This window comes from Sceloporus undulatus, chromosome 2 (genome assembly GCF_019175285.1).
Source record: "Sceloporus undulatus isolate JIND9_A2432 ecotype Alabama chromosome 2, SceUnd_v1.1, whole genome shotgun sequence".
Lineage (NCBI taxonomy): Eukaryota > Metazoa > Chordata > Lepidosauria > Squamata > Phrynosomatidae > Sceloporus > Sceloporus undulatus.
In genome coordinates, this window is record NC_056523.1 from 176,243,561 (window position 1) to 176,314,403 (window position 70,843).

The 70,843-nt window shown below is 42.1% G+C and overlaps 1 protein-coding gene across 3 annotated transcripts; it reads right to left on the reverse strand.

Annotated features, from left to right (window-relative positions):
• Positions 1-6,956: 6,956 nt before the first annotated feature.
• Positions 6,957-52,520, reverse strand: SP1 (Sp1 transcription factor). Of its 3 annotated transcripts, none has more exons than XM_042450113.1 (6): positions 52,463-52,520; positions 45,473-45,561; positions 41,986-43,405; positions 21,242-21,410; positions 17,617-17,816; positions 6,957-14,065 (listed from the first exon to the last, which is right to left on the reverse strand). In XM_042450113.1, the coding sequence occupies exons 1-6, from the start codon at positions 52,503-52,505 to the stop codon at positions 13,746-13,748; spliced, it is 2,241 nt and encodes a 746-aa protein (XP_042306047.1). In that variant the 5' UTR covers positions 52,506-52,520; the 3' UTR covers positions 6,957-13,745. The 3 variants fall into 3 exon arrangements, with proteins under 3 accessions (XP_042306047.1, XP_042306048.1, XP_042306049.1); XM_042450114.1 differs by lacking the exon at positions 52,463-52,520 and adding an exon at positions 51,055-51,202; XM_042450115.1 differs by lacking the exon at positions 52,463-52,520 and adding an exon at positions 45,710-46,469.
• Between the last annotated feature and the right edge of the window lie 18,323 nt (positions 52,521-70,843).

A 70,843-nucleotide genomic window follows, 5' to 3' on the forward strand; every position in this document is an offset into this window, starting at 1 on the left:
CGATGTCTGGTGGGCTGGCCCTGCTGGAACTCTCCTCAATAGCCTATTAATGTGAGGATGGCTGCCATTCTAGCTGCTCTCGTATGGAGCAGAACCGACGTGATGGCAGACACCTGCCTTATAACCATGTCAGGTCAAGTCCCTTCTTAATGTCATCTTGGATGGACTATAGCAGGTCAGCCACTGAAAACCTGAAGCAGTTGATGAGAACTTGTCTAAAGCGGTGGATTATGTGATCAATCAGAATGGAGCCTGATCTAATCTGGACCTATGGCAGCTTCCAGCCTATTACTGATCACCTTGTCAACTGGTTATAGCAATGAAGGTGATATTAAGGTGATTTCACTAGTGATTAAGACTTAACACTCCGAAAGAGGAATGTTAATGTCTGACCTCCACTTAAAATTTGAAAACAAGCTGTGCTAGTAGAAAAAACAAGGAAGTCCACTTTACCAGTCTCAGAAGGCAGTGGACAATGGTGTTGTTTGGGCCAGACCTTGGCATGAAACCCAGTCAGGGCTAAGACACTCACCCACAGCAGCTAACCTTATAACAATAAAATCATAGAATCATGGAGTTGGATGAGACCACAAGGGCCATTAAGTCCAACCCCTTGACATGCAGGAAATCACAATCAAGGCATGCCCAACAATATGCAAAGGAATTGTGTAGCACCCTGAGACTGCTAAAAGAAAGAGATTGGCAGCATTAACCTTCATGTCCATGAGCCCAACTCACAATATGAATGATAGACATTGTAAAAATCGGTCTTAAAAGCCAGGCAGCAGCTGAATGGCAAGTCCATCAGCAGGTACAGGGGTACCCCGGGTTACGAATGTAATTCGTTCCGCGGCGCCATTCGTAACCCGAAAACTTTCGCTAGCCGAAAAAGCCATAGCCGCTAGCGCTGAAAGCCGCGATTCCGTGTGAAAAAGTGCCGAAAAGCACCAAAATTTTTTTCGTAAGCCGAAAAAAAAAAAAACGTAACCCGAAACAGTTTTTTCCTATTTATTTTTTTCGTATCCCGGAAATTTCGTAACGCGGTGATTTCGTATCCCGGGGTACCACTGTATTGTTATTTAAAAAGTAACTATCTAGCCAAGGTAAGAGGTAATTGTGATCTTTGTGGCAGACTCTTCAGGGCTCTGCGGGATGTCTGAATGGGACCTGAAGCAACCCCTTAGCAGAAAACCCTGATTATATTGTTTTAATACACTCATGGAGGAAGGGGGGGGGGTTCTCCTCCCCATGGAGAGGAGGCTGTTTGTCTGTTTGTTTTGAAAAGAGTTTTCTTAACCCCCCTGTATTAGTGAGAACCATCTCATGGAAGAAACTGTATTTTTTTAGTTTCTTCCCTTTAATAGACATCTCTCCTATGAAAGAAGGGAAGGGAAGGGGAGCCACCTCTCCTGAGGCTAGCTGACTGAGGTTCCCTGTGTTTTATAACAGGAACATAACACTTATGACAATAAAGTGGAGCTTGGTTGGTCACCTTGATCCAATACATCTATCACCTCTCATGAGATGTTTTTCCAAGGATCCTCAATGCATATAAGCATTAGAGGTCTGTTGAGTGACCAGAGGCCTTCTCCTTGGTTGGGTCACCCTGTCTATTAGCATTTAAATGAATCTGAATTGTTAAAGCTTATGGTCTCAATGAGAAGTGTTATGGCTGATAACAAAGGAGGTAGAACCATATGGTCATCTTATGTCTTAGGCTGTTCCAGCTAAGGCAAAACGGCTCTGGCCCCAAGGGAGACAGAGATGGAGGCCCATGAGGAAGGAAGAAAAATCATCATGTTGGCTTATGACTAGCCCCTTCCCTTGTTGAATTAGTTTCCAGGCATCTTCTCTGGCCTGGAGAAAGGAGAGGGGGGGTGAGCAGAAACAGCACCACTCAAACTTTCTGGGCTAACAGTAATAAATGAACACCAGAAAAAGTTAACCATTATCTCTTGTAAATCTGAGCCTCCAGACCTCTTGGTGTGGGGGCTCTCCCCTCTTTTATTTGACCCATCAAGGGAGGCTGTCTGGGCAGTAGCTTTTTCAGGCACTGAGGAAACTGCTCTTAAGTTAGCAGTGACTGAAGACCATTTGGAACCATGGGTAGATAGCTGTATATGGCCTGTAGTGTAGCCCTGATATTCACAGGGCACTTTGTTTTATTTATGTTTGAGACAGCCCCAACTTCAAGCTGGGGTTAGAAGCTAGCCCTTCCAATCTCAGGCAGGCTTTATAGTAACCTGGCTGCAAGATAGAAGCCAGCTTGGTCCTCAACTCCCTTCCCACTTGCATAGGTAGCTGGGAAGGGCAGAGGGGCTGCTGTGGGACATGGGCCCCCCCCCCATTTACATGAGGTATGTCTGTATCCTGAGAAGGATAATCTCTGATGGAAAGGAGAGGCCAAGCACTCAAGCTGCTCTCTCAAGAGTGCCATAGTTTGGGGCAGCCAAACACAACTGGGGGTGAAGGGAACTCTCCACCCATGATATCCACAAGAGGTTTAACCCTTTTGTTGTTGTAATATTTGGGAGGGAACACAGGAGGATTAGTATCCATGTGTTCTCTCATAGTATCTTTGGGTTGGAAGAGACCCCAAGGGACATCCAGTCCAACCCCATTCTGCCATGCAGGAACTCTCAGTCAAAGCATAACCAATAGATGGCCCTCCAGCCTCTGTTTAGAAGTGGGTGGCAGAGGCCATGCTCTCTCTGGAGAGGACATGAAGTCATTTGTAATTTTTTTGTGGGGTGCTCTGTGGCAGCCAAAAAGACCATTTTAGAGTTGGAAGCTTTAGCTCCTGCTGGGCCAAGTCCAGCTTCCTTAACAACCATGCGGCTGTACAACATAGAGGAGGAGTCCTCTGCCTCCTTACACACCATCTCATTATAAGAATTCAAAATGAAAGTGCAGGAGCCCTGGCGACACCACCATGTGTTTTCCAGTCTGCAAAGGATCCCCCACGCCTGTTGGGGTCCTGGGCGCTATTGGGGCCAGAGATGGGAAGGAAGGGGAAGACCAAGGGTTTATGCCCCCATCTGCCCTCCTGGCAGAGTCCCAAACCTTATGCTAGGCATAGTGCCTGCAATGGCCATGGCAGAGGCCTCATGGTCATGCCTGCCCTGAGCGAGGGCATTAGATCTGGCAACCGTTATTTGGTGGCTGGAGAGAGAGGGCCCCTGGTACTCACCTTTCTCCTGTGTCTTCTGGCTGGCTTGCCTCTCTGACCTTGGCCCTGTTTTAAGCTGTGCAGAGGTGATGCAGAGAAATCCCTTGCCATGGCTTTTGGCTGGCCTGTCCTCTGTACTCCGGCCCCAGTGGGCTGAGCAGGGATGTTGAGAAGGGAAGTTTCCATAACTTCCGACCAGTTTTTTTTCCCCCCACTGATCCTTGGCCTTAAACAGGCTGGGCAGAGGTGATGCAGAGGGATCCTTTGCCATGGTTTCGGCTGGCCTGTCCTCTGAACTCTGGCTGGGCAGAGATGCTGAGGAGGGAGGTTTCCATGACTTCTGGCCAGTTTTCTCACTGATCCCTGTCCTTAAACAGACTGGGCAGAGGTGATGTGGAGAAACAGAGACATGGAGGGGATACCCCTCACCATCTCTTCCCATGGCTCCCATGTGCTGCAATGCTGTTTGCAGAAATCTCCTGTGCTCCCACCATGAGAAGGGGGGCAACCTGGAGGAGAGAGGGAGTCATTGGCAAAGCCAAGACCTTTCTCCAATCCTGGGAGCCCTTGCCATATTAAGCCCTTCTTCATGCTCCCAAGGCAACAAGAGAAACGAAGAGAAGAAAAGGACTAGAGTGGCAGTAGTGAAGAAGCTGCAGAGCAACAGCAAACACATCCCAATGGGTCTCCCTCTGAAGCCAGCTCCCTCTGTTGAGCTGGCAGACCCTGAGCTAGGGAAGCCTAGGTTAAGGATGGCCCTTCACCCATGCTCTCGGGGTCCTCTGCCATAGCCACCACCAAAGAAGGGGGGAAAGGCAGGAGAGAGGAGAAGGGAAGGCCAAGAAAACCCTCAAACCGCTTTCGGAGAAGGAAAAACCTTGATGGCTCGAAGAGACACATCTTGTAGGAGCATAGGCAGGCCTGCCTTGTCTGGGAAATGTCCCCTAGCCCCAAAAGCTCACTGCCTCGCAGGCGAAAATGGCCCTGACAAAGTCACCTAGCTCCCGGTCTGCACTCACCTCGGTGAGACCAGCTGGCGACGGGGCCTCTTCTACGCCTTGGGGACTTGGGAGGCCCAGGCAGAAGGATGGGGCTTGATCACTGCCATGGAGGGGAACCCTCTCCTTTGGCTGGCCCTCTACCTCTCCCTCTGTCGCCGGCTCTCGCTGCTGCGCCAGCAGACCCTTAGCTTGGGGAGCCTGCACTTGGGGAGGCCCTTCACCCGTGTTTCAGGGTCCTCTGCCATAGCCCACCACCAAGAGGGGAAGGGAGGCAGGGAAGAGGGGGGAGGGAGGCCAATAAAAAACAACGCTGACCGCTTCGATGAAGGAAAACGAATTCGCTGGCGAAGAAGTATGTCCTGCTAGAAGCTTAGGCAGGAACAAGACTGGGGCCCAAGGGGGGGGTTAGCCCCTCCTTATATAGGGGGCCAGTCTTTTCTTTGTCCCTGCCTACAGGAGCTAATGGGAGGTGCATAACCCAGGATTCAGGAGGTCAGGACCCTCTCTGCTGGGAAATAAGGCTTCCTCCCATGTCAACCTAGAGAAGAAAAGTTGAGACTGTCTGAAAAGGCCTTTATTTTATTTCCTCACAGTCTGTCCATTGCTTATTGTCCCACTTCCCAGGAGAAGATGCTCAAGTCCTACTTGAGTCCCACTTCACATAAGAACATGGAAAAAAAATATGATTAAAAAATTTAAATTAATAAATGTGCTATTTGAAAATGTATGTGTGCTATGCATTTACAGTCGGCCCTCCTTATCCACGGATTTTTTTATCCAACGGATTCAAGCATCTACAGATTGAAAATAGTTTTTAAAAAATATAAATTCCAAATAGCAAATTTCCTATTTAATATAAGGGACACTATTTTGCTCTGCCATTATATTTAATGGAACCTGAGCACCCACGGATTTTGTTATCCATGGGGGATCCTGGATCCATACCCCAGCAGATAACAGGGTCCCACTGTATATATAAAACTGATGAATACATTTATTTGGAGGTGGGTCAGACAGCAATGTTAAGAAAATACTGGCAGTTATCAAATTTTGCTTTTAAATTCATACTAACTGACATTCTATACTAGTACAACCCTTACAACACAGTATTTCAGACTTCTTCTGCTACATGTTATGAAAATCTACAAGTCCTGTCAAGGTCAGCATTCACCAAAATATGAGATGAGCAACACAAAGTAGCCAAAAAAATGTGGAAAACTGTGGTTTTTCAATGGAAAGAGTTTAAAGCTTAAAATACATATCACAAAACATTTGTGGGATGTGAAGGGCAAAAAACACATACAATCCATGTGGCCAGCCAGATGAAATACAAGCTCTGTAGATACTTGTTTATTCCTTTCATTTAAAAAACTGTAATCAGTATACAAAGGAGCCAAACTATTTTAAATCTTTGTACAAAAATAGCACTTTTAAAAAGTGTTTCAGACATCATTACATCGGCAATTGAATTTTTTTAAAAGCACATACATTATTACAAGATAAAACAAATAGTCTTTTATACAGACAGACAAGAATTATTTTATTGCCAGTGTTAACAAGTTGGCTTAAATGTCTGCAGAACTGTGCCATGAGCACCAAGAGGATAAAGAGGCGTGTTACCACGGAAGAGAATTACAAGCCATCAGAGATAGTGGAAAATGCTTATTAAACATTAAAAGACTGTTCGAATGGCAATTGAGCAGTAACTCCTGCCCCCCACTCTCATTGCAAAACATGCAAACAGCAAGCACTCATCCTCACACCAGTGGATGAGGGGGGACAATAAGTTAAGCACTGAATTCCTGTTGCCCATTTATACTGGACTATGACAAGATTAAAGCTAGAAAAGGATGTTTCAAGGCACAGATTACTAGAGAGGAATCTCTTAAGGACAATGGCACCGGCTTGGCTATATACAATCCTTGTATACACTGTATATAAAAGGAAGGCACATTTGATTCCAAAAATAATTTCCCATTCTGAAAAAAAAAAGCATTACAAGTAATTTAAAGAAGACATAAATAAGACTGTATAGATCCTATTACGGTAGTCTTTGTTTTGCGTTTCTTTGCATATTTCAATTTAAAGGTCAGGTTACACATCGAGAAGGCTCAAGTGATAAAACTTTTCCTAAACTGAGGTGGCAGTTGCATGTTTAAATGGCTTCCTACAGATGTTGTCCATGCTACTCTTACATTTAGGCACACACAGCATGCCAATAAAAAGCTAGTGTGGATACCTTTCCTAGACAGGTTAGTTTTCCTAATGCACAAATGTCTACCCTCTCTTGCCTCAAATGGTGAAGAATTCAATTATGTATGATCAGCCAACTTCTACAGTTCAGAGGAACCAATGGGTCCAACCCAACCCATTGGGGACCAAGGCTGCCACAATTTGCCCTTTTTGATCTTGCTGTCTTTACTAGTATTGTCACCAAAACTCAGTGGCGTCTCTCTGAGGTACAGGAGGGTGCTGGATTACCCTGTCCCACGACAGAGTAACACAGAAAGGAAGAAGAATTGCTTTTTGCTCCCTGGGAACATCAGATGGCATTTAAGGGGGGAATTTGCCCACTTCTGCAACCAAGAAGCCACCCTCTCCCTGAAGAGGTAGCAGAGGGAAAAATATTTTGTTTTTTAAAGCGATTCTAATTTGCCAAGTGCTCTGATAACCAAAACAAAAACAACAACAAAAAATTAACTGGGCCAAGTTCTGAGTGTACAAAGAGCGGCAAAAACAAACAAACAAACAAACAAACAAACAAAAAACAACCCCCCCACCCACCCACCCACCCACACAAAAGAGGCTTTCATCTCAATTCTCATGCATTAAATTGGGCAGTGCAGAGACTATAAGGAGGCAGCCAAAGACCATCTCAACCAGTAGATAACCAAGGATCACTGTGTTATTATTCTGGCAAAGGACACTAAACTGCACAATTGCACAACACAGTGTGAAAGAAAATAGATAAAGCAGTCAAAGTGAAAGAAAGGGGGAGTTTTGGAGAGGGGGATGCTGCCACTTAGCAGTGACGAAAAGTTCCTGTTTGAAACCCCCACAGACTCTCACAGATATTTAAAGCTATTTCAGAATTTTCTACACCAAAAGCTTCTGGCAGTGATTTCCTGGAAATTCCCAGGAAGAAAAAAGGAAAGGGGGGACAGACAGACTGAGAGATAGGATTATTGAACATAGAAGAAAACACTGCAGGTTTTTTTTTGGGGGGGGGGGAAGGAATCCCACCCCTCACAGTAACTCATGCACTTTAAAATGGCCCATTAAGGAAACATGGGTAGAAATTAAGACCTCAAGGACCAAGAGTCCCTTGCCTGTGTACTGGGCCAATACAAAATGGATGAAGTAGTGCCAAATTCATCTTCATAACAGAGAAAAAACACGAGATGCTGAAAACACAGACAGCAGTCCATATACCTCACACACACACACGAGAGAGAGAGAGAGAGAGAGAGAGAGAGAGAGAGAGAGAGAGAGAGATCCAAATCAGAGCTTCATTTATATGCATGACTGGACTGTAACCACAAAACAGTGCAACAGCAGAGGCAGTTTGAACTTCATGGTTAATTCCACAGCTAAATTATCTTAAACTGGAGATTCATTTCAGAATTCTCAAACACACACACACCAATAAAAAAACCACTAATCACAAGGCTGTTATTATCACCCGCTCCAGGACTTTCTGTTGCTGTTCTGTCCAATGATAGTACAAGAGAACCCATTTCAAAGAATACAAAACAAGGGGGGAAAATACTGGCTGAGCTGAATACATGGTGCTTCCTTTTCGAAGGCTTCAGGCCAGGAAAGAGCATTACAGGGATGGAGGGGTGCGAGTTACTTAAGGAAAGAAACAGCAGCATACAGCAAGACAGGCTTGACTACACTTCCCACTGGGGCATCTCAATGCCACTGTTTAAAAATTTGGAGGAAATAAATACTGCCTTCTAACCCAAGGGTCTATAATTTCCAAGATTTCTAAATCTCAATATTTTAGAGGTGCCACTGTCTCTAAAGATTTACAGATTGTTATAAGAAATACAAATAGATTTCATTTTCACTATATAAAAAAATATGCTGTCCCCACCACCTAAAAAGGTGGAAAGAAAGCAAACAGTCCCATCCCTTCTTTAGTGTTCATACTTGAATTTTCCTCGCTTGCTTTTGCTGGCTGGAAACAGTTTCTACAGCAGTAGTTACAAGCCAAACTATACCACTCTTTAGAAAACATGAGGAATTCAACAAAAGAGACCAACAAGCAATTTTTCGACAAGAAATCTAGTCATAAAAATCCTCACTCTCTAGTGTCATGGGGACATTTCTTTCTCTTTCTGCCTCTTCCCTCCTTTTGTTTTAGTTAGGAGATGTTATTCTTTAAACCACAAAGCCAACTGGAAGTTAACTTTTGGACTACTTCCTACATTTAAAAAAAAAAAAAAAGACATTTCCTGGACCTAAAGCAGGTCTGAGGAGGACATGGCAAAATTGTTCCTGTACCCTAGAGAATGCATGGGCATTTTTGTTAAAAATAAAGCAATTTTCAAAGACACTGAAGTCATTTGTGGCTCTCCAAATGGCCCCTGAACACATGCAGTCTAGGAGCCACACTTTATCCACCCCTGCTATAAACTGATTTCTTCTGCATGCTACACAGTCCTCTCTGAGTGAAGAAACCATACACTGATTTTAAAAAATAAAAAATAAAATATCTTACAGATTTAAAGACCAACAGGATCCTTAGGTGCAGAAGATGCGTTGAAGAAACTTGAACAGATTGTGAAAAACTGACAAGGCAGCAAGTAAACAACAGCCTGTGGCCCACAAGATGAGGAATGAGGGCAGACAACAGCAATACTACTTTCCCCAAACACTGCAGACATACCCTGATTTTCTTAGGAAAAAGTAGCTTGAAAAAGAAGGGTGACATTTATTTGCAAAATCGCCATTTTCTGGCTTTCAAGGAAACAAGAAAGAAGGAATATTTACAGAGACCATCTCTATTAAGATACATGAGATGCTCTGGAGTCTAAAATGGCAGAACAGGATAAGTAACTTACAGACAGAGATCTGGAGTAGTTTTGCATTGCTGCTTGCTGAGTGGTAGGTACTTATTTTACATCTACTCTCCCCCACCATCCTAAAGAATGCTTGTGTTGTCATTTCAGTAACAACACTGTTACCTGTACTTTGGTGTAATCCTGAGATGCGTCACTGTAAATGCAGAATTAATGCTAAAAACAAGTACAGCCACTTGTGCTTCTGAAAACCATACTTTTTAGAATACCTAACTCTAGCCCAAGTGCTCCAAAATTTTGCTATGGAAAAATCTTCTTGCCTAGGCATGAATTCTGGTTCAAACATGACACTTCCTTGGCTAAATCATCCCTTGGTGTGTTTGGCACTGACAGAACTTGTATTAAGCAAAATATTGGGTTAGTCCCAACTAGAATATGCCTACTGAATCAATTGATTAATGGTTTGTCACAACATAGATGAAACCACTTGATTCAGTGGGTATACTCTAGTCAGGCATAGACTAGACAACAGCAGGATTTAGGCCTCTGTTTCTCAGATCTGGTCTAGTAGAGACACTAAGACATTTTCAAGGAATAATCTACAGTTTTTTCTCCAACAACATGGCAGAACAATTGAACAAACCTTGTAAGACGTTTACCATTATAAATTACAACAGTCTTTCTATGGACGAAATGTATTTAAATGTGTATAAAGCAGTATTTATATTTACTTTTGCCTGGAGAGCATCAGGTTTCACAGGCACAATTCCCTGTCTTTTAAAATTTACCCAATATTTGTTGTTCATGCTTGTTAAGTAATTTTGATACTAGTTCATTTCTAAATTGAGGATTTGTTGAGTGCAAGTGAAATTGCTTGCTAGATATTGGCAAATGAAGGCAATGGTGAGGAAAGATAGGAGCTGCAGTACAGTAACATCTGAAGAAAAACACACATTCCTCTATACTGATCTAATCAGAATTTTCCCACTAGCTTCAGGATAATTACCAGACATTTGGATCCTACTGCTTTCTTTTATATGCTGGCATAGGATATACAGTTTTAATAAGAGACATAGAACTTGATCAGGTTGGTATGCTCTTTTCTTGGTCTTTCCCACCCAACACCTGCATGATAAGGCAGGATGACTGAACCAAAAGCATGCTGAGCTGCAGCAGGGAGGGAACTAAACTTCACTCTCCCTCCATGCCCTTTTTGAAGCTGATGAGCAGAACTCAACACTTTTGTTTCAATGGAAAGAAAATCAAACAAGCCAGGTCATTCACCTTCCTCTGCACAACTCACCACACACCAACTCATACAACGATCTGCTTGCTTTTTATATGACATTTCATGTCACTTAAGGTTTTTATTTGGAAGACAGGAAGAAGCAGGGCACCAGTTTTCTGTCTCATATCTTTGATCCGCCCATTTCAGTGAATGTTGCAGACCAAGCAGATTTCCTTATGAAATTGGAAAAGATAATGAAAACACAACTCAGTGAAAGCCATATGACCACCAAGGGCCCACTAGTAGATGTGAGCATTAACACTTAATTCTGGCAAAATCCTGAGAAAATGTGATGGTACAGCTTAATTGTTCCTGCCTGCTGAAAAGCCTGCTGTTGTTCAGCCCTACAAAACCATCAGTTAGTATCACAGTCCAATGAAGGGAACAGAGAGATTTCCCTATAGGGGAGAGATGGTCCAGTGAAAGACACTGGGAAAAAGAGGCTGCAGGACACAGGGAGAGGAGTGACTGGGGAAAGCAGAGAGAGAAGCTGTAAGAGATGGCAGAAGAAAAAAGATGTGACCTGGCCCTCAGGTTGTTTCAAGGGGCTGTAACAGCAGGATTTAGGGACAAGTCAGTCAGCAAAAAAATGTGACTTTTTAACAAAGCCCAACCATAATTCATGGATCTCTCTTGAACATGGTAAAGGTAAGGAAGGGTGGCTTCCAATGGAGACAAGCATCTGATCTTTTTTTTTTTTAAATATGCAGGATGAAGAAGACTGCTTGGCCAATGCTGTCACCTTCCTGAAATTCAGTATCTGCTGTTTTCTTTCAAGGCACTTTGCTCTAACTGGGGAAGAGCCATCTTGCTTTAACTAACAGTTCAAAAAGAGGTAGAGGAAAGAGAAAGGACAAAGCACCAGCAGTATGACCCACCCACACAGGGCTTTGAGGAAAATGCCTAGACTGCCAAGAGATTTGTTTAAGAACAATGGTCTATACCCATTTATGTTACTGTGCCAGCATGTGTGCATTTCAGATCTAATGCAAGATGACATCCAGAAGTGGCTGAGCAACTAAATGCACAACCATGCTGGACAGCTGATTGAGCAAAGGCACATCACATTACCGCACTAAACTTTATAGTGCTACTATTCCACTTTGACTGCTCTGGCTGCTGCCTGTTGCATTTTGGGGTTCGTAGTTCAGTGAGGCCTAAAAGCTCTCTGGCTGAGAATTCTAAATGACAGAATGCAACAGGAGGCAGCCAGAGCCGTTAAAGTGGAATAGCAGCACTATAAGAGTGTGGTACAGTAATCTAGCTAATCTAACATTACTAGCATGTACTTTCATTCCAGTAGGGTCAAACTGCATTTACACCACATAATAAGGCCTTGTTCTTTTAAAGCAAGGGTGGGCAATTCCCAGTAGTCTGAGAGTCACACCGTATCCCCCTACCCCCCCCCCCGTGCATTCCTATCTGAATTCCCATTTTAAAAAAAACTTAGAAGGGTCCCACATGCCACCAAAGCTGGGCAAGGGACAATTCTGCCACATTTGCCTTTCCTCTAGGCTTGTTTTAGGCTAGAGATATTAAATCAGAAATAAAAGGAAGTCATTTCCAGTTTTGCCCTGGGCCCAAAACAACCCAGGGACCAAAAAAACCCCCAAAACACAATCTGGCAAACCTGTCCCTACTCTCTGTAGCTGGCATGAGGTCTTTTAAATGTAAAACAAAAGAAAATGTAGGGCCATGCTTGTTCTAGATAGAGTGTCAACCCTATGTCTACCTTTTCCATTATTATGGCCTCATATGTTTGTCTGCTGCTTGTGATGATCACCAGCATCCCTCACCCAATCCACCCATTTTGTTATGTGAATGTGGTCTCATGGCTACACTATCATGAAGGAAACAGGATGGCTGGAAGGGCTATGGTTCTGAAAAATAATTAGAAGCAGCAGGTGCACAGGAGACAGGAGTAATTTATCTACAAGGGAAAGGAGGTCTGCAAAATCAAGGAAGGGGTTATTTGGCCCCACAATTTAATTCAATGCTGGCAAAGACAACTTGAGTAGAACTGGAGAAGTGCTTCAGTGTTTCAATTCCAATCAGTAGCGTGAGCTTAAAAAACACCTCATGTCTCATACAGCCATTGTATTTGCCTGTTACACAAAAGACACAATAAGATCCAAAGATCGAGATCCTATTTGTCTCAAAGTACAAGCTTCGCTAGTTGACGCACTAAGACATATTCAAAGTCCCTGCCTCAAACAAAAAATTACCATATATACAACATACCTGGCACATCATCTACACATATACCAAGTTATTTGGTTTTCTGTTCCACTGTAGGTTGAAACATTTTGAACTGCTTTACATTAGCAACTGGAAAGAAGGAACATTCCCTCCTGTTAGTACCGAATTCATAGCATATGGAGGCCTAAGAATGACTGCAGAAGTAAGATGTCTTTCAAACATTAACAATCTCAAATTACTCATCTCCCTCAGTAGCCTTCCCTCCTACGAAACTGGAAAGTGTTATAGGTCATAGACCTATCATTCTGGGGGGCAGGGGAGGCTGATGGGAACTGAACAGACTTGCCTCTCCCAAAATAGAAAAGATGCAGCGATTAATAATAAAAAAGAGTCTTTTTTAAAAAAAACAAAGAGGTGGAAGTGGGATTTTCCTCAAATGACCATGGGTCAGGCAGAGTCAAATAAACCTAAAAGCCAAGCGTACAAAAGCTAAATGTATGTTTTTATAGTTACAGTGTAAAATGCAATATGGCATCTGAACATAAGCCTGAGCACTGCCTAACAGCTCAAGAAATTCCAAGTTAAGGCATCCAAATGACGACCAAAAACTTTGGTCACAGCAATTTTAACCTCTTTCATCAAAATGAACATATTTTATAGTTTTATATAATTACAACAATAATAATAATAATAATATAGATTTTTTTTCTGCTAAAAAGTATTTCAATGATCATATACATTTAGAACCAAGGCATGATGGCATCTGGGGTACCAAACAAGGGGATGGAAAGACTGTTATAAGGATGGGGGAACAAAACAAAAGGAGCCAAACAACTCTGGCTGTCCCCATTTCCCCAGGATATTTGCATCAGGGCTGACCTCAACAGCAAAGCCTTATTCAGCACACAGTATTCGTAGGCATCTGAAACAGGTTTCAAAGGGAGGGTGTTGCAGCTGAGTCCGGATCTTTCACCATATTTGTTATGAAAGACCTCACCTCTTGGACCCATTGCTACCTTGAGAATCCCATATCTGCATGATACTTTACAGTCTACAGTGCCTCAGAATCCATTGCCACTGATATTGATTGACTGGAGATCTGCTACTTGCATGACACTGATGCCACCACTGGCAAGACGGGCAATCCCTTCAGGGCAGATGGATTCCATGGTCACCATGTTGGTTGCAATGAGAGCTGATGGTGCTCCTCCTCCATTGCCTTCTCCTGAAGCCCCTGTGTCCATGGAGACAGTGGAGACATCCACAGCCACATTGTTGGGTGCAGCTCCCTTCTTGTTTTGGTGAGTCTTGATGTGTTTGGAGAGGTGATCACTCCTCATAAAGCGTTTGGGACATTCTGGGCAGGCAAATTTTTTCTCCCCTGAAGGAAAGAAACAGACATGAGACTGGAGAATTTTAAAGACAGGAGATGTGACATGTTCCACTAATTCAACAAAGTCAGCGCAAGGTACTACAATGTCAACTGGAATCTGGTTACATCCAATTGGGATAATTTTTGCATACTACACATAGGGCAGGATCAAAAGCTTCAGACAGTCTGAAATACAAGTGCTTGGTACAGTCAACTCTTTTAAGAACTTGTCATACCCATTCTAGTTCAAATGTGGTCACTACAGTTGGCCCTTGGTAACCACTGGGGGTTTGATTCCAGGATCCTTCGTGGCTATCAAAATCTGTGGCTGCTCAAGTCCTATTATATTCCATGGCATAATAAAATGGTGCCTCTGTTATAATTTGGCAAAATCTAGGTTTGTTTTTGGAAATTTAGATATACAGTCATCACTCCGTTTTTGTGTACTTCAAATCCGTGTCCCTCACCCATTCACAGGCAGCAAATGGAAGGGGACAAAATGGGGCACACCCACCACTGTTCAAGCCAATGGGGCATGAATATCGGCAATTTTCCATTTTCACCCAGGGAGAGGGGAGCGGAATGGATCGCCCATGAAAATGGAGGGGCAACTATATTTTTATATATTTTCAAACAGTGGATGGTTGAATCTGCAGATAAGGAATATGTGGATACTGAGGGCTGGTTGTATTTGTTAGCTTTTAGCTTACAAGTAATAACGTATTACTCTTAAATCTGAGGTTCTTAATTTTTGGTCCATGAACTCCCCTAGGATGGTTCTTCAGTGGGTCTGTTAAAAGGGTACAATTCCTCCCCTTTATTTCTTTCCTGTTACTTTGAAAATTGTGCTTAAATTCAGTCCACAACTTTCATCAAATTCTCAAAAGGATCTCTACTAATGTGTAAAGACAGAAAAGCCATCCCCTATGACCGTCCTTTGTTGTAGTACTTCTTTTTCCAGGTGTATCCAACTTAGACATGTGCTTTCTACTGTTGCTCAAGTTTACTCACTATGTAACAGCAGTTTACCTTTACTGTTCTGTGAAACAAGTTTTTATTAGTTATTGTAGCTTTATTCACTTGAGCAAAATATAGGAATGGGAACTGAATTTATTTCTACAAATATGCAAAGTAATTTCTGAAAAAGAGGCTTCTGAATAGAAGCACCCTGTCTGTGTATATAGTTACACTAGTTCATTGGTTCCCAACGTTTGATCTAGATGTTCTGGAGTTCAGCTCCTGTAATTCCTCACTATTGTCCAAGTTGGCTGGAGCTTCTGGGAGCTGAAGTCCATAATGGCAGATTGGGAACCAAAGCACTAATTCAACTAGCTCTCAATGTATCAAATGCCCATTTTGTTTCTTACTGAACACAGCAGAAATTTGACACCAGCATGACTATGCACACTTTCAAAAAGATACTTTAGTCCTGTATTTTTGAGAGCATGTCCTGGAAAAGGGACCTCTCCATTCCTCCACTGGGTGTCTCTGTCCACTGATTCAACTCTGCAAAGGACTCTATTGGAGTTGCTTCCATTATATGTCTAGAAACCAGGAGGGTAAGAGGTAGCAGAAACTCATCAAAAACTAATCCTGGTTGCTGCATCCTTTCTGCTCCTCCTCAATTCTCTGGCTTGGATCAGCCTTGCAGACAAAGAATACTGCAAGACAGTCTTGTACAAATTTGTAAGCCTTGCACACTAAAACGGCATCACTTTAGATGACCTCAGTTTCTATCTTTCTGTAAATAATTCTAACAAAAGTAGAGTTCTTAACACAGAACTCTGCTTTGCAAAGGACAGGTTGCTTACTTGTAACTGGTTCTTCTAGTGGCCATCTATGAATTCACACAAATGGGTTTACTGTGCCTGCGCAATAGATAATTTGGAACCTTCTAGAGCAATTACATAAGATTTTGGGTGGCAACCTTGCACACTCTGAGCCAACATATATTGCGCTTCCTGCCATTTTCCCTCAGTTCCATGGGCTCCACAAATGAAATATCTAAAGACCACGGGGTTGTGTGAATTCACAGATGACCACTCGAAGAACTACACTTACAGCTAAGCAACCTGTCCTTTTTTGTGGTATTTGTGATTCACACAAATGGGAAACTAGCAAGCTACTAGTAGGAGGGAGTGTCATGCCAGTAAAGAAGGCAATAGAAAAACACCCAGTGTCATCAGGTAATAGTGGAATACAGGACAGGTCTCCTGAAAGTGGCTACAGTTCTTGACCTAGCATCTATCCTGTAATGGGTGATGAAAGCCAAAAATTGCAACCTGGTAGCAGCCTTGTACACACTCTCAATAGGCACCACAGTGAGAAAGGCAGAGGATGCAGCAACAACCCGTGACCAGTGACTCCGAATTTGAGTCAGACAGTCCTTCTTAGCCATCTCATAAGCTAAGTGTATCATAGGTACCCGTGGAGTATTCTGGTCCCAAAGTCCCCCTTACCTGTCCTCGTTTGCTACAGATTTACAGCTCTTGCAGTGAGTGATCGGTGGCTGCCTTCCCACATGGTCCCCATTTGATGCCTGGCATCACTGCTGAGATCAGAATGAGGCACTTAGGGCACCTCATTCTGACTGCAGAGCAACTCACACCCACAGCAGTAGTGGCACCGAGCAGCTTGGAGCCACCATCCGAAAACACTCAGCAAAAGACAAGGTATTTAAATGGGAGTTAGGATAAGGACAATTCTACTAGGACAAGGAAGCATTACTTCCACTTTCTTAAACTGACACCAAGGGCTCTTAATGACCAATATTTAAGATCTATATTTGTCACCCCATCACCATGATGGCACATTGTGCCTTTCACATCCCTCTCCCACTGCTTCTGCATAAATGTGTGCCCATCTAGGCTGCATTCCATGCATCTGAAGAAGTGTGCCATAGTGTACAAACTAGCTTATGCCAAAACTAGCTGCTTAGTTATGAAAGTGCCACAAGACTTCTTTTCCCTTCCCTTTTTATACTGTATGTACTTTTTCAACAGTGGCTCTGTTGTTGTTTTTTGTTTTGTGCACGCATGATTAAAAAAAGGCTAGCAAAATCTTAGCTCCCAGGAACAGCAATGAAAAGTAACCTAGCTGGCAGTAAGGTCAGAAGACTGTATGAAACATCAAGAGTGTACAAAACAAAGAAGGGGTGGGGAAGTTTGCATTATGTGAAACAGGGATAGAAGAGGGAGGCATCAAGAGTTTGATGCTGATGCTTAAAACTCTATTCTGTATTCAGAAAATGAGCACACAGCAAACAGCCTGGGTTAATACTCTTTCCCCTGCCATGTTAGGCTTCCATGAGGGGGGAGGATTTTGCTTTTTACACACAAGCATTCAGACACACAGTTCACACAAGTAGCCCTTGGAGATTTGAAATGAGACTAAAGAAAGCGTAGTTTCTTATGCTTCTTTTTCATCTTTCTGCTATCCCTAAGCAAGTGAAATGAAATCCAACTTAATGCAGGATGCTCAAGACTGTTCTCCTTAAACTACTGGGCTGATACCCAAGCTACTTACACTGCTTGTCTTCTCTACCAGAGCCTTGCACTTACCTGTGTGTGTCCTTTTGTGTCGCTGCAATTCATCGCTGCGGGTGAAGCGCTTGCCACAATACGTCCAAGAACACACAAAGGGCCGTTCCCCAGTATGCCACCGAAGATGGGCTCGCAAATGAGATGTCTTTCCATACACTTTCCCACAGCCTGGGATGTGGCAGATATGCTGCTTCTTTTTGCCTGGATCTCCAGCGCTCCTACAAGTAGCAAAAGAAGTAAAATCAGAGCCACAAAAGTTAATAGGTGTGTTTACTGTCTGCCTTGCCCTGTGGTGAGAAGGTGGAACTAGTACTTGAAAATAAAAGGTTTTTTAAAATTATTATTATTATTAACCTTTATTTATAAAGCGCTGTAAATGTACACAGCGCTGTACATACAATCTTTTTAATTGGACAGTTCCCTGCCCTCAGGCTTACAATCTAAAAAGACACGACACAAAAGGAGAAGGGAGTGGTGGTGGGGAAGAGGATGAGGGCTAGCAGTTCTTCTCTACCTCCAAGTCCTGGATCAGGGGAGATGGACTGGAGGGAGGGCTTGGCTTCGTAATGGATGGTTAATCTTCTTCCAGGGAGGCCTGTTGGAGCTAGCCTGCCACTCTAGTAGGATAATACATATAAAATACATAGCAATACAGGAAACGATTCAATAAAACAGGCAACAAATGTAAAGATTACTCCTGTTGCCACAAAAATGGGTTTCTTTGGGGGCAAAGCACATCCACTTGTCTTCAATCAGATAGAACAAATCAATCACAAATGTATTTTATATATTTTAATTGAGGGCAACTATATTCTTCAATGAAATGGGTGATCTCAGGCAGCAGGTGGGCAGACTTCAGCCTTGCAAATCTACTTTTTTTTTTTAAAGAAAAACAGCAAGATGTACCAACTTGACTACAAAACATATGATTCTAATTAAACAATTCTGAACCCCTGGTATCTGTTTTGTTTATGGAACATGAAGCACACAGTTCTTCCATATAAAAATGTATTCCTGGTCACACTTGCTGCAACTTAACTTTATCCCACAGGTAATTTAAGACAGAGAGAGCAATTTTGATTTTCCCAGAGTAAAACAATTGACAGATATCCTTGCTGAACTCTTCATTATCATAGAGACATCTACCAGTATATTTTAATTCCCCAAACTGGCCACCTGAAGATGCTTTGCTTTGAAGAAGCCCATTGGACAGAAGACACTGGATAAACTTTACATAATAAATTGGAATTTTCAACAGCAACTTGCCCCTTTGCTCTTCAGACTTTTGGGGGGGGGGAGTGTCGTGGGGAGAGCAGGAGAAGAACCTTTCCCTTTTCTGAAAATAGACAAGCTTTGCCCATTCTTAAGGGAGCTGCTTTTACTCATTCTTGGAAATCATGCTTCTAACAGGGAAGAGATGCTCCCACCCCCCCCCCCCCCCAAAAAAGCATGGCATGGCATGGCTGCTTTCAAGACGTAGAGTGCTACAGTTGTTAGCCAGGACAAGGATGTATGGCTGCACATACCTAAACATAATGTGTCCAGTTCTGGGCACAATTCAAAAAGGACATTGAGAAACTAGAGTTTGTCCAAAGGAGGGCAACTAAAATGATGAAGGGTCTGGAAACCATGCCCTATGAGGAAAGACTCAGGGAGCTGGGGATGTTTAGCCTGGAGAAGAGAAGGTTAAGAGGTGATATGATAGCCCTGTTTAAAAATCTGAAGGGATGTCATATTGAGGAGGGAGCCAGCTTGTTTTCTGCTGCTTCAGATACTAGGACCAGGAAAAAAGATTCCACCTCAACATTAGGAAGAACTTCCTGATAGTAAGGGCTGTTCAACAGTGGAACACATTCCTTGCTTGGAGTGTAGTGGAGTCTCCTTCCTTAGAGGTCTTTAAGCAGCGGCTGGATGGCCATCTGTTGAGGATGCTTTGATTGTGATTTCCTGCATGGCAGAGAGTTGGACTGGATGGCCCTTGTGGTCTCTTCCAACTGTATGATTCTATAATTTGCAAACCAGGTAGCAAAACCCTGCAAGGTCCCTCCGGTGTTCTTATCTCCGCAAACTGTAATACTTCCGGGGGGGGGGGGGGGGGGGGAGTTTGTTCTCTTTCACAGGATAACAAAACAAGCAAAATAGGACTATCAGATTTGTTCACCTGAAGCATGAATAATCTATTACATGTGAAGACATGCAACTAAAGGCTTGACAGATGCCTCTACCTCACCTCTTCCTGCAAATGTTCAATAATGAAGAGTTCATATTTATTTTGTTGAATGGTTTTTACTGTATAATGAATCCATTTGCTTCCCTGCAGGATATGAGCAATTGTCTCATCTCCAAAACATTTGTTTGCCTTTCTTGGAATCTTTTAATTCTTTTTTAAAATGTTCATTTATCTCCTTAATTCAGCTCTAGATCATAATTCCCAGCTACACAGACAGACTGCTTTGTTTATTCCAAATTGCTAACAATGCTTTTCTTATGGAATGTTGATTGAATTCTTTATTATATTTAGTTTCTTCATAACATAGGTAAGCGTGCCAACCTAGCTCCATCTCCATAAATATAGAAATCACCTTTATAAGAAAATTCCAAGATGGGCCTATTTACAAGAGGTATATCATACAAAAGGAAAGGAAGAGACAGGAACATGGTTAATGTATGAGGATATCTTAATAAAATCAAGGGGAATAGATAAATTAAAACAAGGAAAGAAATCATGAAAGTAGAACCAGGTCTTAATTGGCTAAAATACAGGCAAGTAAGAGAAGATTTCAAAAAAGACATGGAAAGATAAGGAATAGAAAGGGAAATATACAAGTGTTTACTATGGTCCCTCTCTCTCTCTCTCTCTCACACACACACACACAGGTTTGTGTAAACCAAATGCTGTATTACTTGTTCTAGAAATTTGGAAGGTTGAGCTCAGATACAAGATTGGGTTTAGCAATATGGAAAATTGACAGTGAGACAAAAAAAAAATATGGAGAACAAAGTAGGCATTTCACCAACAAAAGGAAGAGGAGGAGGAAACTATTAAGCATCTGCTGCTACTTTTGGAGGTTCACCATTAGGTCCTAGAACCAATGCAACCAAACAAGAAGCCAAAATGCCTGTCTATAGCCCCTAGGAAGTTTCAGTGCACTTACAGCAGCCCTGCAAAGCTTAGTCTATGGAAGAGGATAGGTTTCACCTGAGATCACTGGAATAACATCCAGACACTGTAATGCATTGACATTGGACAAAAAAATGCACATGGCTACTGCCTTGATGAATAATATCTCATATCTATGCCACTGAATCTCAGTTCTCACTCCATGAGAATTGTAGTTCCAAGAGCAATCATGGACAATCATTTCTACAGTTCACCAATTACTTAAATTCTGGATGCAAAAAGCTATTCAGGAACCCTAACACCACCTCTCCTTTACTTACTGTCAAACCACAGGGCACTCTGAGTTTGCAACATATTGCTATGTTCATGTCAGCAGTGCTCAATCTTTGGTCCACTGGATGTTTTAGACTACCAACTCCCAGAAGCCCCAAGCCAGCATGGATAACAGACAAGGATTCTGAGCTTAAATCCAAAATATGTGGGATGACAAAGGTTGAGAACCAGTGGTCTACACAATCTTACCTTCCTTCGTTGTCTTTGCAGTAAGGACAAGTACATGCTTCTCTGCGCGTTCTTCGGCCTTGTTGTGGCTGGGCGTCTGGACTGGTATCCCCTTCTTCCATGGTTGTTGCATCTTCAGCCAGCCCATCACCACCAGTACCATGAAGGCTCAGTTGGGTATTAGGATCACCTGGTAGGAAACATTTCAATTTTTACCACTATGAAAATGGTAACAAAAATCAAAACAGGGTAAAAATTTATCTGGTTAAAATTGAAAAAGAACCAGCACATCATTTATTTTAATTTTTGCAAATTAATTCTCAGAGTGGCATCATACTTACAAACCTGTGGAGGAGAAGAAAAGTAGAGAGAAAGATACTCTGTGGTATAATTCAAAGAATTTATCTCCCAGTGCAATATAGCACTGGTTACTAGGGGTTGGGGGGGGGGGAGAAGAAAGCGAGAATGTATCTTTTGTGGCTTCTTGGAAATGTGAAAAGATGCTTTCCATCTTGAATCTTAAGTGTGTGTCAAGCTTTACACAATTTATTCAACAAGACTGCACTGGGGTCTAGATTCTTATGGACTGTAAAGTCTTTTCCAAGTATATTACTCATTATCATTTTGTTCAAGTTTCTTTGTTTAGGAACTTGCAAAAAATGCTGGGATTAACAAAAAGAGTATTGTTTAAAGTGTCTGTTAGTTGGAAATGATTGTAGAAGCACCCAGGGAGCTAATCTTAAAAACAGATGTGAACCATCCCAGCGATAAAGTGAGGAAAAGCAATAAATACAGCAGGCTGGGAGAGACAGTAGTTTAAGTAGTGCTCCTCTTAACAAAGATATCAGGTTTGAGGGGATTTTGGAGCTTGCTAGCTGGCTAATTACTGTGATCAGAGAAAGGATATATAAACTTGAAAAATGATCTCTTAACAAGCTGTGCACCAAATTCTTTTTTCCCTCTTTTACAAAAGCCAATATCCAATTACAAAAACCATAGGAATTATAGTACACTGCTGATGAGTTTTCAAACGCAGGCAAGGATATAAAACATTTCATAAAGGGAAGGGAGTCCTGCTGGAATGCGAAGCTTTCAAGCCTATCAATTTTTGTTTCCTTTTTATTGGGCCATACTTATGCTGTCATCTAATTGCTTCTTCTATAACTTCCAGCTACACTTCCCAAATAGTTTATTTCCCTACAAGCCTCGCTACTTGATTATATTTATGCATGGGGGGGGGGGACTCACAGAAATTGTAACAGATGCAAAACACAGCAGGCTGAGCAATCTGTTTTCAGAGGCAATTAGCATATGCCAGTATGATGGTCCTGTGTGTGCTTCTGCTTTGGACTAAGAGTAAGGCATACCTAAAGCCTTTGGGAGTCTCACAATCATTATTTCATAGTTGGCGTTAGCAAAACTGTTTCCATTTAAAGAAGGATACATACTGTAATCACTCTTTAAAGTCAAGATAGTCATTAGTTTGCAGTGCAAATGTTCAGAGCAATGGGACAAGACAGTGCTGGCTTATATGGAATGGGTTGGCACTGGGGCAATGCACTAAGGCAGCAAGAAGCAACCAGATGTTTTGGATTAGAATTCTTATAAGAACAAGTAAACCTGGTCAGTGGCCATGAATTATGAGAATTGTAATCCAGATATGAGGTGTGTGTGTGGGGGTGTGTGTGGATATCAGGTTCTTTACTTCTGCACAGTAGATTACTTTCATCATGCATCTTGGCCTCAAATCAAAACAAAAATACAGTGGTACCCCGGGATACGAAAGCACCGCCTTACGAACTTTCCGGGATACGAAAAAATCCCATAGGAAAAAACTGTTCCGGGTTACGTTTTTTTTTCCGGCTTACGAAAAAAATTTTTGGTGCTTTTCGGCGCTTTTTCGCACGAAACGCGGCTTTCCAGCGCTAGCGCCTATGGCTTTTTCGGGTTACGAAAAAAATCGGGTTACGAACGCCGCGGCGGAATGAATTAATTTCGTAACCCGAGGCACCACTGTACAGCAAGCAAAAACCATCTCAGAGGACATCTGCACTGATTCTACTCTTAGTTCATTGATTAACAGTTTGCTTATTATGCAGAGCAACTACTGTAAATTGCAGCATCCAGGGCCATTTCCTGAGGGGGACGCACTGGTCCCAAGCTGTCCTTCGAGATGGCAGGTCTTTGGCCCCTTTATTTTTTTGGCTTCCTTCCCACTGCCAGATTCATAATCAAAGGTAAGGATGCTTGCATATGTGTGTTCAACAGTGTGTGTGTGCGCGCACGCACACACACACACACACACACACACACATATAACAAAAATCTTGGCTGGTGAAGAGTCAAAATTAGGCTGCGCAAGCATTCTTTTTGAATGCTTGGGAAGGCCCACCTGATTTTCAGAATAGTGAAAGGGAAAGTTTGCAAAACCACAAAGTCAGTAAAGGATGTTCCCTGAACTCTCCAAAAGGATTAGAAAAAACTATGTCACATAAAATCCTTGAGCAGGTAAAACCTCTGGCTGAAAACATTTTATGCTCTAGCACAGTGGTTCCCAACCTTTGGTCCTCCAGATGCTTTGGACTTCAGCTTCCATGATTGCTGGGCATTGGCCAAGTTGACTGGGGCTTCTGGGACAAAAAGACCAAAACAAATGGAGGATCAAAGAGTGGGAACCACCACGAAGACTCCATGATCTTTGAGTTTGGAGAAAAAATTAAAATGGCAGGGTTTTGCAACAGCTCTTCTACCAGCCACATCATTTTTTAAAAATATATTTTGCATAGGTTGATCTTTGCTTTGGTGTAAAAAACTTGATTGTATAAGTGCAGAATTATTTTATTCTCATACAAGATGGCTAACTATTACTATACAGTACAACAACAAGTTTAATGATTATTCAGCTGACCATATCAATAGAACACTAAATAAAATTACAAAATACAAAATATAAAATACAAGATAAAAATATATATAAAAATATCTGCGTACATACAAAGATAAAACTGGATCACACCTAAAACTCATACTGAGGATTAAAACAGATACAGACTAAATAAAAGCAAATTTAATAAAATGGGATACTATACAGTCAACCCTGTGAATCCACTGATTCCTTATCCACAAATTCAAACATCCACGGCTTGAAATATTTAATATATATAATTCCAAATTGCAAGCCTTGATTTTGCCATTTTATAGTGAGGACACCAGTTTACTATACCACTGTATATAATGGGACTTGAGCATCCATGGATTTTGGTATCCATGGGGGTCCTGGAATCAAACCCCAGCAGATAACAAGGCAGTAGTCTAGTATAAAACAGCACATAAACGCACTATACTCCCTGACAATCTCCAGCATACTCTTCTCAGTTGGAAAGAAACCCATTATGTAGTGCAGTCTATATTTCTGTTTAGTTAATAGTTAATAATTATGTGTTCTGGGGACTGGATATGAGTAACGTTTGGCAGAGGAGCAACCTGCTAAGACTTTAGAGGCCGAACTTTGGACATGAGATTAATTGTACTTAATGATTTGAATCTACAGCTTCCAGTATCTTTTCATGATTATATTATTTTTAGATGGAAAAATTAACAGATCCTAGTCATTTGCTCTCAGCCTCAGAGGAAGGCAATGGCAAACTTCCACTGAACAAATCTTGCAAGACGACTAGAAGGCACACATCAATAATCAAGTGCAAAAGAGTGAGTTAGACTAACAATTTGATAGCATTAGCCACTGTAGATTAAAATTCTTTGCTTCATTATAATTTAGTAATTATACTTTAATTAGTACAGTATTGTTAGTAACTGACGTCTTTCATAACAAACACTCACTACTGAACTGACCAGTCACTTGCCACACAAGGAGGTTCTAACACAAAAAATGTTGGAAAGTTGCACAAACATGAGACCTGCACAACCAGTATGACTGAACTGTAAATGGTACACATTACAACTTTCTGCTATGTCAGTTCATCACATCTACATGAAATACTAGTTCCAAGTTAAAATTTAGAACTACCACAACACCAGTATTGCAAGCCAGGCTCCTGCAATGAAGCACCCTCCAGGTGTGTGTACTACAATTCTTGCCCTACTTCCACCTGCCGTCTTTGTGCTTCCATAAAAACATCTTAACAAAAGAGTTTCAAATCTACTTCTGTGGGAAGCATCAGTTTTTCCCTCAGCCAAGTGTTAGGAACAAAATCCTGCTCCTGGCCTCTCGCATTCCTAAAACACCTAAGACATAAGCCATATCTACTCCTCCCAGTTTAAAAGTTTGGAGAAAGAATACACATAATCACATAAAGCTATTTGCACGTATATGCATGTGTACACACATACTTACACTTAGAATATTAGACATTTGAGGCCCAATAAAATCTTGAGGTGCAAAAATTCACTCCAGAAAAAGGAAACAGCCAAGAGTTGCAGTCCATTTTATATAGTAATAGAATGGTGGTTTCATCATTCAAAGGTGAATTCTGCTATAGCAGGGTGGGCAAAGTATGACCTATGAACCTCATGTGCCCCACAGAACCCATTATTGTGGCCCCCAAGCAATGAGGGGGGCAGCATTCCCACCTCATTTGATGGCTCCCTGGCCCAGGGATCAAAAACAAGTTTTGCAGTTTTTAAAAAATATATATTTAGCCCTGAATTGCTTCAAATTATTCACTTGGGGTGTGGAGTGTATTTCTACCATATTAGCCATACTTCATGTGAATGAAATAAACTGGATGGGAATGATCCATTTTAATTAGAAAATTACCTAGTGCTTTATTCTAGAAATGACAATCTAGAAAAAAAACAGGGTGGCATTAACAGACGGCATGATGTAGTAATAACCATAAGAGTATATAATGCAAGGCTTGCCCAAATTACCAACAAGACTGCATGGGAAACCTATCAATATAAACTATAAACCAAGTTTATGTTTCAACTACAGAGACAGAAGAGGAAGAAATTGAAATATTCTATGCTGGCATCCGGGAAGTAATTGATTACACACCCAACAGGACATGCTGATAATCAGAGGTGACTGGGGCCCGTTACAGATGGGCTAAAAAGTACGCGCAGAGCGCGTACTAGGGTTAAGACGGGGCGGTGCTTCTGCACTGACCTAACCCCTAGTGCACGATTTGCGCGCACAAAATGGTGGCAGCCGTTCCACACGGCTGCCACCATCGATACGTGATGACCGCGCCGCCTCCAAATGAGGCGGCACGGTTGGACGTATTGGGGTCGCGGCAGGGCGCCTAGGGCGCCCTTTCGCAACCCTGGAAGGAGCTCGTTTCGGAGCTCTTTCCTGGTTTGGTCAGCCTTCAGACGGCTGCGCCCAGCGGACCAAAGGAGAAAGGGGCCAAATGGCCCCTTTCTCCTTCTCCCCACCGCCGCGGGGGTGTCCTTGGGGCTTGAAACCCCAAGGACACCCCTTTCCAGGCTGCGGGGAAGGGGCCTTTTGCCGCTTCCCCGCAGCCCGGAAAGCGGCGGATCGGGGCTTCAGCGGCTGCCGCTCCGGCCGCTGAGAACCTGATCCGGCGGGGAAAGGTGCGCCTACAGGCCGCCCCAAAGGGGCGGTCTGTAACACGCCTGGGATTCAAAAGCAGGAAACAGCAGAACCAACAATTGTAGGATAAGTTGCCCTAGGATCAAGAAACAAGAGTGACTTATCTAATTTTATGAAGCAAAATCCAATCCCCAAAATAGGATACCAGGGATTAATTGTCACTATTGGACCACTGCACTAATCTCCTTGTAAGCAAAATGATGCTCAAAATTTTAGGAGATAGGGTATTATCATATCTGCAGTGAGAAATGCGACATCCAAACTGGTTTAAAAACAAAGAGACACTAGAAATCATATTGCAAACATACTCTAATAAAACACACCGAAAAAATTCAGAAGAAAATTAGCCTGTGCTTTATAATGACAGCAAAGCATCCGAGTATGAAATCATTAAAAGCTATGGATCAGAGAGTAAAGAATAGGATTTCTGGGCTCTCAATGTTTGTTTTATGTTTGGCCATACGGAAAAGCATTAATAATGGCATTCCCCATTCAAAGTAACATAACACACTACTGTTTCAGGATTCTTTTCACCACATTTCGCTGCCTGTTAAGATGAACCCTTAGTGAGTCCAGCTTCAGCTTACACTATCATTATTAGGTGTTTGTTGTTAAAATCATGTAAACTATCTGCATTTTTATATTGCAATTTTACTGTATATAAAAATGAGGGTAGATCCTCACTTCTCTTTAGTGCATTACTTTTCAACTGTTGTAAATTTATATTGTAATAGTGGCCAGCAGCAACCAGTTTTGGCTTACTGCAACCAACGCATTTATTTTAGTTGAAAGAATTTTGTCAGTCACTTATTCTGTAAGACCAATGGCATAAATCATCCCATGTTTGATAAGTTATTTGTTATGTATCAAATGACACATGCTACCTTCTCTGAACAGGCTTACATTTCTAACACACAGGGTCTGCTGATAATATCTTTCAAGTGGTAGTACTGTAATAGAATCATGATGACAAGTACAGTGATAGGAAATAGGACACTTCAGTCTCCATGGCTAAAAGTCAATACAGTACAAGTGTTATGTGTGTGTGTGTGTGGGGGGGGGAACAGTATCATTCATCATATACCCTTTATCAAGCCTGGTAGTCTATAGTTGTCTCCAGAGACAGAAAATCCAGATGATTATTGTAGGCACTACTGCATTGTGGCAAGTATTTAACTTCATTGAAGCTACATATCCAAATTTATAAATACAAACTTAGGTTAAATTACCCACAGTAATATTAGTAAGGCAAAAGACTGAACCATAAAAAAAAAAGGTCTTATAATATCTGTTGTGCATCATACTGAATGTCTGTACAAAGTAAGAATATGAGTTGTCTGGTAATCTAGTTCCATGCAAAAACATATTTTCCTTATATAAAAACACTTTGCTAATTTTAAAATCCTGTACACTATAGAAGCAGGAAAATTGCATCCCACTAGAGAGATGGGTGGCTTAGTAGTTAAGACGCCAATTCTGATGATGGGAAGATCAGAAGGTTGGCAGTTTGAGGCCCGAGTGCTGCCTGGTGGGGTGAGCTCCTGTCACTATCCCAGTTTCTGCCAACCTAGAAGTTTGGAAGCATGCAAATACAAGTAGATAAATAGGTACCATTTCTCAGTGGGGGAAGTTAACAGCCTTCAGTGTGGCCATGCTGGCCACATGACCACCAGAGCAGTCCTCTGACAATGCTGCTCTGCGGCTTAGAAAAGGAGATGAGAACCACCCCCTACAGTTGGTTATGACTACGCATTCATGTCAAGGGATTACCTTTACAGAGACAATATTTTAAAAGCAACTTAAAAGCAGTAGAGTTAATCTTTGAGAAAAACTCAATTTTAGAAGTCCAACCTTCTCCAAAACTGGGCTCAGCTGCCCGTTTTGTACTAAGAATTACGCTAGAAAGAAGGAAGAGGCACTAGAGTCCATCTGGGTATTTAGGTATGTATAATCTCAAAAATTGTTGGTTGAAAGTACAGCTAATAGAAAAAGCCCCTTTGCCATTTTCCGTCTCTTAAACAGTTAACTGCCAATAAATATAAAGCTTGAATTATCTCTTTTAAAAAAATGATCTACACTTGAATTGAATGAATTAAAGCTGAAAACTTTCTCTACACCCAAACCTGCCTGTCTCCCCCGCCCCCGCAGGCTTCATGTCAAAAACCAAATCAAGGTTGGCTAGTCAGAGATTCCTCTTGCACCATGTTACATGTAGCCGTCTTAGTTTTGGAACTCGAAAGTGGGGTGTACTTTCAGAGATGGCCTGTATTACAGCAGAGAAATAGTTTAGTCTGAGTTTTATCTAAATGATAATTAATAACATGAAAATAAGGGGTAACGTGGTTAGGACCATAGTCAATATGAGAAATCTCACAATTATGATGGTTTCTTATCATTTTTCCTTTTCATCTCAATGGTAACATTACAGAACAAAGAGTCCCATGACACCTTTAAAACTAACAGATAAAATACAGCTTGATCTTTTGTGGATTACACAGGCCATTCCACAAAGGTACAGAGGTCTCTCTCTGTATGTGCCCACAGCTAGAGTGTAATGTTGATAGTGAGGTCAGCAAATTTTGATGTAGGGAGTAACTACAATGACTATTCTGGCTCAAGCAGTCATAATTACCTAGTAGGTAAAGCCCTAATTAAGGTCTGTAGTTTCAGTGCTGTATAATATAAGCTTGCCCCATTACATATTTTATACACATGATGCATATTGCTAGCTATACAAAATAGCTGGGCTGGCTTTTGTGCCTGACAATTTCCTTAGAACCCCCATATAATCCTACCTTTATTTCTCTGTACAAATTCTAATAGGTTTTCTTTCACCACCAACCACAATCAATGACTTTAGACTGTAAAGTGCATTTGCTTACATTCATCACTTGATATCCACATGCCTCTCATCATTCTGTTCTGTGCCCATCAAACTTTTAGTTTGAAAGTTTCCTTCTGCGTTTGCTGTAAAGCACCATATGTATCAATGGTGCTGCAAATGTAAAAATAGTAATGAAAGGTAAGAAAACAGAAGTACTTGCCTCACCGAACAAAAATCTTTCTTTTATTACTCTACAATAATTAAGAGCTATGGTGTACCCAGATGTAAGCTAGTGACTGGAACAGACGAAGAATTCACTGGCTTCCATCCCGTAACTAATCAGATTTTAGTAGTTATCTCTCCTGCTAGACTGTAAATTACACTTTTTGATGACAAATGCTTAAAGTTATTCAGTCTGTGCTCATTTCCCAGTGAATGTCTTTGACTATTGCAAGTCTGAACAAAAGAAACACAAAAGTTTCCAGTTCAAGACATTCATAATTTATTCAGAGAGTTAAACCATAGGGTTTTTGTTGTTGTTGTTTGGTTCCAGTATGGGTTCAACTGCCAATATTCTGGTTCAGTTACACTTTAAACCTGTGTTTCTCAGGTTATCTGATGTGTGGAGTCAGCTATTCATCTTTCCCCAACATGCCAGGGACCAGCGCATATTGGTGTCCACTGGTTACAACTGTTTCTTTCTTCCTTTCAATGGCTCTGGTCCAGTACAAGGACTACCACCTTGAGTAGCATCAATTTAAACCACTGAATCAAAAGAAACGGAAAGAAAACAAGCCCCCACCCCACCCCACCAATTCAGTTCTCGTGCAAAGAGAAAAACCATAATTCACATTATAATACTGGCTTACAAAGTAAAGTAGAACAGGTTCACACAACTAAAGTATTAATTCTAACAGCTAAGTGTATGAGGAACATATGAAATAAAAATTGGACATAGTTAAGTGCACTTAACTTCTACTACAGTACTCAATTCTAGAAACTATTTCCTAAAGAACTGACAGATAAGGTCTTTGCCCTACCTCCTCCTCCCCCCTATATCTTTATAAGAACATAGTTTTGAAGACAAAGACAAAGTGTGTAGCTTACAATATACTTGTTTAGTGTCTTTTCACATTGGTGGCCTTAGTTCAGACTTCATTCTGAACTGATAGTGAAATCTTTTAGGTGCAGAGATTTTAAAATAGTGGATAAAGTTCTGCTCAGGAAAATATCTATGGAGCGACCTCTTGACAAACAAAGGAACTTGAAGAGTGCCAACAATAATAAGTTACCACACTGCATCACAAGCAACTTTACCTAATCATTAAGTGCCACAATATAAGCTATTGAGCAAGACATGGGAATTTATTTTAGTTAGGTAGAGGATACATTTATAGCTGAGCACAATGGTTTAGTTGTCATTTCTTCTGCTAGGAATCCCAAAATATCTTAAGTGAAAAGGCTAAGAACCTATCATCAAGAATTCTGATCATCTCCAGGCAACTGTGGTTCCCAAGGTTTTTTAGGAGTGGACGCTGAGAAAGGTGAGATACTTACACTGCTCTGTGCAGCAGATATGCCTGAATTTTTATACAAGTGTCATGTCAGGCCTCCTTAATTTGGGACACACAAGTCACTGGTAGCTCCAATGGAAAAGCAATTATCAATTAAATGCAGCTGTATTATGAAAATCTGGATCAAAAGAAACCTTCAAAAGAGCCAGCATGTTGTGGGGCAAGAAATGGAGATATGACAACCATGCCCTGCCCTCACATGCCCTACACTCCATCTCCACACTGAGCAGATTGAAGACAGGGAACACACATGTATGTGGTAGGATCAGGACTGCATGTATTCAAGAATGCAGAAAAAGACAACAGGCAAGCAACTAAGCTTTGCAGAATGTTTAATTTTTTAAAAAAGAATACACGTATTGGCCTTTTCACTGTAAAGATATTCAAGAGGTGGGAGTAATGTCGTTAAAAACAGCTATCGTAATTGCTAAATAACATTTCTTAAGTTCAGATGACAAGGCTTCAGTGCCCTGTTCTCTTGCTGTTGATTTCTAGAATCTTTAAAGTTGGGCTTTAAAATATAAATACAAAGAAAAAGGGAAAAAGAAAAAAAGAAGAGTGGGAACATCAGATCTATGATCAGATCTAATGATGTCATACATCAGACATAAAAAGTGGGCCAGGCAAAATGAAGCAAAGATCAATTAACCAAAATGCAGTTTATGTAGACTGTAGAATTTCACTGGTTTGGATGAAAAAACTAGACTGCTTCTTGTTGCTGTTGTGTGCCTTCAATTCACTTCCAATTTATGGCAAATCTATCATGGGTTTTTCTTGGCCAGAGATGTTCAGAGGTTTACCACTGCCTTCCCCTGAGGCTGAGAGCATGTGACTTGCCCAAGGTCACTAGTGGGTTTCATAGCCCAGCTGGGAATTGAACCCTGGTCATATTCCAACATTCAAACCACTACTACACCATGCTGACTTACCTACAAAGTTTTCATTTTGCCAGTTTTTAAAACTGAGATAGACTTGTGATCATCTCAATATAATCTTGACATTTCAGCATAAACATCTGACATAAATAAGTGACCGAAACAGGATGTATACTAAACTATGATTATTAATGAGTCACACAAAGGCACAGAAGCAGTTTTGGAGACAGTAATCAAAAACAAAATCCCACATATGTATAAGTAGTTCAGCACACTAACAATTCTCCCCCAAACAGCTTAATTATTATTATTTTGTCACTGAAACAGAAATTAGAACTAATCTACATTTAAAAGCCCCTCTAAAGTTCTCTAACCCACTGGAGAAATTAGATTTCAACTGGGTTACAAAATGTTTAAATATGCATCATCTCTAGAATGCAAAGCAGGAACAAGAATGAACATGACTAGCTTTCCAAACAGAATTACTTGCACAACTGTTATCAGACCTCCTCTTTCAAAACAATGCTACACATTTTTGGTAGCAATGGCTAACTGGACAGTAAACTTGTATATCATTTTAATCTAGGGTTGCCATAACTGTCAACCTCCAAACCAGGACAAATGTAAAAGATGTAGGACAAATGTAGGACAAAATTTAGCCCCAAATGTAGAGCATGTTTTTAGAATGGAGGACACACACACAACTAAAAAAAATTAATAATTTTTAAAAAAAGCATTAATATGAATGTTTCTTAGACATGCTCAAAATGGAGGACATTTTGGCATTATTCCTAGACAGGTGGCATAAATGTACTTCCCTTTCTAGCCAAACACCCCCTCCCCCCCCCAAATTCCAAAACACACAACAGCACATTTGGGCATTTAACATGGCTTTATTTAACATGGCCGCTTGCATATTTCAGAGGCTTATTGCATAACCAAACCCTTTGGGTTTAACACTTAACATGCGTTAACATGGCTATACATATTTAACATGTCAAGGTGGTTTAACAAGAAGTGGATTTGCCCTAGGTTTCAGGTTTCTTACCCCAACTGTACAAACTCATGCGCAGTGATGAAAAACCAAAGCCCCTTGACCAAGTACACACTTCTGAGAAGTACGGTTGGTTTAAGAAACCTGAAACTGAGGGCAAATCCACTTCTTGTTAAACCACCTTGATATGTTCAATATGCATAGCCATGTGAACCCATGTTCAGTGTGAAACCCAAAGAGTTTGGTTATGCAATAAGCCTCTGAAATATACAAGAGGCAACGTTAAAATAAAGCCATGTTCAATGCCCAAATGTGCTGTTTGGAATGGGGGGAGGGATGTTTGGCCAGAAAGGGAAGCACATTTCTGCCATCTGTCTAGGAATAATGCCCAAATGTCCTCCATGTTGATCATGCCTAAGAAACATGCATTTATATTAACATTTTAAGAAAAGCATCAATTTTTTCGCATGTCCTCCATTTTAAAAAGTGTCCTACATTTGAAAATGTTGTCCTACATTTATCCCGGTTTGGAGGTCCTGACTTATGGCAACCCTAAATACATACACATATATACTGGCTATCAATTTATAATTCAATACTACAAATTCTTAAGTTTAATTTTCCAATCCATCCGGAATTGTATTTACTTAATATGCTACATTTGTTAGAAGGAAAAATGAATCAAAAACAAGAGAAGCTTTTATTACACATGATAACAGCAGCTGCTCGTACTGTTTATGCTAGGAATTGGGAAAAAACAAACTACCCCTACAGTTGACGATTGGCTACATAAATTACCTGTTATGTTAAGCTTGGATATGATAACAATGATATTAAAAGATGATACATTTAATTTAGAAGAAGAGTGGAAAGAGGTAATATTATTTTGGAAATTAAAATGGGGCGATTCAGTAGTACAATATCTAAGAAATTAAAAATACTGGAAATATGAGAAAAGAAAAATGATGTAAAAATATAAAGAGGGAAAGATATATAGGGAAAAAAAAGAAAATATGTTGTTTAGTTGTAGGAAGGAAAAATTAAGAATCATATGAAAACCACTTAGCTGAGAAGAGGAAGTCAACTGTATGTTTTATTTGTGTTTTAAAAAAAAAACAAAATAAAATAATAGATTAGATGTTATGTATGTCTAAGTATTTTGTTTGTTAATGTATGGAGATGTGTGTTTCACTATCTAAATGTCTGTCAGTTATTTTTAAATGTTTATGTGATTTAATAAAAAATATTAAGCAGAAAGAAAAAAGAAAAAAATTATTGCCAGGGGTTCTAAGACTTTTCCTGCCAGTTTTTAAAATAATATCCTTAGATGTAGTTCATCTGAATTTGGAGACTTAAATTCATTTAGAGTAGCCTGCCAGCGCCAGTGTTTGCTGCGCCAGGAAACCACAGCGGACAAACTGTGCGGTCCACTGGCACAGCAAAAAGAAGCCGCAAAAAGCAGCTTCTTATTGCGGCGCAGAAATGACGCTGCAAGGTGCCAATGGCACACTTGCGGCGTCATTTACGCACCGCGACGTGCAAACGCTAAGTGTCCGCTACGTCAAAATGGCAGCGCCCATGTAGAATGGGCGCCACCATTTTGTACATGCTCGGCACGTACTAGGGTTAGGGGCATCCAGAAAGGACACCCTTTCCTAACCCTAGTACGTGCCGAGCACGTACTTTTGGGCAGTGTGGAACCCGCCTAAGTATTCTTGTACTACTTATCTATTCTGTGCTGCATTTCCCTACTGTAACATCTGCTCTATTTTCCCCAGGCTGAGCACTGTTTTCACTAGGCCAAATCAAAAAAGGTGTTAAATAGTTCTATATTTTCTCTGTTCCTTGTCAGTATTTCACCATCTCTCCACACAGCTGCCCCTTGTTCTTCTGTTTGCTACAGACACAACCATAAAAATCCTTTTTATAGTTTTTAAGTTTACTGAAATCAGCTTTCTTAAAGTCTAGAATGTATGTCTGACTATGCTTGCCTCTCCCTTTCCACTCCATGAGAACACGGTCACTCCCACCTAAGGATCCTGCCATTTCCACACCATTAGTCAGATCATCACTGTTGGTTACGATAAGATCTAAAACAGCCAATCCCCTGGTTCCCTCTTCTACCTTCTGGGAAATGAAATTGTCCACAAGGCAAGTGAGGAATTTGTTGGATTTTACATTTTAGGTAGAGTTTGACTCTCAACAGATACCAGGGTAGAAATCTCATTATCAGTATATTTCTCCTTTCTGAATGTGTGATCATCTGTTCCAGGAAAGCATCATCCAAGTCCTCAGTTTGGCTTGGAGGTCTGTAGTAGCCCTACCGCCACCACCACATCCCTGTTGTTTCTTTCCCCCTTAATTTTTACCCAGATGCCCCCAACTTGGCTTCCAGGATTTAAGTCATAGATCTATTCACAGGTGTACACATATTAGTCCACCTCTCTTCCTGTTTGGTTTATTTCTCTTGAAACAGGTTATACCATTCTATTACAGTGCACGCTTGGCTTACGCGGGGATCTGTTCCGGATCCTCCCGCATAAGCCAAAATACATGTATGTTCAAGCCCCATTCACTTGAATGGGGCTCATGCATGCAGCGGTGGCGCAGTTGCGCTTGCTTCATTCATTCAAATAGGATGTGCCGCCCCTTGTGCCCCATGCACTCCTGCATGGCTCTACATGGGTTTGAGCATATGCTCAAATCCGTGTATAGCACACCCACGCACTGTACTACATTTCAAACATGAAACTCACCCCACTAGGTTTCAGTGATGACTATTACAGTCAGACCTTCATATCGACAGATCATTTATCCACCGATTCAATCATCTACAGCTTGAAAATATTTGAAAACTATATAAATTCCAAAACACAAACCTTGATTTTGCCATTTTATATAATGGCCATCATTTTACAGTGCACCCTTCCCTTACACATAAGTGAAATACTGTGTATGGTGGAGCCCCATTTAAAGCAATGGGGCTTGTGCCTGCGGCATACCACTCATGCCATTCCCTCTTTTGGTGCACAGTTTTCAGCATAAGATGAAAGCCACTTATGGCACACCTGTGTATGATGCAGGTACACTGTGTTATGCCACTGTATTTAATGGGCCAGGAACATCCACAGATTTTGTTATTCAGAGGGTGTCCTGAAAACAAACCTCAGTGGATACCAAGAGCCCACCGTATATCATATACATTGGTGCCTCGGGTTACGAAATTAATTCGTTCCGCGGCTAATTTCGTAACCCGAAAAACCTTCGTAACCCGAATTGCCATAGGCGCTAATGGGGAAAAAAGCCGCGGCTCCGCCGCGGCTCCATTTAAAACAGCGCCGGAGTTTTTTCGTAACCCGAAAAAACTTTCGTAACCCGAAACAATAAATCCCTATGGGATTTTTTCGTATCCCGAAAAATTCGTAACCTGGGTATTTCGTATCCCGAGGTACCACTGTATGCATTGCTGTGCTAAGAGTTCAAGTTCATCCTGTTTATGTCCCATGCTCTCTGCATTAGTATACAAACATCTAAGACCATGGGCCAGTCCCCTATTTGTCTTTTGAATGTTTTTTTCCTCCCATGTTGAGTTCTTATGATATTTGCCTTGTTTTCTGTATAACATTTGGGCTATTATCTCCAGCACTTGAACTCCTGTCCTCAAGGATACTGTCTCCCACCCTCCCATAACTCAGTTTGAAGCCCTCCTGATCAAATCTTTCAGAATCTTAGCAAAAATGTTTCTGCCAACTACTGTGAGGTACAACCCATCCCTTGTCAGAAGTTTACCTCCATGAAACTGCACATCATGGTGCAGAAAGCCAAATCTTTCCCAGAAGCACCATCTGCAAAGCAAGTTATTCACCTCCACTGCAGTTTGGGTGCTGCACTGCATGGACATCATCTTTGAGTGCCCCGTATGGATGGGCACACACAATCATTGCGCTCACACGGCGATAGTAGGGCTGGGAGTGTGTAGACACCCAGCCCTACCAACCCCTTATTTCGATGCCAGACCAGTGGAAAACACCAGTCTGTACAGCGCCTAACTCTCCCAAAAGATTCTCTGAGACTAGAGAGGTTTTATCCAATTGATGCTGTCTCTTCCACCACACCCACACAAAACAGCCCTGTTGGTCTTGCCTGTTAGCTGAGCTCTGTTCACTGAACTCCAGGAACTGGAGCTGCAGCTATAGAGAGAGATAGTGGCTGTTGGCTCCTCCCTCCGCCAAGTCTCCATCTTTCCTTTAAAGCAGGAACGAGTAATGGGTGACCCCAGTAATTGTTGTGTGCATCTGTATTCAAGTAGTCTATCAACTTATGGTGACTCAATGAATTTCATAGGTTTGGCAACAAATACTCAAAGCTGTTTTTGTATGTTACCAGAATGCAATTCTCATTATCTCCCACTATTTTCTGTGCTGGCTAAGCTAATGCAAGCTGTCAGACTGTAGCATCTAAAGGGCACGTATTTCCTGTCACCATTCTGATGGCATAAAGCAGGGCTAGGAATAGTGTGGTACCCCAAACTGTGCAGTACACCTCCCAGAAGCACTAGTCAGGTTAGCCAATGATAAAGAATACTGTGAAGCACAGTGCAAAAATGTCTGGAGGACTGCAGAATTATCACCCCTGTCATTTCTATGTTTATAAAAACAAAGAGTGCAGAGCCTCAAAATTCATAACTAACCACACAACTACACTTGCAAATAGGCAGAACAAATTTCCATAAATAAAGCCCATGTGATTCCTATCATACATAACAGAGACCAGGTTACACTACACTGAGGCCAATATTCACATCTCCATTCATGATAATAATAATATAACTGCCAGCTATAAATTAGCAATAGTAATTTCCTCGATCTCTGTATGTTTTTGAAACCAGATGTCATAAAAGCAGCCATGGCTAAAAGCCCAAGATTACACATTATTTTGCTCACAGAAGAACAGAACACCGGGAAAATATCCCAATTAGAAAACCCTTGCACTATAACAAAATGCCACCAATGCTGGGCTCCATGTCTATCAAGGTTTGAATGCATAAAGAGAAGTTTCAAACACACGAGCCAAACTTTTGTCATTTGGGCCTCTCAGTGTAAATTTGTTATTGTAAAAGCCGCTGTCCTCCATGCCCGCCCACCATCAGGACTTCAAGCATATAATCTGGGGATGGGTAACCATTTCTATCTCAAGCTGCAGCCTTGATCCAAGCTTCATACTTACAGCTCCTCTAAACTATGAACAGGAAAATGTGCAGATTTAAGTTTCCTCTTACATGACCAATAATAGCTATTGAGAGAGGGTGCTTGATCTTATTCATGGTGGCAGCATAAGGGGGAAATGTTACCCCCATGCCACACTTGGAAGCATTTGCACCTACTTTTGGAAAAAGAAAACTATATTAAGAATTCCAAAATAATATATGTGTTGGTTCTCTGTCATCAGCATTGATCGTCAACCTTTGACTGTCCAGATGTTTTGGGCTTCAACTCTCAGAAACTCCCAACAATGTAACCAATTGTCAGAGACTCTGGAAGTTGAAAACCAAAATATCTGGAGGCCAAACACCAAGAACTACAGATTTAAAATACATCCCATGCAATCCATATGTTCTCCAAATACCAGCAAACGCTTAAAATAGGAAGAGAAAGAAACAACATCTTCTTTTAATTCTTCTGAATTCAGATTCTAATTCTGCACTATGTCATGAAAGAATATGCAGTGTACTAAAGCTCTGACCCTTAACACATTTATTTGGGAGTTGCTCTGAAACCAATAGTATATATGATTCAGATTCAGTCATATTTGTTCTCTTTCCCCACCACGTGTTGTTTTTTTTTGGGGGGGGGGGGGTTGCTCATATGGGCAATACATAATTCCCAAGTCACAAGGGGTTTAACTTGTACATTCTTTGCTCTTTAATGCACAGATAACATTGAGCAATACATGAGTTAATGGTGCATAAAGCATTCTCAGTGAACTCTGGAAACAATGACCTCAGAAGGAAACAGCATAGTTACTTGATCCCTAAATAAGGAGCCATATAACACTATTACAACCATATGACCATGACAACTAATAGAACTAAGACAACTAAGAGAAATTTCAGACTAAGTAGACTATGCTTAGGAAGCTTCTTTAAAAATAAAAAAATCCTTGCATGATTAATACAACAACTTAGTGAAGTAATCACTTGTGCGATCCAACTCTCTAAAAACCATGATTTAAACCATATCTATACATCTTAATTGGACCTTAGTCATATATTTGTTGTTGCTGTGTGCATTCAAGTCTTTTCTGACCTATGGTGACCCTATGCTTCGGTTTTCTTGGCAAGATTTGTTCAAGGGAGTTTTGCCATTGCCTTCTCCTGAGGCTGAGAATATATGACTTGCCCAAGGCCACACAGTAGGTTTCATGGCGAAGCTGGGAATTGAACCCTGGTGGCCAGAGTCCAACACTCAAATGGCTACACCACACATATACCTAAAACCACAGCCCTATGAAGGTGCTCGTGTTCTCATAAGCAGGACTAAAATTGGAGACAGGGACACACATTTTAGCCCGATTCCCAAACATTACAATGCATCTGGAAGCAGGCTTTAAGCTTGAACATCTGTAACAGGGTTTTCTTGTTCTATTTATTTGAACGTAGTTAATATTCCCATGACCAGATGTGACCCCAAGGGAACAGTATTTTAAAAAACATATACAAGTAGGTTTGTCATTTTCCCGTTTTTCCTGGGAACATCCTGGATTGGAGGGTCCAAAAAATGTCCTGGCCGAGCTAGGCATTTTTGACCCTCCAATCTCAGATTCCTGCTTTGTTCCAGGCCACATTTTGTCAATTTCTAGTTGACTGGAAAAAATGTGGCCGGAAAAGGGCAGGAAGTCGTCTCCTCTTCCTCTTCCTAGATGGACTTGGTTCTCTTTGGCGCCCTCCATTTGCTTCTCCTGGGGCTAAGGTACCACTGCACCTTGACCAAGACACAAGAAGATAAAGCAAGGCTTCCCTGGGCTTGCGGGAGGCACTGCTGTGTATGGGGCCTCAGCCGAAGGAGATCCAGCAAAACCTCCCTGGGGCTTGAGCTGAGGTGTGGGTCCTGAAGGGGAAGCTGGAGCTGCAGGTGGTGGAGCTGCCCGCTGCTGAGAGCCTCCAACTGTGTCTTCATGGAGGATATGTCCGTGGTCTGCCAGGAGACAGCCTCCTCCATGTGCCCAGGGAGGGCTCTCTCCTTCCTTCCTTCCTTCCTCTCCCCACAGAGAAAGGGAGGGGCGGCCTCAGCTGCAGAGGAGGACAAACCAACACTAAAATGGAGGACCTTCCCCCAAAGGTAGAGGGAGGTTTACCGAAGAGAAGGTACAAAACACTTCTAGAAATGGATGCTTCTTGGCCATGCTGAAAATGGAGGATGTTCTGAGAAGCATGAATTTATATTAATGTTTCTGGCTTTTAGTTGATTGTGTCTTCCATTTTTTCTTGAACGTCCTAAATTTTATCCAGGTTTTGTGGAAGAGAATTATGGCAACCCTATATACAGGCCTTCATGCTCAATGCACAGAGGCCTAAAATGCACCCAAGTTCACAGCAAAATTCAGAGGTGAGGCTTACATGTGCACCAACATCTTCAGACCCAGTTTTAACCTGAGAGGGCAAGCATCTGCACAGGACTCATGTAAAAGCTGCTTCTCTGACACAATACTCCACAGAGCTATCAGGTGTGTGCAAATGGTGAAACCTTATTGGTCTTTCTTGCTCAGTCATCACCATAATAGGAGGAATACAATGACTGAAAGAAAAGATCAGATTCAGTGCTACCTATAATTATGACACTAGGGCACTAGATCCCATATGATACTGGGAGCTAAGCAGGGTCAGCCCTGGTTAGGATTTAATGGGAGACCATCAATGAATACCAAGTGCTGTAGGCTGTATTTCAGAGGCAGGAACTGGCAAAACCACCTTCGAATATTCCTTGCCTAAGAAAACCTTACAAAATTAATGGGGTTACTACAGGTCAAGATGTGACTTGAAGGTGTGTGCGCGCGCACACACACACACTTAACAGATGCACAGCAGGTATATAGGTCTGCACTTTAAGAGGTGGTTTTCAAGAGTGTGGGGTGGGCAAAAGTGAGTGATGTAGGAGGTCACAGTAAAAAAAAAAAGGAAATTATTGTAATTCCAACATCCTAAAACAGTGATAAAATAGAATAAATTATAATTAAATGGTAAAACAAAATTATATACAACAGCTGATGGGAGGGAACAGTAATGGCCCTTCCATAAATCTATATTTCAAGACCATTGTGAAGGAAGAGTGAATAATGATGTGTCAGTTAGTCACTTCAAATGACCCAACTCTTGTTTCAACTACTGTAAAGCACATTCATCTACAGGCAGCCACCAGAGGGATGAATGGCTTCCTAGAACATTACTTCTTAGTAAAAGAATAAAACAGGTGTAAAAGGTGCTTATTCTGCACTACAAATGTATAAAATTGATATATGCCAAACTATAGATGGCCACACTAATATTTATTCTACTTTTAAATTCTGAAAACGGTTTCTCTTAAATTTTACATGGCCCTCAGTTTTGCATGTCTTCCAATTTTGATAGTGCAGCTTCAGTATGGTAAGAATTAGAAAAAAAAACAACATTCAGCCTTTTAAAGCTTCATTTCCATTCTTTAGCTTGCTCACCTTAGATTGTAAGCCTGAGGGCAGGGAACCAATTACCAATTTGTAAGCCACTCTCAGAGCATTTTTGAAGAGACTGATATAAATACAATAAATATAATCATTCAATCAATCCACTTTCTGAGACACCTCCCCAATAATAAGGGAGAGAAAATTGCTCTTTAAAAAGTACAATATGAACTTGAACCAACAATATGCAGTAGTAAAAATTCCTACTTACCAGTGGCATTTGCTATAGCTAGGGGAAGCCCTTGCAGCTGATGAACCTGGATTCCAGATCCCAGAGCCCCAAGATTAATGGTCTGAAGGCCTGGTACAGAAGATAGCTGAGCGGCATTTACAGTGACAGTGCCACTGGGGAGAGAGGCAGAAGCTATTGGTGTGAGTGTTGTATTGGTGCTCCCAGTCTGACCCAGGGATGCTACGGGTGCTAAGGCGATTGTCTGAGCTTGCGGATTCTGAACCTGAAGATTTTGCAGTTGAATAGTTTGCCAGCTGACTTGCCCATTTGGCCCCACAGTGGGTGTTCGAATAAAGATTGGACCAGTATTCGGGAGAGCTTGGATCTGAAGGTTCTGCAAAGCATCTTGAGTAGTAAATGTCTGACCAGCTTGCCCACCTTGAACAAGTTGAGGCTGAACCAAAATCTGCTGCTGTTGCTGCTGGCTTTGATCACCGTCTTTCTGTTGGTTTTGCTGGACTGCAACTGCAGCCATCTGCAGAGCGTCAGTGTTTTGAGCACTGTTTGTCCTCTGAGGCGTCTGCACCTGAACATTTGTTCCCAGAGTGCCACTGGTGGAAAAATTCATGATTCCCAAGTTACTTGTTGTGGTAGTAGCATTGTAGCTGTTGGCATTGGTAAAAAAACTGACAGAGTTAGCTTGGGATGCACCCACACTGGAGGAACTGACTGAGGCACCAGATGTTGCTGGTTGAGAACTGCCCTCTTGAGAGCCAGAGGTGCTTAGAGTCACTGATTGAGAAGTGGGTGCCAAACTTGCTGCAATGCTGTTAACAGGCAACAAGGTGATATTGCCATTCAAAGCCAGTGGGACATTAGTGAGATACTGAGTCTGCCCTGAGAGGGTGTTCACTCCCTGAATGGGGACAGCTTGCTGCAAAAGATTTGGCATAGTTGCCAAGATATTGCCTGTCCCAGACCTGTTTGCAATAAGCTGCTGGTTTGTCCCAGGAATGATCTGCAGTTGGCCAGAGGCATCCTGCTGGACGCTAACCTGGGTGGGAGTGGTAGCAAACTGTAACTGTTGTCCGTCACCCAGAAACTGGGGGATCACCTGATATTGAATGTTGGGTATCATGCCTGACAAGCTTGTCAGAACTTGCTGGTTCTGCATGTTGGAGCTGTTAGTAACCACATACTGCCCAGTGCTAGCAGATCGGTTTTTGGATGATGCATCATTCTCCTCATTGCTAGTGCTCTCCTGGTCTTTGGGAGAGTTGGAAGTCCCAGAGGGAGTGGAAATTATTTGCCAGTCATTTCCATTCTGAGACATCTGACTAGTAAGGTCCAGTTCACTTGAGCCTCCCTGTTGTCCCTGTGAACCATCAGTGTTCTCACTGGGAGATTCAATCCTGCTGCATGTTGCTGCCAGCAGAGCCAGAGGGGAAGGCTGGGACTCCTATCAGGAAACACAGATGGAGAGAGGAGGAGTCAGACATCCATTTGAAGGGAAGAGGGTTTGTACAAAACAAGAAAAACAGGGAGGAGCGTAGACATAAAAAGCCTATCCGGAGCAGATGCCTTCCCACTACCAGAAGCAGAGACTGCATGCACTGGACTCATGAGGTCAACACAATAAACAGAGAAGACAAAAGCCACAGATAATATTTCTAACTTAACAGGAGCTTTCCCAATAAAATGGCTTTCAAAACTGTTTTTAAAACTAGTTTGAGTCTATAATGCACAAACAAAACGCAACTCAAAGCCAATCATTCCTAAAAGAATGATCACATTCTAATGATCAGAGCTAAGATTTACAGGAACAAACTTTAACTATCTTGGTTTGAGACTGCCCTAACTTGAACACAAGATCCACAAACACTATTGCACACTTGCAATGTGGACTCCAAACATAAATGCTAGAATTTCAGAGCATGTTCATAAGCAATGTGAAGGGACTAGACCAGTGATTATTAACCTGTGGTCCCATGGGGTATCATGATGTCCTCACAGGGGGCTGTGAAGATTCAGCCCTCAAATGTAAGGCTGAAAAGCCTTGGAGTGGAGGGAGATGGAAGAGGAAGAAGAGAAGGAAGGAAGGTGGGGGAAGAGGAGAAATGGCAGTGCCTTCCACTTCATACACCTTTGTGCAACCGAAGTACAACTGTATAGAGGACCAGCCAGGAAGACAGAGGTCCAGGCCACTTGCCATAGACTCTTCTGTCCCATGGGCTGCCCAGGCTGGCACTTCCCTTCCCCACCAACTCCGCTCCTCTCACCTTCCCAAGACCTGTGTGGCTTAACCCCACACTGAAAGTAGAAAGTGAAAGAGAGGAGAAAGAGGAAAAAGAGTGCTTCATCCCTCCCACCAGCCGAAGCAGCAACTGCACAGCCCTGTCTCCCTGCCCAGGCCTGGGAAAGCATTTTGCTTTCTAGTTCCTCCTGAAGACACTTCCATGGAAAAGATGTCTTGGCCAAACAAGTCCCCACAGCCCCAGTAAGACATCCCTCCTTGCTCACTCAATTCTTCCCTTCTCTCCTGCCTGCCTCCTTTCCCTGGTTGCCCTTCAGAAAGTGTGACCAAACATGCGGCCATGCCTTGTAAAAGTCCCCTGGAGCCAAATCTTGTGGCAAGACTAGGACTCCTGGGAGCTGCTCTTGCTATCTTGCTCTCATTGTGCGAGTGCGTGTGTGTCTTTGTCTCTATGTGTGTGCTCCCCATGGCCACTGCTCTTCCAACAGAGAAAAAAACAAACAAAAACAAAACCTGTGTTGTGAAGAATAAAGGGCTTTGGAGATGCAAGTGTGCACAGAATCAGAGGCGAAGGAGGAGACAGTTTGGCTGGCATAACTAGCAGTGGCAGAAGCAGCAGCTCTAGAGCAGAGGGAAATATGCTCTGGGTATTTGTGATTGAGGAAGTGTGATTGAAGAAGTGTGGCTCTACCTTCAGGAACCTCTTCCCTCCCTCCCTGCATGAAAAAAGTGCATAGGGTAAAGGAATGAGAAGCAAGCTTGATCCCTTTGCATCTCATGTGGATGTCCAGCAAGCAGTCACAATTCTTCACACCATTTGACACTACTACTGATATATACACACACAGAGTGGTGGAGATATATCAGAGAGGTGTTTGGTGGACAAAAACCATGGTGTGTGTGTGAGAGAGAGGACAAGATATAGTCAACTCAGCTTGGTGAATTTTTTTTAGGGGGGGAGGGTTGATGTCCTTCACCACACATCCCACAAATAAATAAATAAATATTTAGCAACTTTACATAAATATTTAATGCACTTTAGGGTTTTAAATCTTCAATTAAGCTTTGGTGGTCCATGGCAAGAAAAGATATTTAAAGAGAAATGGTTAAGAACCACTGGACTAGACCATCACTGCCACACAGAAAGAAGCAAAAAATGATAATGAACAATCAGGCCCATCAAGACCCAAAAATAATTCCCTACTGCATCCAAGATGATGTTGGAATAGCCAGCATTCATTATTTTAGAAACACCTCTCCACCATCACTTACCTGGCCCTCGCAGTTTCCTCCATCATTACTGCTGCCTTCGTCTAACTTCTCAGTCTTAACGATAACCATTTCTTCTGAAATATCATGGTCTGCATAAGATGGACAGGGGAGGGTTGCAAAGACAAAGAATAAAATGCCAATGATCAAAGAAGTTGTACAGAGCATATAATCCCTCCAAAGGAAGGACAGAAATAGTTTAAAAATACAGATTTTTTTTAAAAAAATGGCTGTATTCACCGTTATTGGCAGACAGAATATCTTTGTTGCTGCATGTCTTCAAGTCATTTTGGACTTATGGTGGCCCTAAATTGAACCTTACTTTACTGCAAACTATACAAAGTATTACGGTTATCCAGCTCTAGTGCTGAAACCAGAACATTGCAAAGTAACTACAGGCCAGAACAGACCAGCATAAAAAGCCAGCTTCCAACCAGCTTGAGAGCATGGCATACACAGGACGCATGCTCCCAAGATGCCCAGAATCCAGTTTCATGCTGTTCAGCTGCCCACATGTGGGCCAGCTTCCAGCAATTCCGGCAACACAGTGTTTTGACGCCACACACCACCAGAGAGTGCCTTAAAGTCAGCTTCTGGTTGCAGCGGGGCCGAAAAGCCGGGTTTTTTTACCAGCGCAAAAAGGAGCAGCTGCCACTTCTTCTTCGGCCGGCAAAAAGGCGGATTGGAGCCGCAGAGTGTGGTTGCTGTCTGTTTTGCCCTACCTCAGATGAGGAAATTATGCTAAAAAAAGTTTTTTCCCAGCCTGGCACCCTCCAAATGTGTGGGACTACTATACTCTTATCCTCCACAGCCAAGAGAGGAACCAGCACCTACAGATGTGTTTGGAGGCTGATCTATAATCGCAATGAATTATTCATGTTAAAAACCTCATGGTGGGGGAGGGAGAAGGGAGCAAGAGAAAAGCTAGTAGTGTGTTAGACTCTTTGGTAGTGAGAAGCATTAACATTCAAATTTCTTTTCCACCATGTAGCTGAGTGGCACCAAAGAAGCTGCAGTGTCTCATCCTATCGTTACTCAAACAGTAAGGAATAACATACAATTTCTAACTCTCTGAAGGAATATTGCAATATAAGCGCAATATATGAAGTCTGATCTTCATCAGCTGGCATGCTAAATAAGGCTGTTATGTGTCAGGTAATATCAATGGGAAATTAGGTCCAGGGTGGGGGAAGTGGCAGGAAGTGTTGCTGTAGTTTGGGGAATATGTGAAAACAAGATGATCACTTCTTAATAAATCAACTGGGCTCAGCTGAGACATGGTGATCACAATCAAGCAATGTGCTAGGAGGAGTTATGGACCTTTGTCACAGTTCCCTTTACACCAATTCTTCTCAGCCTCTCTGATGTAGGGGACTCGCAACTTTCTCCTTCTAATGTGGCATGGACAAGCTTCGTATCTGTGCAACTCACTACAGCTGCTTTCTTTCTTTCCTCAAAACTCTGTTGGACAGGCGGCCAAGGGCTTGTGGACCAGCACCATTGCACAAACCATAACTTTTGAGTAATTTTATTTAGTAATTACTACATTTAAATATAAATAGAGTAGCACTGTTCTAAAGTTCACACTGGCCATCTATTCCCAGAGGCAGACAAGCTTTTACATTTCAGAGGGAGAATTGGGAAAATGTAGAATTGGAAAATACAGATTCAGCAGAGCAGATGCTGCAAACAACTCAGCGCAAAATTCATGAAGAAAGCAATCCCCTACCGAACTTGTGCTTTGTGACAATTTAAGAAATTGATTTTTGCTAAGTTTTTCAAAACCTTGGCCAATCTACATAATCTGGATGTGTTCACAAAATCAGTTTATAGTGGAGTATCCTTTATATTCACCTTTCCACCCACAGAAATGATCAAAGGAGATATCATGCTCATTGTTGTTTTATTAAAACACACAGGGTTTTGTGTGTGTTTCATTTAATGGCTGTGGAACACCACACAAATACCTGGAAAGCCCCACACAAAGTGCCCTCAGCATAACACAACTCCAAAAATGGGTGGTGGTGGGGAATAATTGCATGGGCCAGTCTCAAGTGGCCAAGGAACATGCAAATGTCTGACTCACAGCTGGCCCAACAAAGAGCGCAACACCAGTAAAAGCCAAACAAAGCCTACTAAAATTGTAACTTTTTCCCCAGTTTAACATCTTCTCAATACAGTCCCAAGTATTTCTTGTATTACTATGTTTTGAGTATTTTGAAATGGCCCTCGGGCTATTCAATAAACTTGTTTACGACAGCCCCAAGTAAGTTAGTTAGTTTGATGCAACTTTTCCAGGAGAAACAGCTATGTTGCGTCCCTACAAGTTGAGAAAATACACAGGAGGCCAAAGAGCAAAAAGGAGGCATGGGAGAACTTCAGCCAGTGTTATGTTGCCTATTTTGCATTTTGTTTCTGAAAGAACCAGAAGTAGTGAAAGGTGGATGTCTACATTTTAGAAGTCAACCGCATCACAGTGGGCTTGGAAACCTTCCAAAGTCCTATCAAGCAAGTCTGGAGTTCTCCCGGGTGAGGCATCAGTCCTCCGGAAACCCACTTCCTCCTGAGGCCTGGAGTTCAAGTTCAGCTGCAGCAATTCACTTTGGCTTTCCTTGGAACCCTGATAGGTGGTCCACTTGGACTTTGTTGTGTGCCTTCAAGTCATTTCTGACTTATGGTAACTCTATCACAGGGTTTTCTGGGGTGAGAGAGTGTGACTTGCCCAAGGTCACCCAGTGTATTTTCATGGCCAAGCAGGAAATGAAACCCTGCTCTCCAGAACCGTAGTCCTCCATTACACCATGCTGGGTCTCTACTCAGATTCTGTTTTTGTTGTGTGTCTCCATGACATTTCCAATTTATGGCAACCGAAAGCTGAATCTATCATGGGGTTTTCCTCCTAAGATTTGTTCAGAGGAGGCTTGCCACTAACATCCTCTGAGGCCAAGAGTGTGCCCAAGGTCACACAGGTCTCCATGGGCGAGCGGGGAATCGAACCCTAGTCTCCACAGTCGTAGTCTAACATTCAAACCATACCATGCTGGCTGTTACTTAGCCATAAAAGAAAGGCACTCTGCACATGTTCAGAAGAACTCTCCCCCTGCCTAATTCACCCTGGTAGTTTTAAACAGAGAGCCAGCATAGTGGTTTGAGTTTTGGACGACTCTAGAGATCTGGGTTCAGTTCCCAGTTCAGCCATGAAACCCACTGGGTGACTTTGGGCAAGTCACATGTTCTTAGCCCCAGGGGAAGGCAATGGCAAACCTCTTCTGAATAAATCTTGCCAAGAAAACGCCATGATAGGTTCACCTTAAAGTTACCATAAGTGGGAAACAATCTGAAGGCAAACAACAAAGTTTTAAATAACTGAAGTGGGCAGGTTTCCACTGTGGGCAATGTACACACAAAATGCCAAGGGATCTAGTAACTAACTTAAACTAACTTTGAAACTAACTTAAAGAAACTGGGAGCAGGAGCTTTGGCAGACTTGAGCCTAAATGAGATACATAAAAGCTTCTGCTCTAAGCTTCTTTCTCAGTCTCAAAGGTGCTACAAGACCTCTCTGCATACAGTACTGTACTGATTTTCCAGACTAACATGGGTGTGTCTTTCAATTTTATACACACACACACACAACTTCCTTCCCATCCTCCCTCCCTCCCATCCCACCCTCATCCATGGCCTGCATCTCCCTCCTTCAGTTCAGCTGCAACTGTAAAAATAATAGTTTGCCACCACTTTAACTGCCAAAGCTCCCTCCTAGACTCCTGGGATTTGTAGTTTGGTGAGGATACACAAGAATGTTTTGGCAGAGAAGCCTGCAGATCTTTGCTGAGCCTTCAATTCATTTCTGACTTATGGTGACCCCATAAGAAAACTTATGGTTTTCTTGGCAAGTTTTGTTTAGAGGAGATTTTCCATTGCTTCCCCCCCCCCCCCCCGAGGCTGAGAGCATGTGACTCGCCCAAGGTCACCCAGTGGGTCTCATGGCTGAGTGGGGATCTGAACCAAGTTCACCAGGATTGTAGTCCAACACTCAAACATTACGTCACGCTGGCTGGCCTCATTCTTGATACTGAAAAGGTATTCTTAGGCCAAGATACACTGAAACTTGTATAGAGGTAAGAATGGGTTGGTGGGTATTTTCAGATGTATTATATTCCAGTATTACAGTGTGTGTGTGTGTGTGTGTGTGTGTGTGTGTGCGCGCGCGCACACACACACACAGTATTGTATATATTTATATTATATAATTATATTATATATGGTACAGTACATTACAGTCAGCCCTCCTTATCCACGGATTTTTTTTATCCAATGGACTCAAGCATCCACAACTTGAAATTATTCCCCAAAAAGTGTAAATTCCAAATAGCAAACCTAGACTTTCCATTTTATATAAAGGACACCATTTTGCTACGCCACTGTCTTTAATGGGACTTGAACATCCACAGATTTTGTTACCCGCGGAGGGGCCTGGAAGCAAACCCCAGTGGATAACAAGGGCCCACTCTATTAATATTCTGAACCTCTTCCCAATGCTGTTGTTGCTGTTGTGTGCCTTCAAGCCATGTCTGACCTATGGCGACCCCCTAAGACCAACCTAGCATGGTTTTTTTTTAGCAAGATCTGTTCAGAGATGGTTTGCCATTGCCTTCCCCTGAGGAGGCTGAGAGCGTGTGACTTTTGTCCAAGGTCACCCAGTGGGCTTCTATGACTGAGCTGGGATACAAACCCTGGTCCCCAGAGAGCCATAGTAGTCCAATACTCAACCCAGTCCTCCACGTGGGTCAAACTACAAATCCCTGCGTTCCCTGGGGTGGAGGTGAAGGGCCGAAAGCAGTGTCAAACCGCGTTATTCCTACATCGGTTTGAGTCTGTGGAGATCTGGATTCCATAAATGGAATCAGGGGATCACAGAGGTGGAAGAGACCCCCAGAAGGGCCCTGATCCAGTCCAACCCCACCCTGCCATGCAGGAACTCTCAATCAAATCATCCCCATTAAGCCTCTGTTTATAAAGACCTCCAAGGAAGGAGACGCCCCACCACTCTCCAAGGCAGTCATATTCCCCTGTGGAACAGCCTTTACTGTACTGTCAGGAATTTTCCTCCCAATGTTGAGGTGGGTTCTCTTTCCCTGCCTGTAGCTTGGATCCATTGGTCTGTGTCGTAATCTCTGGAGCAGCAGGAAAAAAGCTTGCTCCCTCCTCTATTTGACCTTGGGAGGGGGGTGTAAAGTCACACTCTCTCAGCCTCCTCAAACAAACCTTTGCCCAGGAAACCCTATGGAGAGAGGGTCGCCATAAGAAGGAAACGCCTTGAAGGCACTCCACAGGAGAGAGAGAGGAGGAGGGAGGGAGGGAAGGAAGGAGGAGGCTCCTTCTTTCCTTCCTTCCTTCCCCTGCGAGATTCCCACCCAGAGCCCTGTCCCTGCCCCTCCTCCGCCCCCAACCGTCAAGGCCTGGCTCCCGTGGCTCCCCGCCCGCCGCCCTCCGTCCCTCCGCCCGGGGGGCTGGGCTCTAGGCGGGGCGCGAGAGGGAAGCAGGCGGCGCCCCCCGCCCAGCCGCAATGGCCCCGTCCTTACCGCTCATCTTGGCTGGAGAAAAGGCGGGCGAGACCAAGTGGCGCCCCAGGGGCGGGGGGGGGCGGGGGCAGCGAAGTCGTCGACGAGGCGGACTAACCCCACCGGCGACCGCCAAAGGGTGGCTCAGGGGAGGGAGCTGCGACGACGACGACGACACGGCCCCGAGGCCACACACGGACCACGCCTACCAGAGGATCCCGCCAATCACCAAGTCCGGCGCTCTGAGTGACGGGTCGGGTGACCAATGGTGACGCACAAGGCGGGTTTTGGTGGTGGAAAAGCAAAAAAAGGGAGGGAGTTGAGGGAGTGGTGGTGGGAGCAGTTTCCCAAAAGCTGGGCCTTTTCGGGAAACGCCTCTCAGAGGAGGCGGGGCTTGATGGGAAGAAAAGGCGGGGCGGAACTAGTAATTGATAGGGTCACTGGCCAATCAGCGACCGAGCTGTAGTCCCTCGGGTTGAAACCCTAGAGTGAAGAGACTCTTGATTGAGATCCTTCTCATCCAATCGGAAGACGCAAAAGCTTTTCCACTAACCCATTCCTACCTCTATACAAGTTTCGGTCCAAGTGGGAGAATGACGTAAAATTTAGCCAATCGACATCACTCAACGTTCCAGAGCGATGGGTGACACAACCAATCGGCGACAAGAAAAGGGAGACGGGGAAAAGTGCCTGCGCCAATGAGAACGTTGGATGTCCTTGAATGGTCCAATGGGAATGTCTGTTCCTTTGCGTAATGAAGAGGCGGGTGTTGGCGCCATTTTAGGTCGGGCGTATTTCACCCACCCTTTCCCCCGTTTCCTCCATTTAATGAAGAGGTTATGCAACGAGGCCGGAAGTTCGTAGTTGGCGACGCAAGCGGACTTATTAGAAGTGTGCTCACTTCCGGCCGGTCACGTGGGAGGCCCCAGGAAAGCCTTATGAGCGTGGAATAAAATAAATAACTAAATAATATTAATAATTACATAAATATAATTTGGTTTCATTGGCTGCAGCCGCAGTGCGGAAATAATAATTAATAATAATTAACAATGATAAAATAAATACATACATTATAAATATAATAATAATAATAATAATATTTAAATTAGAAATAATAATAATAAAATAAAACTATAATAATAAAGTTATAATAAATTACAAATAATAAAATAAATAATAAATTATTAATAATGTAATAATAGTACATATAAATAATAATAGATTACAAAAAATAAATAATTAAATATATAAATTATAATAATATAATAGTACATATAAATAATCATAATAATATTTTATGCACATTCAGCCAAGAACGCCAAATTATAGTTATGTAATTAATAATAGATTATTATTGGAAATGATGGTAATAATAATAATAACAACAATAATAATAATAATGTAAGTGATAATAGTTATTGCTTCTTACCTGCCTCTTGGGGGGAGCACAAACAACATTGGTTAAAGCACATCAGTTATTATAACACACATCAGTTTAAAAGAACAAACTAGACGTTATGAGGTTTGACCCCGCTTTAATTGCTATGGCTCCATGCTATGGGATTCTGGGATTTGTAGTTTGTTGCGGCTAGGGTAACCCCAAAGGAGGACAAGGCTCCACGAAATATGAGAAAAATATAGGGCATGACCAAATAAAAGCTTAAAAAACACCCATATAAAAGAAAATGAATGCTTCTCAATCATGTTCAAAATGGAGGGCGTTTTGTAATTTCTGCTGAACAAAAGGCTGAAATGGAGGACATGTCCTGGAAAAGGAGGGTGCCTGTTCACTGTTGTGGCACCAGAGCTCTCTGACAGAGAAGGGTAAATCTCACAAAACTACAAATCCCAGGATTTCAGAGGGTGGATGGAGCCATGGCAGATGGAGCAGTGTCAAACTGCTTTAATTCTGCAGCGCAGATGCAGCCCTTGTAGACCTTTGAGAATAACTGAATCAAAGACTTTGTAGCATAAGCTTTTGTAGGCTAGGTCTGCTTCCTCAGATGCAGTCTGAGTTTATGAAAGTTCATGTTGCGACTTTTGCTTGGTTAGTCTCAAAGTGCTACAGGAATGCTGTATACGTTGGGAACCTGTTGTTTCCCTATTGCTTTTAAAAACTGAAAAAGGCCCCGAATCCTCAAAATGATTTAAAAACAATTTTAAAGCACTTGTTTGATTCACACACACACACAAAATTCTTAACAGCTTTACTGGCCGTTACATGGTTTTCCTAGGAACAGCCCTGGTCTTTGCTATCTAACTGAGGTAGGTACACATTGTTAACACCTCCAAGAAAGGTAAAACTTTTTCATTTGGGCTATACAGTACATGGCAAGTTTTACTTATTTAACTCATACACATTTTTCCAGATATGATGGCAGTACAGAGACTTTTTGAGGAATTCATTCTCCTCTGCCTAAGAAAGGGGGCAACCTGGATCCCAAGAGAAGTCACTTTACCACTGCTAATGGGGTTTAAAATGTTTTGGCCTTTGTGTTAGCCCCACATGGCCAAGAAGGGAAGTGCCTCTGCCTTCATTGAGATCCCCCCAAATCAACTGAACTACAGCAGACAGTATCTGACACAAGATGCAGGCCTGTGGCTCCAACACTGTCGCTTTTCGTCTCTTATACGTATGTCTTTTAAAAGCATCTTTTGCCTGATTAAAAAGCCAGTGCAGTTTTGAAAGCCTGCTTGATGTATTTTATGTATTTTAGATTGTTAATGTTGTTAGAGATGGCAGTTCTGTTTCAAGACTATCAGACCAGAAAAGTAAAATTGGGATTCAAATCTGCAACCAACTCTACAGTCTTGGACTAATCCCATGATCTCTTAACCTAACCTACCACAAGATGACTGTGAAGACAAAATGGAGGTGGGAGGGTGAAATCATGTATGCCACCCTGAGCTCCTTGTAGGAGAGTTGTGGGAGTTATATTACTAATGGTGGGTTTTATGGTTGTAAGTACACATGTATGCAATTGTGCTCTTGAGGTCATCAGAATGTGAGAGAAAGAGATCCTCCATCATTGCCCTTAAACATTGTGATTAGAAATTATATTTTAAAAGGCTTTAGTACTATACACTTCCTTGATACTCTCATTGAAATCAGTGGGACTTGCTTCCAAACAGACACATACAGGATTATACAGAATTGGAGGAATAAGTAAACCAGTGACAATGGCCCAAAACACACTGCAGAAATAATCCAGTTTGAGACTGCTTTAACTGCCCTGGCTTAATGCTAGGGAATTCTGGGAACTGTAGTTTTGTGAGACATTTAGCCTTCTCTGCCAGAGAGCTCAGGTGCCACAATAAACTACAATTCCCAGGATTCCCTAGCACTGACCCAGGCAGTTAAAGTGGTTACAAACTGAATTATTATTTCTGCAGTGTATCTCAGACCAATGTGAAGAGAGAATTAGGACTGTGTCCTGAAGACCTGAATTCAGATTCTTTCTGCCAGAGAGCCATGTTTTTCAGTGTCAGTTCCCAAAACTGGAAATAATCGTTCAGGTAAAAATAATAAAGGATTGAAAGTTAAGAGTAGAGTACATTCACCATGGGTATAATGGTTATCACAGAACTATGTTTTTGTAGTATTCTATAATCGGTAATAATATTGCAGAATTATTGGGAGTTGCTGGATGACCAGAGTAAAAAGGTCAAAAGTGGATTTTCTCTCCTATCCATCTTGGAGAGGTCGATAATTAAAGAAATAACATAGTATAGTATTTTTGTATGCATTGGTATAAGAATGCAGTGGTCACATAAAAAGCCTATTTTGCATACAAAAAGGCTTTATGTTTGAACATTGTGTTCTTGTACCAAAAAGTACTGGAAAACAACGTCTTGAATGTTTGGAGACATTTGAACAAATGCAATCCAAAGTGTGCTAAAAATGGACATCCATATAGCTGTATTTCTCTGCATGCACATGTATATACAGTACATACCCAACTGTACTATAACTTTGCACTGTCAAGTGTCTAGATGTATGAGAAACCCAGTTTGGGGAGCTGATAAAGAGCAGTGGGGCAGGGCTTCTGCCCACCATGTTTATTGTTAGAATAATAATAATAATAATAATTAATAATAATAATAATAATAGGTTTTATTTATATACCGCCCGATCACTGGGAATCCGAGCGGTTTATCACTGAGAAGCACTCTTCTTGAGTTGACAATTGTGATGGGAGCTGCTGATACTCCTCAGGGGTTTAGATGTAACCCTATGGCTTTGAGTTACCCCTACAAATCCCACCAACTCAGTACCTGTATGGCTTCTGTGGAACAGAAGAAAGATAACTTTCCCAGTCACATTGGGTTCCTATGGATTCTGTGCAATTCATATCGCCATATGTTGTCAGAAATACAGTTAGCCCTCCTTATCCACAGGATTTTATCCATACCTTGAAAATATTAAAAAAAAAAGTATAAATTCCAAACAGCAAACCTTGATTTCCCATTATATTTAAAGGACACCATTTTGCTCTGCCATTATATTTAATGGGACTTGAGCATCCATGGATTTTGTTATCCACAGGGGATCCTGGAACCAAACTCCAGTGGATAACAAGGTCCCACTGTAATCTTAGAGCCACTGACAATTATCTTTGAGAATTCGTGGAGAACAGGAGAAGTCCCAATGGACTGGAGATGGGCAAATGTTATCCCCATCTTCAAAAAGGGGGGGTGGGATCCAAACAATTACCATCCTGTTAGACTGACGTTATTCCAGGAAAGATTCAAGAGCAATTCATTAAACAAAGAGTCCGTAAGCATTTAGAAAGGAATGCCATAATCACAAAAAGTCTACATGGGTTTCTCAAAAACAAGTCAGACTAATTTTATCCTCTTTTTTTAAAATAAAAAATTCTAGCTTGGTAGATGAAGGGAATGCTGTGGGTGTAGCATATCTTGATTTCAGTAAGGCCTTTGACCAGGTCCCCCACACTATTTTTGCAAAGAAGCAAGTAAAATGTAAACTAGAAAATGCAACTGTTAGGTGGATTTGTAATTGAATGGCCGAACCCAAAGGGTGCTTAGCAATGGTTCCTCTTCATCCTGGAGAGAAGTGACTAGCGGGGTCTATCCTGGGCCCAGATATTCAACATCTTTTATCAGTGACTTGGATGAAAGATTAGAGAGCATGCCTATCAAATTTACAGATTACATCAAATTAGGAGGAGTAGTTTATACCCCAGAGGAGAGGATCACATTTCAAAATGACCTTAATAGATTAGAGAACTGGGCCAAAACTAACAAATTTCAACATGGAGAAATGTAAGGTACAACATTTGGCAGGAAAAAAAATAAATGCACAGATATAAGATGGAAGACACCTGGCTTGACCAACAGTACATGTGAAAAAGATCTAGGAGTCCTACTAGACCACAGGTTGAACATGAGTCAACACTGTGATGCAGCAGCTAAAAAGGCCATCGCGATTCTAGGCTGCATCAATAGAAGTATAGTGTCTAGATCAAGAGAAATAATAGTGTCACTCTATTATGCTTTGGTCAGGCCTCACCTGGAAGACTGTATCCAGTTCTGGGCACTATAATTAAAAAGGATGTTGACAAATTGGAGCATGTCCAAAGGAGGGCAAAAGAAATGGTGAAGGGGCTGGAACCCATGCCCTGTGAGGGGAGACTTAGGGAGCTGGTTATGTTTAGCCTGGAGAAGAGAAGGTTATGAGGTGATATGATAGTCTTATTTAAACATTTTAAGGGGTGTAATATTGAGAATGGAGCCAGCTTTTTTTCTGCTGCTCCAGAGAATAGAACCCAGAACAATGGATGCAAACTAGTGGAACACTGGCAGTAAGAGTTATTCGAGAGTGGAACATACTCCCTTTAAGTATGTTGGATCTCCTTTTCGGAGGTCTTTAAACAGAGGAGAGATGGTCATCTGTCGGGGGTGCTTTGATTGTGAGTTCCTGCATGGCAGGGGGGTTGGACTGGATGGCCCCTGTAGTCTCTTCCAACTCTATGATTCTATGTTAGGGGACAGTATTCAATACTTTAGCCTCAATTCATTTCTGAATTAGGTAGGAATCCCCTCACCAGGCTGACCCTCTGACCAGGTATGACCCCAAAAATGTGTAAGGGGAATTGCTTTTGCCATCCAAGGATGGATCATTATTTTGGAGAGATCCAGAGACTCTGGCATAGCGGAGGTCAAATGTTATCATCTTCCATGGGAAAATAATGAAACAGTGTAGTGGACTGAAAAATATCAAACAAAGCTTAAGGTTGCACTCATAATGAAGAAATATAAAAAGATGGTGCTTTCATGGTTGGCCTGAGTAAATGAAGAGTATGTGAACAAATATTGGAGGGGAGGGGGGAGGATGTTGTCAATGTAAAATATAAGTAAGACAGTTATCTATGAATTCTGTTAACAACAAAGATGAGACTGAAAGTTTTTTCCTCCATTGTTGATTTTGGAAGCTTTGTAAAGAACACAGGGCAAAGGACAAACGTCTGCTCTTGATAGAAAGCCTGTTGAAGAGAGTCCTGTTTACAGCGTGAGAGCAGTTGCCCTCGTGTTAAATCAACAGCTGGAAGACTCTGCATTTACCAAGCATGACCTCACATCCCCATTCCTTTCAGAGGGAATTGTTTCTGTTTAATTCCTGAAGATCAGAGGGCAGCCTAAATGACAGGGTTCCTTTAGCTTAAATTTTGAAGGAAAAAAAGGCCAGTAAGCAAAAAGGCAATGGATCTAGAACCACTACGCATGTAGAAAAGAGTTGTTGACTGAGAGGTGAATAATATAATTGGTGATGCTGCTATTTCTGCTATCTTGTTCTGCATCAACCTAGTCCTTTGAAAACTGCCAAACAAGACTGGGTTTTGGAAGAGCCACTGTGGCTAACCCAAAGGCACTGCAGCCGGACATAACAAGATTTTGAAAAGAAAGAAATAACTCAGAACAAGACTACAGGCTAGCTCTGTAGTCAAAACCCTGGTCCATTTCTTTGCCAGGTAGGGAGGACATAGGCATGGTGAGTACTGGAAGGACAGGTACGAGCTCTTGGCTATCTGGCCTCTCTTCCAGCTCTGATTTCAATGACTGAGCTTGTTACTGACCTAGCGTCTGACAGTCTTCAAATGCAAGGCTCCCTCATGAAGGAACATTCCAGCAGAAAGGTTGTTTTTGCTTTATCTAATTGCTACAGGCTGCCAGCTACTAGTAGAAGGATTGCCACTCCTTCTGCCTTTTAAATTGGAAGAGCTGCGGTAACAATTTTGCTACAGGCAAAGAATTGCAGCTGGTGAAGCTTTTTTCCTGACAGTTCATCTGTATGTCAGAAAAAGGCTCTTCAGCTACTTCATGTCTGTCTCAAGTGCAGTTTTAAAGGCAGAAGATACTTGTCTGATGTTAATCTGTACCCCTCTCTCTAGCTGTTGCTGTTTGGCCCATTTTTTTTATTAAATATTTAGATTTAAAGCACTTGGGGAAGAAACAACTAGAAGGTTCTCCAATAGTTTTTAGTAATATGGCTATAAAGTGTTTGTTGTGTGCCTTCAAATTATTTCTGACTTAAGGTGACCCTAAATAACTGAGTTTCATGGGGTTTTCTTGACAAGATTTGTTCAGAGGAGGTTTCTCATTGCCTTTCCCTGAAGCTGAGAGAGTGTGACTTGCCCAAGGTCACCCAGTAGGTTTCATGGGCGAGTGGAGAATTGAATCCTGGTCTCCAGAGTCATAGTCCAACACTCAAACCACCATGCTGGCTCACGTTTAAAGAGTTTAGGAACCCAGAATTTGAATTAGGAACTGCATAATCCAAGCTGAGGCCTGGCTTAATGAATGTTCTACCATTGCTTTAATTTCAAATATGATAAATTATGGCTAAAAAGAATGAAGATAAGGACTTGTTGGAAGCCATCCATAACTACTACTGCTTACATTTTGCGGTGCCTTGTCCTTCTTTGCAATTATGGCACCTGGTCACCCTATTCCCATGGCTCTCCATCTTAGTTTGACCTGGACCTAACCATCCCAAAGTAACATATACTTTCGAGTATTTGACAGATGAAAAATGGGAACACATTTGGCAAAAGTTATGAATGAAGAACACACAAGCTAGGAGAAGCTGCAGCAATTTGCTTTTGCCTGTGCTTTCTGGAAAGGGCAAGAGCAGCCCAACCATTTTTCCTGCTGAGTTAATCTGAGTACAAACTATTTTGCACTTTGAACTGAGGCAAGCTGCAGATAAAAGGAGAAAGTGAGAGGAAGAGAGAGAAACTGGAATATTTAAAAGCAGCCAAAAAGTGAGATGGCAGAGGATTAATTGGGGATAGTTGCTGCCAAATTGAGACAGTTGGAGGGTATAGTAATGTTTGTTTGAGCCTTTTGTCAGTTATAACAAGACATCTGCTTGTTAAGTAGTCAGGAGAGGACATAAGAATCAATAATTTGAGTTCGATTATGATGATGCCGATGATGAAACCCCAAGCATGTTCTTTGGGTGTTGAGTTGGTGATCAGACTCTAGCCAATTGACAACTCAAGCTTTAGGAACTGCAACCTTAAAAGAGAGTCTTTTAATCTAGGTTCTACAACTTAACACATTTTGTTCAACTAGCGTGGGCCTGATGAGTGATAATTCCAAGTAATTGCCTGTTTACTGAAAATTTAGTTTTTACCCAGCATCTCTTACAACAATTATATGCCCCTCTGGAGACATTACAGAGTTAAACTGCCTTCCTCTGTTATTATTGCATTTAAATAATTATCATGGAGGGGAGGAAGGAGGTAGTCAGTGAAAAAGAAATGGCATTCAGGGGATCACATCATGTTCATTTTTTATGGGGTGAAAGAGAGGCCAGCAAATTTTCTAGTCCTTGAATCCAATCTATTAACAGAAGTTGCCTGCTCTTTTTAATGAAATTACTTAGAAAACAACATGAAAAATATAAAACTAAATTAGTAAACTGCAAAAGAATTTAATTGCTATTTGAGCTGTCCTTTAACCTTGTATGTCTACTCTGACATAAACCCCGCAGAGATTTCTTGCAATTATTCTCAATAAAATATGTTAAGGATTGCAGCCTAATTTTGCATAATGTTTGTGTTGTCAGTCTTAATTCTGAATCTAACCACAATCAACTAATTTGCGTTGTATCTCCAGAAGCTTGCATACTCTTGAATCCAATCCATATTTTTTTTCTATTATATTATGGCTATTATTTAACCATAAAAACAATATACTCTTGTGTTTGCAGTGTGTTTGTGAAATAATAATTACAAATCATCTTAAGCCATAAATTGAAGTCGACTAGAATCATAGAGGTGGTCCAACCCTCTTCGGTCCAAAACACACTGCAGAAATAATCTAGTTTGAGTCCGCTTTAATTGCCCTGGCTCAGTGCTAGGGAATTCTGGGTAATGTAGTTTTATGAAATATTTAGCCGTCTCTGTCAGAGAGCTCTGGTGCCACAATAAACTACAATTCCAGGATTCCCTAGCACTGACCCAGGGCAGTTAAAGCGGTCTCAAACTTGATTATTTCTGTAATGTGTTTTGGATCGTTTATGCAGGAATACACAATCAAAACACCCCTGACAGATGGCCATCCAGCCTCTGGACATTATCACACGTGGTGGGGCTTCAGCTGAGATCCGCAGTCACTCCTGTTCTAGTAATGCAAAGCGTGATGTTTTTTCACACCAGATCCAGAGTCACTCCTGTCTAGCAATGCAAATTGAGGTAAAAACGTGGTGTTTTACCATACCTGGCTGCCTTTCTGTTGTCCTTCCGAAGTGAGGGGCAAGCGAAGTCAGTTCGATTCCAAGCAAGTCACGTGATGCGGATTCAAGCAAAGGGGAGCGAGAGCACATTGTATTACCACACCGGAGGGTTCAACGATTTGAATCACCCCCATGAGGAGAAGGGGTTGGCACAGGGCTCCCTCCTCCTCCCTCCTTTCCCGCGGGTGACAGGGACCCCTGGAAGGAAAAGACTGGGAGGCTGCCTCTTCCGGCTCCCTCCATTCACGGGGATGATGGACATCATTCCCGGGAAGGAAGGGACTGGGGGGGCTGCCTCCTCCGCGGCTGCCCCCTCCCCCTCCCTCCCTTCCCATGGGTGCCAGGCACCTGTGGGAAGGAAGGAATGGGGGCTGCCTCCTCCTCCAGGGGTGCTTGCGGCCAAGTACCAGAGCAGTAGCAAAGCTGCATTCCAGACCAGACCAATCTGCAGTGCAATCGAAGGGAGCCTGGAAGCGAATTCTGTGAAGTCATTTTTTTCCCGTTTTTACCAAAATCAGGGGTCACTTTGGAATCACTGCTGAAGCACCTCGCAATGAGCTCCCATAGAAATCAATGGCGTCTGATAACACAGTCATTTTACGACCTGAAACCGCATCATTGGAAGTGCAGTCACTTCAGAAGTGACCCTGAACTGACCCAGAAAACAACCCAAAAGCTCCGTGTATATACTCCTCTGTTTTAAAACGTCTGAAAAAGGAGACTCCACCTCACCCAAGGCAACATGTTCCATCGTCACACAGCTCTTGCTGTTAGGAATTTTTTCCCTAATGTTTAGGTGGAATTGCTTTTCCTGTAGTTTGAATCCATTGCTCTTTGTCCTCGTCTGTGGAGCAGCAGAAAACAGGCTTGCTCCATTTTCAATCACATCTTGTCAAATATTTAAAAATGACTATCATGTCACCTCTTAACTGTCCCTTCTCAATATTAAACATACCCAACTCCCAAGTCTCAAAAGGGAATTATTTCCTGTGCTTTCACCATTTTGGTCACTCTCCTCTGGACATGTTTCAGTTTGTCCACACCCTTCTTGAATTGTGGTGCCCAGAACTGGACACAGTATTCCAGGTGAGGTCTCACCAAAGCAGAATCAAGTGGCACTACAGTGCTCCCTCCATTCTCACTTAGGCGTGAAGGACGAATGGAGGGGAAATGAATGGGGTGTGCACCCGTGCCTATATTCAAGCCAATGGAGCTTAAATATAAGCGAAACTCCATTTTTGCAAGGGGGTCCAGAACACATCCCCTGCGAAAAAGGAGGAGTGACTGTATTATTTCCCTTGACTTGATGTAAATGAACAATTTGTACATTGTTATACCCCTTTTCATTTTTAAAATGGCTGTAGAATTGTGAATATGTACTATAGCCTTTGGCTGAAGAGCAGGATATAAATAAATAAATAAATAAATATTAATTCTCCAGTATTTCTCTACTTTACAATAAGCATCACCCTGTGAGGTAGAAGGGTAACAGGATATTTGTTAAATGTTACATGTATACTAGAAGCATAGGAGCCAGTTTCCTATGAACTCATCCTACTTAGTATTTAAAGTATAGCATTTAAGTGTAGTGTGTATAGACCCTAAGTCATGTGAATGCAGCTAACTGTGAGAATGTTTACCAGAAATATGTCACATGAACAAGTGATGGAATAATTTGTGATAAGGACCACACCTTTTACCTTGCCAACTTGTTATAGCACTAAGATTGGAAGGATTACAGCTCAGAGGTAGAGCACATGCCAAAGGTCTCAGGTTCAAATGAACACCCACAAAAGCTCAGGCCTGAAGCCATGGAAAACCATCACCCTTCATAGGCAGTACTGTACAGAACTAGCTGGATTAATTAACTGTACAGGTGTCTTGTATCAACATCTGTACATTTCCTCTGGGATGAACACATGGAAAAGCAGCTTCCACAACAATACTGTAAAACTTGAAGAGCATGTAGTGTAGGGCCACATGATAACCCAGTTCTCATGTTTCACTCATGTGCTTGACCAATGGCATGGAAAAGAAGCAGGATTATACTGACTGCCCCCATCCCTAACCTCTACACAATCAGCAGAAAGCAAGAAGAGGCACAGTGTATCTACAGTTGTACATGCAGAAAGACCAGTGTTACCTTCCCTTGAATGTGCTGAGGTTTGAGAGCAGAGCTAATGGGCATGATTCAGCTTTCTTGTCACCCCCTGTGTTTAGTCAATATGAGCCCAGAACTGGAGAAGTGGACTAAAGAGAAGAAAAGGATTCATATTTCAGGTAGAAATCTTTGAATCCATATCCTTTGAGTTTTGTTGTTGTTAACTGCTTTCAAGTCAGCTTTGACTTATGGGGAACCTATGAATGAGAGACCTCCAGGTCAACCTATTATCAACAGCCTTGCTCTGGTCTTGCAGGCTCGGGGCAGCCGTGGTTTTGACTATCCATCTGGAATGCAGCCTTTCTCTTTTCTACTGCCGTCTACCTTCCCAAGCATTATGGTCTATTCTAGTGAGTCATACCTTCTCATGATGTGGCCAAGGTACGACAGTCTCAGTTTAAACATCTTGGCTTCTATGGAGAGTTCAATGTTCATTTTCTCTAGGATCCATTTATTTGTCTTTTTAGCAGTCCTCAGTATGCTGAAGAGCTCTTCTCCAGCACATTTCACATTAGTTGATTTTCTTCCTATTAGTTTTCTTCACTTTCCAACTTTCACAACCATACATAGAAATGGGAAATAGGATGGCATGGACAGTCCTAACTTTAGTATTCAAGGATATATCTTGAGATTTCAGGATCTTGCCTAGTTCCTTCATAGCCCGTCCAAGTCCTAACCTTCTCCTGATTTATTGACTGAAGTCTCCATTCTGATTTTGACTGGCCAAGATATGAAAAATATTGAACCACAGTTCTTCTGGCTCCCAATCAATTAGGCTTAATGGTACAAATCTATTTTTTATATTTAAATTCTATAGGGATGTTCTTCAGGTTGTATTTTGGCATGATAGTTGGTTTAGTGTTCTTCTTCTGCTTTACCATAGTTTTATATATTGGCAGTTCATGGTCTGTGCCACAATCTGCTCCTGGTCTTGTTTTGGCAGAGAGAATGGAGCTTTTCCACCTGCTTCCAATTATGTAGTCTCTTTGGTTTTTATATTGTCCATGAGGTAATGTTTATGTATAAGGTTGTTTCTTGAGTTGGTTGAAGAATGTGTTTGCAATGAACAAACTATTGGCCTCAGAAAATGAAATCAGTTAGTCTCCTACTTCATTTCTTGATCCTAGGCCAAATTCTCCTACAGTGTTTGGTTCTGCTCTGTTTCCTACTTTTTCATTCCAATTGTCTATGATTAACAAGAAGTCCTGTTTTGGTGTGTATAATCAATTTTCTCCTGGACTCTAACATGGAATCCTTCAATTTCTTCTACTGCCTTTATAGTTGGAGGATAAACTTGGATTATTAATAGATTTTCTGTTAAGTCTTATTTACTTGCTTCAGCTAGACTGCATTATATCATTTGAGTGTTTTTGCTCCCTCTCTCCTCACTATTAATACAATCCCATTTCTTCTTACATGTTCACTTCCTGAATAAAATACTCTGTAGTTATCAAAATGTTGCGACTAAAACTGTTGTGACCCTGTCCACCTAAACTCATTCACCCCAGGTATTGCAATGTTTATATGATCCATTTCTTGTTTTACTATGTCTGGCTTTCCCAATTCATGCTTCTCATAGTCTATGTTCCTATAAGATCTGTTGTGCAGCTTCAGACTTTCCTTTCACCTTTGAGCACGTTCACAGCTGAACATCCTTTTGGCATGAGGCATGTTGCATCATTAGCCAAAGCACTACTCATAGTTGTCCTCTGCTCTATCCCACTAGCTTGTTGAGTGTCATCTGAGCTTCATTTTCTGGCACTGCCTCTTGTTTTATTTTGGATTGTCTTATTATAGGGATTTCGGGGTAAAAGACTTTCAAAAGGGGTTTACTATGTTACTCCTGTGCAGTACTAACAAGAGTTACTTCTGGTGACATTGCCCTCGTTTGAGAGATCTGCTCACTAGTGCTGCTGCTGAGCAGCTGTTTGGCACATTTAGTCTGGCTTCTCAGCAAAAGCCTGTCTGATATGAGAGATCCTACCAGCAGCACTGCTGCTATCAGCATAGCTTCTTGGCTCACAGGAGCACACAATTCCAACACCGTGGAAAGGTAGTGCCACTGGTGGGTTTAAAACTTGCTTTAGTCTACAGACCAATAAAGCTTACCAATGCCTCTTCCCTTGCTAGGAATTAGCATCTATCACTTAAAAATCAGATGACAACTCTTTGACAAAGCTTGGGAAGGTTACTTTTGGGGACTATAACTCCCATGTTGGCTGATAATTGTGAGTGTTGTCATCCCCACAACTAACTTTTTGAGGTTTTGCTCCCTGAGTGTACCTGCTAGGGAAGAAATGAATCCTGTGAAATGGCCAAAATTTCATCCTCTCTTCTCTTCCCTACTGAGGAAGCTAAGCCAGCCCACAGACACAGGCCTAATTTGGGCTCATCCCATTTAATAAACCACCACTGAGCCTGGCAGGCGTGGGAGCAACTGGTTGGGGTGTGGTTTGTTAGCCTGACCTGAGCTGCTCCAACTTGCCCTGAGAGACTTGCAGATGCAGCCCAGCAGCTACTGGGTGGCCAAAGCTATTTCAAGCAGCTGTTTGATAATGTTACCTTTCAGCAGGAGGGAAGGGTGTAGACGGCACGCCACCACCAGCAACAAACGCAGGCATAGAATGTGCTTGGCAACCACACTGGGATTCCTCTGACAGGCACAGGCTTGTGTTTGTCCACTGGCACTAGGGTTACCAGATCAACAGTTCAAAATATGGGAAGTTGTTAAGCTGCAGCTTTGTATGTCTGCAGAGTATTAAAAGAGTACTTAATAGGAGCTGTGACATTAGTCTGCATTCTGCTCTTAAGGACTGGGCGCAGCTCTGGAATGTGTCATAAAGAAATAAAAGAAACAAGACATGCAAAAATCCACAGTTAGTTGTCTTTTGTTCATGATAGGAATACAATGAATATTTATAATTATTCTTTCCTGGGTTGAAAACCAGGTTTCCCAACAATTGGGAATTCCCATTGGGAAGGATAATAGACCAGTGATACTTTTGTGGAATACAGTGCACCCATGCCATACATGAGCACACCATACATGGCTTTAAGCTTATGCTGAAGCCACGCTGCAATTGGGCAAATAGTGTGTGCATCTATGGCATGCACACCATGTTGTGAGCACATGCCCCATTGTTTCCAATGAGGTATGAGCATACGCAGAAGCGGGGGGGGGGGATCTGGAATGGATCACCCACATAAGGGAAGGGCCTACTGTATTCTCCTGCTACTCAATGTCCCAAAGTATTGCGCAGGAATTACAGTTAGCCCTCTGTATCCATGGATTCTTTATCCATGTATTCAACTATGAATATATATATATATATATATATATATAAAATAGTCAGCTGCTGTTCTGCACAAAACTCTAGCAGGAGGTGTCAGTTATCATTACAGTTTCCAACACCATGCTTGCCTAAAACACCTTTCCACGCTGGGCAGGACACGTTTCTAGGATGAAGGACCATCACCTCCCAAAAATAGTATTCTATGGTGAACTCGCCACGGGTCAGCGTAAGAGGGGCGCCCCAAAGAAGAGATACAAGGACTTCCTGAAACAACATCTCAGGCTTGGCCAAACTGATCACCAACAATCCTACTGATACTCCAAAAAGTTATAGAATCATAGAATCATAGAGCTAGAAGAGATCTCAAGGGTCATCTGATTCTACACCGCATACACCTTAGAGCAGTTTGATACCATTTCAGCTGTCATGTTCCATTCTACAACAATCCTGGAATTTGTAGTTTTGGTGAGGTACTTGACATTCCGCTGAGAACTCATGTGTGCTCTGAACAGCGTTTGCCAAGGCTACTCTGAGAAAAGCAGTGAAAATTAAATTAGTTGAATACATAGTATGCAAAAGGATCTTGTAGCACCTTTTGAGACTGAGCGATAGATGTTATAGCATAAACTTTCACATGGTTGTGTCTACTTCCTCAGATGCATGCAGTGAAACTGGTGACCAGGAGGAAACCTTGGCACCCCATTCAACTATGAAATAAACCTATGTGGAACCCAGGTTACTTTTTTTGCTAGTGGGCTCCCTACCTCCTTCTACTTTTCCTCTCTTCCTTCTTCCTCCTCTTCCTCACCTACCCCAACACACACCCACTGCAGAGTTCCTCCTGCTTCCTAGTGTGAACCAGCACGGAGCAATTTAGGATCAGAGTAAACATCAGTGGGAAATATGACCCTGATTGATTCAGTGTGGCCATCAGTTGAGTGTTGAATGGGCCCTTGATAGTCAGGCTCTATTAATAATAATAATAATAATTTTATAATAATAATAATAATAATAATAATAATTTAAAAAAAACATTTTTTTATGTATATTCCGCCCCTTTGAGGTCAATCGGGGCGGCTAACAAAATAAAATACAATCATACTATAACAAAAACTCCCTCTCCCCCCTTAAAAGTATTAAACACTTATAATTAAACCAACAAATTACACAACATAACACATATACACCGTACCAACCAGACAAAAACAAAAACAGCAAACTGTGGCAGCCATCCACTCAAATTCCAGAGAGGACCTTAGGGACTCTCATGAGAAGGAGGGTTCTTGAGGGTGGGTGGATTATCTATCCAGGAAAGGCCTGCGGAAGAGATCCGTCTTGACAGCCTTTTTAAAGCTCGTTAAAGATGTCCAATTGCACGGATTCGTCGGCAGGTCGTTCCACAAATCTGGGGGGCGACAACAGAAAACGCTCTGGGAGGTAGCCGAAAGCCTAGATCTTGAGGCTGCAGCAAAATCCTCCCCGCAGTGCCATAGGACCATAGGATGCAAATCTTGTGGATTCGGTGATGAGGTGACAAGTTCAGTTTTAAAATTGTCCTTGAGAGACAAAGGCAAGAAAGGGGTGCCTAAGGCCAGGGTGGGTGGATGGCCAATGAATGGTGTAGGGAATTTCAGAATATTGGTGTGCAAGCTGTGTACCAGAAAAAAGATGTGATAACTTCGCCCAGAGCATCCTCCATGAGGCTGGAGTGTAACCACTGTTATATTGTGTAATGTGCCAGGAAGTCATTGTCTCTATTCAACCTATTGTTGATGGATGGGAGTTTGGTGGATATGTTCAATTCAATGTTTTCTCTTATAGTTTGTTTGTTTGTTTGTTTGTTTCAAAGACAACACAGAAGAACAACAACAGCTCCAATTATACTCACCAAGCCATTAGGAGGCTTAAGTCAGAGAAACATCTATATTAAAAGCTCATATCTTGACAAAATAATGCTAAAAGACCTTTTCTTAAGTTGTTCTCCCCTTTCTGAAACATGACTTCTTAAGTGTTCAAATGTGGGTTTGCTTTGTTTAGGGTTCCCATATCAGCCTGGGGGCGGAATCTTTCCGATTTGGGGCGGGTCCGCATGGTCCCGCCCCGGTTTGGCCCGCCCCGGGACTCCCCCCCAGCGAGTCCTGCAGTTGGCTGGGCCGCTTGGAGGATGGCTGTCTTCCAGCCCCCAAGCCATGCCCTGGGGCTTCTCCGCGATGCAGCAGTCCTCCAGGATGGCTGGGGCTTGCGAGGACGGCTGAAGCAAGACACCAAAACTCGCCTGGCTGCATCCGTCTCGGGGGGGGGGGGAATCCTGGGGGGGGGGCAAAACGGAGACGAGGCAGCCAGGCAGGGGTTTGGGGCTGTGGCTTCAGCGAGGCCCCATTACTTTGCCTGCTTCCTCGATTTCGGCGAAGGAAGAGAAGAAAGGGAGCCAGAGTGAAAGAGTCATGGAAAAAAAAACTTTTAAGATTAAACAAAAAAATAAAAAAAAATAGACGAGAGAGAAAGTAAGAGGAAGAAAGGAAAGAAAAAAAGGGGAAGACGAAGAGAAAGAAAGGAGGAATGAAGCAGGAAGGGACGACAAGAAGAAGGGGCCGGAAGAAAGAGAAGAAGAAGAGATGGAGGAAGAAAAGTAGGAAGATGAGGCGGAAGAAGGGGAGAACAGATTCGGAAAGATGAGGAGGAAGAAGAGGAGGAGGAGAAAGAGAAGATTGAGGAGAGAGAAAAAGAGTGAAGAAAGGAATGAGAGGAAGAAGTGGAAGAAAGATGAAGACGAGAGAGTTCAGAGGCGTTAGACAAAAGTCGAGACTTAGAAATGTAGAAGAAGGTAGAAGCGAAGGAGGCATTGAAGTATTATTTGAATCATGTTTTAAGTATTAGCATCCAAAATATGAGATTAATCGAGAGGATAAGAAGAAAAGGAAATGAGAGTAAAGGAGTAAAGTTGAGGTATGGAAATGAGAGGATGGAAGATGACGAGTAGGTTAGAAGAGAGGAGGGTGAGGTAGTTAAAAGTCGTATGAAGATTGTGGGTGGATGGGTGTGGTTGAGGGTTAGGATTGTGAGAAATAAGGAAAAGGATGAGGGAGAAGAAGCGTGAGATATATGAAATAGAGAAAGAAGAAAAATACGAAGAGGAAGAAAAAGAAAAGCGACGCTTCCTTCTTCTCCTTTCCTCTCTTCTTCTCTCTTATCTTTCTTCCTTCTCTTCTTCTCATCCTCTCTTCCTCCCATTCTCCTTCCTACTTTCTTTTTCTCTCCTCCTCCTCTGCCTTTTCACTCTTCCTCCTTCAATGCCCAAATATGCTGTTAGGAATGGTGGGGGGGGGAGGTTAGCCAGGAAAGGGAAGTACATTTTGCCATCTGTCTAGGAACAATGCCAAAATGCTCCATTTTATCATGCCTAAGAAACATGCATGTATATTAAATTTTTAAAAAAATCATCAATTGTTTGCATGTCCTCCATTTTTAAACAATGCCCTACATTTAGAAATTTTGTCCTACTTTTGTCCTACATTTGTCCACGTTTGGAGGTCCAGAGAGTTATGGCAAACCCTAGCTTTGTTCAAACCCATAAGGACATCCTTGCTTTTCAGTAGATACCTGTAGCTTTCTACTTCAAGAAGAAACAATTTTGAGTTTCATTTTAACAGAAAACAGGTTTCCTGCACAGGAACGGTTATACAGTGGGCCCTTGGTTATCTGCTTGGGTTTGGTTCCAGGATCATTCCATAGATAACCAAAATTTGTGGCTACTCAACGTCCCATTGAATACAATGTAAATAAAATTATGTCCCTTATGGCTTGGGCCCAACTTATTTGAGGATCGCCTGATTCCATATATCTGCCCCGCCACCATCAGGTCCTCTGGGAGGAATCTATTGCACGCTTTTAAAAAAACAGAACTGAATCTCCAGAGGGCCTTTCTGCAATTGCTCCCAAACTATGGAACGGCCTGCCGGACGAGGATCACCGTCAAAATTGCCAGCTTAAAGGGCTTTAAAAAGACAGATCACTTCCGGCAGGCCTTTCCTGAATAAAAGCTGCCCGGCCAAGAATGACTGCCCCCAATCTGTATTAGCCCACCGCTCTGTCCTTGTTTATATTTTTATTATTTTTTAATTGTGTTTTAATGATATTTTAATTGTAACCTGTTAATCCTGTTTAAGGTGGATCTGGGACATAACTTTGTAAATGTGGATTTTAATTGTGTTGTGAGCCGCTTTGATGTCTCGTCACAGAAAAGCGGGGATACAAATAAAAGTTTTATTGGTTTATTATTTTATATTACATAAAATAGCAAATTCAAGATTTGATTTTTGGAAATATATATATGTATGGCTTTGCTTCGCAAACGAAGATCAGTAAGGACTCATCCCGCGCTTTTACAAGTGCGTTGGGAAAAAAGGCCAATCTGGGACAAACAGGTCCGGTTGCAGAAAGCCACAGTGGACAAGTCTCCTTGGGTGTGATGTTCTGGGTTGCGGTTCTTTCTGCGTTGCGTTTCTTTTGAGACTCGTTCGCTGTGAGCTTTCAAAAAAGGCTGCAGCACTCATGGATAGTGCATCTCCATGCCTCCCGAAGCGAGACCCGGGA

What these genes read in the sequence shown, in the direction of transcription:
- SP1 (XM_042450113.1), bottom strand. Translation starts at nt 52,505, where the DNA reads ATGTGCTTTAACCAATGTTGTTTGTGCTCCCCCCAAGAGGCAG. An exon ending in GTGCTCCCCCCAAGAGGCAG is followed by an intron (nt 45,562 to 52,462) that starts GTAAGAAGCAAT and finishes CATCTTATGCAG; the next exon opens with ACCATGATATTTCAGAAGAA. An exon ending in AGCTATAGCAAATGCCACTG is followed by an intron (nt 21,411 to 41,985) that starts GTAAGTAGGAAT and finishes GTTTCCTACCAG; the next exon opens with GTGATCCTAATACCCAACTG.